Source organism: Salvia hispanica, chromosome 1, assembly GCF_029641045.1.
Source record: "Salvia hispanica isolate PSC_SH4W2 chromosome 1, Shi_PSC_v1, whole genome shotgun sequence".
In the NCBI taxonomy this organism is placed as follows: Eukaryota; Viridiplantae; Streptophyta; class Magnoliopsida; order Lamiales; family Lamiaceae; genus Salvia; species Salvia hispanica.
Genome location: NC_142692.1, coordinates 25,634,119 through 25,705,358, shown reverse-complemented (window position 1 = coordinate 25,705,358; position 71,240 = coordinate 25,634,119). Strand labels below are relative to the sequence as shown.

Here is a 71,240-nt window from a genome sequence, read left to right as displayed (position 1 = left end):
CAAAACCATGGAAGAGATCTCTTCAGCAGAAAATTGCTTGTCCTCACCCTTGTAGCTAACTATAATCATAGGTTTCTCAGCAGGTCCGGGAATGACTCTAAAAGGCCACAGCTTAATATCACTCTGCACTGAGGCGTCACTGAATCTCCTTCCAATCAACCTCTTAGCATCTGAATGAAAACACAATTTTAGATATAATTCCCAACATGTGGAAGACAGACACCATACATACGATTGTTGTTTTCAGTAGTTGGAAACATAAAAGATGGCCCACATTACAAGCACATATAGCTATGTTTGGAAGGGCATTACATAGTTAGATTATTGAGCATATTTCTGTACATTTTATTCATGAAAAAGAAACTCAGAACCTAATAAAAAGAGAGGAAAAAGGAAAGCAAACACTAGCACATAAAAACACTGATATGATCATGACACTTAGAGTACGAAGCAAAACAATGATATATTACGTGAAATCTGAATTTGCAATAAAGTGAACATATATTGAATTTTACGAGTTAGAAATAATAATGCTAAGACATCGATTAACAATAATACTAACATGCACTTATTGCCTTGGACTCAAACAAAAGAACATTAATAACTAATCAAATTGATCTCCTAAACCTAAAATTGGAATGAAAGTAGTTTATATATCAGATTAAGATTCAAATGAAATCTCATCTCACATCTCTAAAACAAAAATACAGATCCCTGACTTGAATAACAAGACAAGTTCAACATGACACCTACACCAAATCTGGAATATATAACCAGAATAACACAATCAGATGCGGATTTGGAGTGTAAATATGAATTTATAGCAGCAATAAAAGAAACGCATCATTTTACCATAAAGAGTATCACGGCAAAGCTAGACGTTAAACATTCTTACCGAAAACGGTGTTAGTAGGGTTCATGGCGACCTGATTCTTAGCTGCATCACCAATTAGGCGCTCGGTGTCAGTGAAACCGACGTAAGACGGCGTGGTCCTGTTTCCCTGGTCATTGGCGATGATCTCTACGCGGTCGTGCTGCCAGACGCCGACGCACGAGTACGTGGTGCCGAGATCGATCCCGATAGCTGGACCCTCTCCTTTTCCGGCCATGGCGTTGTAACGCTAGATCTTACGGTTTACAGAGAGGTGAAGAACAAAATTGGGGTTTTACGATTAAGAATGGTACAAGTTGGGAGAATATATAGTGCATGGCTTCGCGTTCCAGACTTGGTAGCCGTTGGATTTGCTACAACCGTGATGGAATCATTCAACTCTTCCAGCGGGTAAAGGGTTTTTTGACGGACCACACCACACTTTTTCCTTTTTACCGTTTCGATTCTCGCATTTTTTGTGGTCACTATTGCTGTTTGGAAAATTTCTCAATTTTATATTATTTCATCCATATAACTAAATACTCCTACCAAAAAATATAGTATATCTAAAATAATAGGAGTAGTACTTATATCCTTTATTAATATTCTTTTATCATTGGACATCATAATTAACATAAAAAAAATAAAAAAATTGATTGTAGTATTGTCAGAGAATGTACATGTGCGTGGTTGCCCAAAGCGCACATAGCTTAGCCCTAAGTACGGCGGTGTTGCTGCCTTAAGCACGCTCTTTTCTGCGCATATGCATGCAAAAACATGTGAAATTTTCAACTAATGAGTGACCAACATATGGCAACACATTAATATTTATTTAATTTTGAATTTAAAAATTAAATTTGATTTTTTATTTCTAAATTCATGGATTCTTGCTCAAAAAATATTTTCTCTGTCATTGTACTCATGTTTGTTGATTTTAAGATTTAGATTATGATAGAATTTATATTGATTTGGTCAATTTAGATTATTTTCGATTATGTCGAGGATCAATATCCCTTGTTTCCGGTGAAAATGTAACTATAACTAGTGTAACACGCATGCATGCTATGCACAGGATTTTTAAATTATTTTTATATTCATTTACTAAATTTTAACATCTACATTGCATGTTGTCTAATGCCCGTTTATTGAAAAAATACATTTTCAATTAAGCAATGTAACGATTGGAAAAAGGTTATTTGTGGCCGTTATGGTGTTTTGATATAAAAACTGCACTGTTTTAATTGACCTTTTTTCTTCTTTTTTCTTGTCTTCATTATTGTATATATTTATTAAAAACACAACAAAAGTATACTAATGGTTACAAAATAAAATCAGAAAAACAAAGTATGAAATGGAATAATATTTAACTCAAAAGTAAAGATAAATTTTGGTTATAAAAAATCAATACTAACAAAAATAGTTTACTAATTCATGGACAAATAAAAATAGCAAAACTATATTATGTTGTTATACAACACAACCAAGATGTTTAAAAAATGTTCCAGAATTATTGATTTTTATAACTAAAATTTGTGATTGCCCTTAATTTTATTGTTATTTGAGTTAACTATTTCAAACATTGCATTGTTCGAATTTTAGTTTTTTTTAATCATTCTTTATTTTGCTTTTAAATAAGATTAAAGTCCAATTTTAGTCTCTTACATTTGTCCTAAAATTCTTTTTGGTCTCATATATTAAATTTGTGACATTTTGGTCCCTAACATATTGTTTTGGTACATTTTGGTCCCAAACAAGGTCACAAACTTAATGTATGGGACCCGAAAAGAATTTTATGGAAAATGTACGGGACTAAAATTGGACTTTAGTACTAGATTATAATTAAGTTATTAAATTGATCAAACATTTTGGCTGTTAATTTTAACATAAAATGATTATTTTGGACCAAAATAATACTACCTCCATCTCCCAAAATTTGCTACACTTTGACCCGACATGGGTTTTAAGAAATGTAATGGAACGTGAGTTGAAAAAGTTGGTGGGATGTGGGTCCTACTTTTAAAGTATTAGTTTTATAATAAAATGTGAATATGAATGAGTTAGTGGAATATGAGGTCCACTACCAAAAATGCTAAAAGTGAAGTGTATCAAATTTTCAGGAACGGACCAAAATAGTAAACTATATCAAATTTTCAGGGACAGAGATAGTATATTAGAGATCAAAAGATCAAAAACTTAATATATAAGACCAAAAAGAATTTAGAACAAATGTAAGGGACTGAAATTGAACTTTAGTCTTTAAATAAATACACAACAAAAATAAAGATCGCGCAAAATATAGGGGTAGATGAAAGAAATTTTGCAATTCGTTTTGGAAACAACACATTGATTTAATCATGATTTCATACCAGGATTCACCTTTATTATATTCCATTTTTTTCTAATTTTGTTTCGCTAATTATTAATGCACTTTTATCGTGGTTCTTAAGAAACTTTCACACTTTAATTAATATATTCAATTATTTTTTTATAATTAAATATTTAACTATTTTTCTCTCTTCATTTAATACTCATCCAGTCATTTTATCTCTTCACTTAAATACATTAACCAACAGTTACTAAAATTCCGTGCCGACTAAAAAATTTATTATCTTAGCCTAGACGGAGGAAGTATATTTTCAATCTGAAACCCTCGCTCTTCTCATCTAAAGTTCATGAAAATATATTGTACTAAGTTGAAATTCATGTAATAAATTACTCATTTTGTCCGTTATTACTTGTCACTAGTTTTTTTAGTCCGTTCGTCAATACTTGTCACATTTACATTTTATTATTGTTGATAACGGACTTACATTCCGCTAACTCATTATCACCACATTTTATAACAAAACTACTCCATATATATAAAAGTAGGATACACATTCGGCTAATTTTTTAACCCACTTTTTAGTACAGAGTACATTTTTTGAAACTCACGTCGAGTTAAAACATGACAATTAATGGTGGATAGAGGGGACTAATATTTTTAATAGTTAGTATACGTGGTAATAGACGTCAATAATCTTAAAATTAATTTGTACTCCTCCTATTTTATTGTAATTGAGCCACTTTTTTTTCATCCGTTTCAAAAAATTATATTGATAAATAATTAAAGTAGAAAGAAAAAAAAGTAATAGAGAGAATAATATTGCTTCTTTATATTATTTTGTCTCTTAATTTAGTTTCTCTACTTTCCCCCGTCACATAATAATATGAGTCATTCTTATTGTGGACACGGGTTTTAAGAAAGGTACTCCCTCCGTCTCAGAGAAGTTGGCATACTTTGAAAATGACACGGGATTTTAGGAGGTTTTGTTTTGTGTGTTAAATGGAGAGAGAAAATATAATTTTTATATTCATGTGAGAGGGAACTTTTTCCAAAAAGGGAAATGTGACATCTTTTGTGGGACAAACTAAAAAGGAAAGTGTGCCAACTCCTCTGGGACGGAGGGAGTAAATAATAGTAGAATAAAAAAGTTAAAGTTTGACTATTAGAGGGAGCATCATTTTTTAATCATATTTTTTCAATTAGAGTTTTATAATCAAATTTATTTTAATCATGTTTTTTTAATCAAGTGTTTGTTTAATCTAACGAAAAATAAATTTCATTTCATTTCATTATATGCATCGGTACACAATTATCTGGGGCAGTGTGTTGTGCTTCCTTCAATTCTAGAGCTGGTACAGATATTCCCCCATCAATGGCCGACGGCGAAGCCAGCTTCAGTGCTGCGAACGACACCGTTGAGCTGGAGGCTATGCGCAAGGACGGCCACTCTTGGCACCCTTGTCAGGTTTCTCTCTGGTCAGTTTCCTCTCCTTTACTTTATTAGCTTTATTTTTATTGTAGATTGTAGAGAATTCACTCCTGTTCAGTCAATTGAAGAAATCTCACAGCGTGAGATCTTACTCAAGTTTTGATCAAAGTTTAGCATTTATATTTTAGGTGATTTTTAAACCTATTTTGTTTTATTGTTTGATGGCGATGTTCGTGATCAATAGTGTTCTGGACTTGACTCGGCTCCTGCAGACTTAAACACGGTTGGCATTTGTGAAATGAAACAAGTGTAACGAGTAATTGACATTTTGATCAGTGGATTAAATGTGTGTCGAAGTGGAATGTGCTAATGTTGCAGTTGTACCAGTGCATGTTATTTTAATGTTTGATGTCTGATGATGATGCTCCTGATCAGTGGTGTTTTGGAATTGAGTTGCGCTCCTGCAGATTTGACATCATTTGCATCTTCAAAATGAAGCAAATAAAACGAATAAATCACATTTTGATTCGGGGTGTACCTTTGTGTATGAATGTGCTTCAATTGTATCAGGGCATGTATATGCCTATTGCCTTCTTGATCAGATCTAAATGTAAATCACAATATAGCTTGTTTACTGGAATATAGCTTGCAAGTAAATTTTTGCTTCACATTTAATCCACACGTCTTGTAGGGGTTTTGATTACATTGGGATAGAGTAGATTAGCATTTCTCAGAAGTTATGTTGTTATTAGCCTTTGAGTGAATCAAAATGTAAACTCTGATTCGAATGCATTACCAAATATGTGTTCAAGTGTAGTATGAGAGGTTAATTAAATGAGCTCGAAAGAGCTATGAGGTGTGACTAACTTTGCTTTTAAAACATAACTGTTCCTGCTTGACAGATAGATCCATCACTGTTATATTGAATGTCTGGTGTATAGGGTGATGTAATGTTTCCTGCCGATGCAGCTCCAGAGGACAAGGGATCACTGTGCTGTATGGAAACAACTTGGAAGAGGTGATTATCGATAAACAGGAGATATTTGCACGCATTCGTGTTCGTTCCATTCCATTACAAGGTGATGACTGCTCGTCCATCAGAAAAGGTGATCATGTGCTTGCAACTGAAAGTTCACATGTTAAGGGTGTCTTCTATGACGCACGGGTGGAACAGGTATATATACAATTTCCATTCATGTCATCTTTGTAGGAGGAAAGACTGAATAGTCAATGGAATGACAGTGATTGGGGTACAGTACTTAAGTTTTAGGAGCACCAAAATTGCTACTACTATTAATGTCGTACAATAAATGCATGGATGTTTCCGATTATTCAACTACTTGCTTGTGGACTCGTAATATATGAAAAATATGACATAACCACTTTAACAAAATGAAATACTCTACTTTTTAACTCAACCATGTTACATACTATTGTAACACACTAACACTTTTAGGTGAATGGATGGGTGGAGGAAAGGCCAAATGTTTCTTACTTCAGAAATTCTTACATGTTATAATTAGTTTCCCAATTTCTACTTCTTGGTTAGGGTTGTTAGCATGATCAGTGGTCCAGATATTTTCCACCTACCGACATTGGGAATACTTTGTTTTAGTCCCATGAAAATACCAAAGTTCATGATTTTACTATCTTATAGATAACTAAGGTCAGCATTTCTTTTTACATGTGCAGATATATTCAACCTAGTGTAGACTTAGTCATTGATTATTGTGAATTTTACTTCAGTCCTTTTCCAGCTACTCAATTTACATTCAAGAAGCTACATTAACAGGCAATTCATGTGAGACACTCAAAGAGTACCTACTGCAGATGTTCTTTCACTATCAAATGGCTTCACCATGCACTTCCAGAAGAAGCATTGACTGTCCCAGCAAGTGCAATCATGAAACTGGCGGCAACAAGCATCCATATTCATCCAACCATCTCTGCCTTCTTCAGCATGCAGGAACCATCAAATGCTTTACACGCAGAGGGGATGAACTGGGAAATGGATATTAATGTGCTACTGGAGCAGCAGATAAAAGAAATAAATACTTCAACAGAAGCTCCTGGGGAGAATATGTTGAAGGATTGTGTTTCTTCACGGAAAGGTGATAGTATGAGCCCATTTTTTTGTTGACCACCTATGTAGTCCATATTTTTTTGGACTGCAAGTATTACCTTCATTTACTACATCAGAGCATCAATAAATAGAGAATGGGTCCCACCTCATTAGAGAGAAAGGAGTTTCCAAAATTAGAAACTTCATACTTTTCAGGGACGGACTAAAAAATAAATAGTTCATACATTTCAGGGACGGAGGGAGTATGATATAAATTCATTTAAATTTGAGGTATTTATAAAGCTGGAAAGTGAAATTAAAGCTGGATCCTTAGGAAGGCAGCAAATAAACTGGACCTTTATAAGCCTCATTTGAAACAAAGAAATAACTAAACAAAGAAATAACTACCAAGCTGATAATAGTAAATATTACTTGTACTGATGATTCCTCTTTGCCACAGCTGTTTAAGTTTTTAGTAAGTTGTATGATAAACTGGCTTTGTTAAAGCCCAATAGATTAGTTCTCCTTGGTTGCCTACTGGTTTGTGTCGTCCATGTTTCATGCCAACCATTTTCAGGATAGTTTGTAATGATGTTTATTTATGCAGTTGATCTGAAAGGAAAAGGTCTTGGCTGGGAAATTGAAGCTTCATTCAAAGACCCACTTGGATCTGTTTCTTTTCTTGATAAATTGAATGGTTTCAACGGAAGTGTGAAGAAACAGCCTGTGATATTGGATACATCTCCAGCTCCCACTTCATCCATCCAAGAGGAGCCCCAAGGAAACAGATTCCTACTCAATCCTCTCGCAGCTCGTGCAGCTCTTGCTTCATTAAGATCAGAATCTCCTCAAAGTCCACAGTACTTGGCCCAGAGCCATGAGAAAGGAGATATGACTGGTCAGCATAGCACTGCCAAGTTGATGCAAGGGAATACAGTCTGTAGCATCTCTGCCGTTGATTGTTCATCAAATGCAGAAGATTTTTCACTGAAAAGAGCTTCTTTAGAACGCAATAGCCCAAATTATAGGAGCATTGTGAAGAAACTCTTCCCAACATCAAGTCCTACCGACACAGTTGAACTCTCTAATCTGTCTTGTGGAACGCAATTAAATGGGGTGGAAAAGAAAAACAAGATGGGAGAAAAGAAGACGCTGTCTGCAGATATGAGGTTGACACGATCTCAAATTCAGAGAGATAATGAAAAGCATGAGACTTCACAGGTGGCTAATAACAATAAGACACAGTCAAGGTTGACAGACATGCGCAGAGTTACACGATCAAGAGTCAAAGGAGCAGAGAAAATTGAACTCAAGGACTATCATGCAGCAGGAAAAGGTGATGTACACAATGAATGCGTGGAATCAGAAAGTTTTCCCCATAGTGCTAAAGCTCCAGAAAATTGTTTATCGCATAACCTGAAAGCAGTAGCTTCACCAATTAATGATCAGATCAGCACACGAAGGATTACTCGGTCAATAGAAAAAGGAGTAGAGAAAACTGATGTGAACGACAATAACAAAGCATCTAAAAATAATGTTCGCACTGGATGCACTAAACCAGGTACTTGTGCCCAATATACTGTAGCTCCTAAGTTTTGTTTATCAGACAACCAGAAAGCAGTAGCTTCACAGCTTGATGACGAGACCAGTATTCATGATATCAAGCATGTGAAACATGTTCCCGGAGAAGATGGAATGGTTGTTGATGTTAATACTCAGCAGGATTACTTGGTTCAAAATGCAGAGAAACACAATAATCCAAAAAGGCCAACACAATCAGCTGCTACTGAGGACACTGAGAGCAATACTGTGCAACTTAAACTAAAACAAAGGAAGATAAATTCGACTGAATCCAATTTTCCCATTGAGAATTCGTGTATTGACAGATCACTCGCTTCACTCCATGCCACTGAGAACAATGAACAGCTTTCTGAGGAAGGAGAGAACAGGAAAAGATTTACTCGTAATACCACTCCAAAAACTTCAGGTACTCAAAGGATATACTCCCTCTGTCTCACAAGAGTTTGCACTATTTCCTTTTTAGTCCATTCCACAAGAATATGCTCTTTCTAATTTTGGAAAGTATTTTCTCTCTATTGAGGTGGGACCCATTCTCCACTAAAAATACTTTAATTACTTTTTCTTTCTACCTCTCTCTTACTTTACCAATTTTGCATTAAAACTCGTGTCCAACCAAAAGGGCATACTCTTGTGGGACGGAGGGAGTATTAAAATCTCTATGCTTATAAATCTGGTCAAAGGATATTCTTGCTGCAAATGGTATGAACAAATCTATGAAATGACAGCTTTCCTGTATGATTTAATTATTAGTAAGGTTACATAAAGGTGGAAACAAAACAAAAGGATCAATTGGATCTTCCATCCCAGGAATAATTTGACTCTAAATCATCCCCTGAAAGAAGTTTCAAATCTCTCCTATGAAGCATTAAGCAGCAACGGTTCCTCTGCTTTTTCCCAAAAGTGCTAATTTTCCCATTTCTGGTGGAAAATGTATTGATTCTCTTTGCAATTCGGGCATTTCTTTACTCTATGCAGTTGAGTAGTAGTATATGTCAATATTATTCCATCCAGTTCCAGTTTCCTGTTGACTATCTCTAAAAGCTCAAAACCTTAAAATACATGCTGGATGCTGAAGCTTTGCAATTTTGATCTCCATTCCTAACAAGTATTTTACGTTTTAGCCGGAAGTCATCATGCCACAAGGAAGTCATCTGCAAGTTCAAGGAAGCAGGAGACACGATTTTCTCCCCGGCTCAGATTTCTTCCTCGAACTCGCTCCCAACACAGAGCTTAACCTAAAACAACAGTTGACGTAACATCTCCTATCCATGTAAGTATGACTTGTGCACATATATTGCATTCGGCCCTTTTGCTTGTACAGTTGAAATTTCTGTTAACTGACTTATTAGCTTAGTAGAACTCGACCCACACATGTCATTGAATTCAGATTGATTAGTGTGCTTTTATCGCATACAGTCTCTTCCATAATCAAACTAATATCATGTTCACTTTAAATGTAATGCCTTTAAAACCGGTCTAGATGGGGAAGGAGTACTATTTATTTACAAGAATACCATTGATTTTGGGTTGTCTGCTAACTTCTCAAGCTCATAAATAGCACTAATTAATACGTTTGAGAATTTGATTTAATCTAATATAAGTGTGTATGGTGGATTGAATGTGTTAAAGCATGGTATACATTTATGTATAATATGTTTATAATGTGATTTGGATATGATGTAGTATTAATTATGAGTTAGATTATCATATACAAGTCAGTTTGTTGGATTATAAAGTCATATGATGACTGTTGGTATGAAATGAAAACATGTGATCATAATGCGTTAGCCCAGTGCTCGAAGTGATGCCATAGGACAACAATACTGCATATCTTTTGATCACTCGTCTTTCGGATAACGAAAGATGGTTTTTGTACATCTTATTGAGCCATATCTGATCCGTCTGATCTGCACCCTATAAGGATTATCTAGGCAGCATCCTCACATGGGTAACATCTGTGTCAGATCAGTGTATCAGATATTGATCTTGTACGTAAACACATGTTTGTTACTAAGCAAGTTAAGGGGAAAAATTTACTCCATGTAGTATTTGTGATGTATGTGAATATGTGAACTATTTCACTATAACTTTGACATGACTTGGTATCTTGAAATTATATATACGATTATGTTCATTTCTGATATTTGCCAACGTAGAAATTGGTTATTGATACGATTATATAGATATGGTTGTGTATTGAATCAGAAAAACTATGGCGTAATGTTTTTTTAATCTTGAAATTATGTTCTAATGCACGAATATTGTACTGAGTTATTATAGCTCGCCTGTCTAAATTCCTCCCCTGCAGATTACGTCTCGAGCTTGCTTCATCACTTGTGCAGCTGTGTTACATTGAGACTAGCTCATTTTGGGTAAATATGTAGTATGTTGGTCCGTGTGGCATGTGGCTCAATGTCAATTGAAGTATAAACCCCTTTTAGACTGCTGCCAAAACTTTTTGTTTACGTTCTGGACATATCTTGAGATAGATTAAATGTAAAGCTAATTCAGAAGCTCGGCCATATTGCGTTGTGGAAGTTCAGAAGCAACTTTTGGATTATTTTGACTAGTCGAGTTAGCAAAAAAATATCCCCAAAATTCTTATCCCTTTTTTGTGTTGAAACGTTAAGGAACGTAACACCCACTCATTCAGTTTTTTAAATGATTGAGTAAGAGTTGTTACATTAAACTAGTTTAAATTTTGCGTAAATTGTTTAGCCATGATGACTGATGTTTTTTGTGATTGTTGTGCAAAGAAGAGAGATGGGAGTGTGATATTTGTTTGCACAAGTTTAACATTAGCTCTTAATGGAAGTTATATATCGCATTTATATCTGAAAAATATAAATATATCGTCTTAAAAAGTACTACCTCTGACCACAAAAATTCGTTCCGGTTTGACTGAGCACAGGTTCTAAAAAATGTGATGGAAAGTGAGTTGAAAAAGTTAGTGGATTGTGGGTCATAATTTTATATATTAGTTTTATTATAAAATGTGAGTAGAAATGAGTTAGTGGAATACGGGGTCCACTACCAAAAATGGTAAAAGTGAAATGGGATAAATTTTGGGGGACGGACTGTTAGGTTTGGTATACTGAAAAGCATGTTTCGAGCAAGTTTCGCGCGAATAGAATCTTGCTTGTATACGTAAAACTCTACAATCCACTTTTAACCCGATTCAGTATTATTCGAGCAGTCTCGCACGAATAGAATCACTATTATTATTACATTGTGTTTGCTTGTACATTTATAAGATGTTTTACAAACATTTAAATGCATAAGAAGTAAAGAAAGTCTAAGTCTTTTGCTTAGTAGACCGGTTGTGGGCGTCGTCCACTTTAAGGTAACACGGTCAGATCTACGCAATGCTTTGCAAAAGAAAAAGAAGAATTTCACAACCTAGATAGGCTTTGGCTACCTATCGTGAAAGGTTGCAATGTCAGTCCGCATATTTCTAAGCCTTACTGAAATAAGATGACATTGGTGTGGTATAGCACTGAACGGATCTAACAGCAAGACGTGTCTTTATGCTATCTACTGAAAGACTAGGTCTTGATAAAATACTATTTCTTAATCTACATATGTTAGCATTGAGCATACGGTATTGATTATGCACTACTTTGACTTGTCAAATGGTGCGGGTTTTTCGCAACCCAATAATCCTGATATATTGGGTAGTGGTGCTTAATATCTAGCGGTGCTAGGATTGCTATTATGTTGAAACGTGCGCGAGGTGAGTCTCGTTTGATAATGTCCTCAAAAGGAGCTCGAACAAGGTTTTATTATTCAGAAAACTGGGCAGTTGGAGTTTTATCGCTCTATGAATAATAAATAAATGTTTTTTGCTAAGTCCACTCTTGGAATTAATAAGATGTTAATTAATTAAGTCCATAGCATGCATTGATTAATTAATGGACATTTATATCTTAAGCGCGAGAAATAAATAATAAACAAAGTGGAAACCCAGATTACTTGTAATTTCGGATTTGGATGGGGAGAGTTCAATATTACTTCTGTAGTGGCTGCTCCTAATATTCCAATATAAGCTTGTATTAAATTTTGGGTTCAATTTAATTAGTAAAAAGCTAATTGGGGGAGCCCATATCCAAAACCTTCCATAGATCTCTGTCTGGGCCCAAAAGGAACTTAATATAAATAGGAGAATAAAGGAGACAGAAAATACACAATATATTTTCTTCTGAAATTTTTCGTTCCTTCTATTCTTGAAGGAGGACGTAATTTTATTGTTTTTCTCCTCCGTGAGGAATTTTTCTGTCTCTTTTATTTAAGTCCTAGTATCCCGGTGAGATCAGCTCACACTGATATCGGAATACAGTTCGGGAACCAGAGAGAAGATATGTGGTCTAGTATTGAAGATCATCACGTGGAGAAGGTGCGAGCAATCGTCGATTCTTTGGAGAATCAAATCGGTAACTCTAAACCGTAGAATTCATGTTTTAGGATTTATATTTTTCTAAGCATGAATTATTTGCATTCTAGCATGCAATTATCTGTTTAACATTTGAATTGATTAATCCCATAATCGGTCAAATAGATACGTATCTGATTTATTTGTTTTGTACAAGTCTTCCGCTGTGCAAGGGGCACCAAATCCCAACAATTAGTATCAGAGCCAATTTTTTACTCTGATTGTGTGGATTAATTTCATGTTATGTGAATTGCTTGATCGCATGAGTTCTTCGTTTATGTGTTTTATTTACTGTTGAACGAAGAAGCCCAAAGTTCCGTGAATGTTGGTGACCTGACTTTTGGAATCTAATTCCTAATATTAGTAATCAAAACATAATAATTATGTGGTAATGATTACTTTGACTCCAATTTTTTTTGGATACACACATAAATTCAATTGTTTTGAATGGATACGTGAATGCGTCATGGCTGCGTTGTGGAAAACCGCGATCACGGAGAAGCAGCAGCTCGCGACGGAATTAGCGGGCAACGTAGCACGCTGGGCAGGCTGCGTCGGCAGCCCATGCCTACAGGCTGGGCAGTTTGTGCGACGCGGCACAGCAGGTGCAGTCACGACAGCCCGAACAAAGCAGCCGCAGAAACGACTCCGGCAGCGACGACGGTCTGAGTGGGAGCCCTTTGAGGCAGTTCCCAGGCTTGAAAGACAGCGCCCTTCGTGAGCTGGGGTTGGAGCAGGCTGGGAGTCATCGTGGGTCAACGGTGCAGCAGCCGCTGCAAAAGGTGGCGTCGCAGCAGCGACGACGATGCAGCGCAACGCCGGTGGAGTTACTGGTGGCAGCGGTGATCCGGCTCGGGGGCGATGGCGCAGCAGCGTTGTCAACGTTCAGACGACGCAGCGCCAAGTGCGTCCTCGCGAGCAGATTTCGCTTTCCAAAATTAAATTAGGGTTTCCTAACTCTTGGAATTAATTTTGGAAATAATTCAAGATTATTAGAATTAAGATTTGAATATATATCTAGTGGATTTTATATATTATATAAAATTTGATTTTGTTTTAAATCATGGATTATTTATAGATTTTATCCTTATTTTATGGATTTGTAGGGATTTAATTCCTAGACGAAAATCCTAGTTAAATTAGGATAATGACAATCTAATATTTATCTATATCCTATGGATTAATGTGGATTTATCCCTAGACAAATCCTAGTTGGATTTAGATAGTGATTATATTATTTTATTCTTATCTTATGAGTTTATATGAACTTATTCATAGATAAATTCTAGATGGATTTGGATAGTGATAATATAATATTTTATTCTTATCTTATAGATTTATATGGATTTGTTCCTAGATAAATCTTGGATAGATTTGAATAATTATAATATAATATTATCTTATTCTATGGATTTATATGGATTTATTCCAAGATAAATCCTAGATGAATTAGGATAAATATTTACATTAATTTATTTTATCCTAGGGATTTGAATAGATTTAATTCTATTAAGACAAATCTTAGATGGATTAAAATAAGTATTAATCCAAGTTATCCTTATCTTTTGGATTTATGTCCTAGATAGATTAGGATGTTGATGATATATAAGAAATCCTTATTTAATTGGATTTAGATAAATTTATTTATCTAAGAAATCCTAAGAAATGTTTGATATATTCTGGATGTCTATTCTAAATAGAATTAGATTTGTATAAATCTTGGTTGATAGGATTTTATTTTTATCTTATGGATAATGGTGGAATTGTTTCTATCTGGTAATATCCTAGTACGATTTAAATAATGATAATCATAGATCAACGTTATATTGAACTGTATAATATGATTTTATCGAAATAAAATCTAAAATAATCCTAAATGGGTTTAGATAGTACATACTATCTTGATAAATCCTAAATGAATTGGATAAACATTATCCAAGATAAAACTTAATTATTTAATTGATTCTCCCTTGACTAGATTAAATAATTGTCGTTAATTATCATGTGTGTTTAAATGCCATGCATTAAATGGATTTATCTGTTTATTTGGTGTTTATCTATTTTAAGTGGATTATCTGTTTTATCTGCTTATGTGATAATTATGCAAAAACCAAAAATATCTAAGTGATGATTACAACAAGTGCGTTGTATACGGTCTCCATCGGTTGGACTTCCAAATTTTGTGAAGCTGATTTTCCAATATTATTGCCACCTGCAAAGTAGAGACAATAATCCTACGAAAACAGTAAGTTCATAAGGGCGGACTTCTCACATAATAAATAGAATGAACTAGAAAGTGGTTCCCAATATTATTGCCACCTGCAAAGTAGGGACAATAATCCTAAGGAACTGCGAGTTTCAGGTTTCAATCAGAATTTATGAGATAGCTTGGTTTTGTTATCAGCACATGAACATTGTCATCGGAGTGTGTTGTAAAAATAAAATTCTGTAATGTTAAATCTGATGGTCGTGCTTAGGCAACATTAGGCGTATTAACCTCCAAAGGAGGATACAATTTAATGCGTCGGTGTTATGACCAGTAAAATTGTCAAAATTTTAATGCGTATTAACCCCCAAAGGAGGATACAATTTATTAATTTTGTTGTTGTAAGATACATAATTGTTTTGTGGTTATTTATGATTATGTATTGAGCATGAGTATGTAATAATAAGTTTCTTTGCCAAATCTTCATTATGTCATTTAATATTTGTCTGCGATCCTTAAATAAAGAATACTCGAATGCCTAAATTATGTAGACCGGAAACGAAAATAGATAAAATTCTCATTGCTGAAAGCTTGGAGTTTATACTCAATGATTCATGTCCTCCGTTTCCTCGACATAATTCCACGAAGAATGTTCGAGAATGCATTATGCATGTACTTGACAAGCTCTTTGAGGAATAAGGTCAAGCTATTTTCCTTTAAGTAGCTCGACAAGTCTTGGTTAATGACGATAAAAGATGGATATCAATAGAATCTGTCAAGATGATTCGATTGGAATATCCTAGAGTGACAGAATGTTTTGAGGATCTTTTGATCACTCAAATAGTTTCTGACACAAGTCATCGCCTAAAGTAACAAGAAATGACTATAAGAAGGTTTAACTGAAAAGTAGAAAATCTTCAGAATAATAGTCGTTGTGTTACTATTAGAGGAAAGTAACATGATAGATGACGAATTCATAAAGGCTGCATTTTTCTTAAGTCCTAGTTCATTTGAACAAAAGACTAGATATGGAAATGGGAGAGCCTGGATTGTCATCGAAGTTTGTTTAAAGCGAGAAAAGATGCTTTGTGAGTTGGATTGACCTATTTTATAGAAGGACAATGACTTACATGACAATGCAACTTCTAAGTAAGAGATCTTGATCCAGTTAGGTTTTTGTTGCAGTGGGAGCTATTAATGCTCAACTATTGTTTTATGGTTGATGCTTAAGGCATCATAGTATTAAAATAATATAAGTGCGACAAGGTTGAGTATTCAACAACACATCAACTTCTTAATCATCGAATGGTAAAGTATTTATGGCTCTTAGCCTTAAGGCCAAGAAAATACTTAGAAATTGTTCGAATTGATCTAGACTATCAAGATTTTAATATTTCGTTAAATAGCTTGAGAGTTGAGAAAGTCTATTTGATGCACTATGAGTTAGAATCATTTGATTTTTCAAGAGATTCAAAATACTTATAAAAGTGCAACATAGAAAGACTAGCAAGTCTTAATGGTTTACACCATAAGGAGACAAGCAAAGGGTTATGATCAGTAGCGGGAGTCTAATCTCCATTGACGAATCCAAGCATTCATCTAATGAATGGGATAGTTATGTAAGAAGGAATCGAAGTCTTTCTAAGACAAGTTTGATTATGTGATGAGTTATACTCATTAAAATCTTATCATTGATGGGATAAACATTAAAGAAACTACCAACATCAGTACCTTCTACAAAACACGAGCTGTGGACTAGAGCGTCTCTAGTCTAGCACATCTCAAGGTGTAATGTTGTTCCAACACATGTTGGAAAAGTGTCCAAGAAATTGGAGTTGAGTACTGAGGCATGTTTTTAGGTTTTTCCCAAATGATGTAAGGTTATAAGTTCTGTAATCTTCAAAGATATAATTCTTGTATGAAGATTAAGAGATAAACTACAAGCCTAACAGCGTGATAACTCTCAAAATAAAGAGAGAGGTATCGGATTTTCCACATTACCAAGAAGTCATACCATTAGAAACTTTTGCACTAATAAAATCAACTTCAGTACCTAAGATTGTAAGAACCATATCGTAGTGGGAGCGTTCCACTGGAACACAACAAGTTCATGGGTCTAAGAGTGTCGTAAGACTCAGTCTTAGATTAACTTGAACATAATCCCTTTAACTAAAATGTAGTATTGGTTAATTTGGATAATCATCTTTGAAAAGGTGATAGATTCCATATTACAATCTAAGATAGACAACATGTTTTACAAGACTTGCAATACTACCTACATGCTGTGTCAGTCAGTGGGAGCAAGTATCTTTGCAAGTGTAAATGTGGATCTCAAGACAATGACAATGGGTTATGCCCAAAGAGAATTATCTTCTCGCTATCGTTGTGCCAGGATTTATTCGATCATATTGTCTATTAGAACTTACATAAATTAGAATGTATGTATTATGATTGTCAAGACAGTCTTCTATAAATAGAAGTTTTGAGGAAATCATCTACTAGAACATTCTAATGGATATGTAATTAAGGGCAAGAAATGCATGATTGAAAGCTTATATAGACCTTCGTGGTCTTAGGCAAACATCTAAATCAGAGTATATGTGTTTTATCAAAATTGTCAAATATTTGGAATTTGACTTTTGCCCATAGCAGTGTTGTAAGCACAAGGAAGTTGAAAGTGCATTACATATGGTATTATTGGTACTCTATGATGATGAAATCTGCAAAAGTTGCAAACAACTAAGATTGGCATCTGGCGTAGGAAACTGGTTGTCTACCCAGTTTAAGATAAATGATTTAAGAGAAACTAATTACATTCTTAGCATCTAAGTCCTTTTAAGATTACTAGAAGGAATGTTGAGATTCTCTTAGGAATCTTATATCTGATGGGGTTTGGTGCCCCTTGCACAGCGGAAGACTTGTACAAACAAATAAATCAGACATGGATCTATTTGACCGATTATGCGATTAATCAATTCACATGTTAAACAGATAATTGCATGCTAGAACGCAAATAATTCATGCTTATAGAAAGTAAATCCTAAAACATGAATTCTACGGTTTAAAGTTACCGATTTGATTCTCCAAAGAATCGACGATTGCTCGCGCCTTCTCCACGTGATGATCTTCAATACTAGACCACAGATCTTCTCTCTGGTTCCCGAACTGTATCTCAATATCAGGGTGGGCTGATCTTATCAAAATACTAGGACTCGAATAAAGAAGACAGAAGAAATCCTTTTGGGAAAAGGAGTAGAATTCGAAATCTCCTTCAGCTGGAGAGTTTCGAAATTTTCGAAAATTTTGAGAAATAAAATTGTGATGATTCTGTCTCCTTTATTCTCCTATTTATATTAAGTTCCTTATGGGCCCAGACAGGGATCTATGGAAGGTTTTGGATATGGGCTCCCCCAATTAGCTTTTTACTAATTAAATTGAACCCACAATTTAATACAAGCTTATATTGGAATATTACGAGCAGCCACTACAGAAGTAATATTGAACTCTCCCCATCCAAATCCGAAATTACAAGTAATCCGGGTTTCCGTTGTTTATTATTTATTTCCCGCGCTTAAGATATAAATGACCATTAATTAATTAATGCCTGCTATGGACTTAATTAATTAACATCTTATTAATTCCAAGAGTGGACTTAGCAAGAAACATTTATTTATTATTCATAGAGTAATAATACTCCAACTGGCCAGTTTTCCGAATAATAAAACCTTGTTCGAGCTCCTCTTGAGGACATTATCAAACGAGACTCACCTCGTGCACGTTTCAACATAATAGCAATCCTAGCACCGCTAGATATTAAGCACCACTACCTAATATATCAGGATTATTGGGTTGCGAAAAACCCGCACCATTTGACAAGTCAAAGTAGTGCATAATCAATACCGTATGCTCAATGCTAACATATGTAGATTAAGAAATAGTATTTTATCAAGACCTAGTCTTTCAGTAGATAGCATAAAGACACGTCTTGCTGTTAGATCCGTTCAGTGCTATACCACACCAATGTCATCTTATTTCAGTAAGGCTTAGAAATATGCGGACTGACATTGCAACCTTTCACGATAGGTAGCCAAAGCCTATCTAGGTTGTGAAATTCTTCTTTTTCTTTTGCAAAGCATTGCGTAGATCTGACCGTGTTACCTTAAAGTGGACGACGCCCACAACCGGTCTACTAAGCAAAAGACTTAGACTTTCTTTACTTCTTATGCATTTAAATGTTTGTAAAACATCTTATAAATGCACAAGCAAACACAATGTAATAATAATAGTGATTCTATTCGTGCGGAACTGCTCGAATAATACTGAATCGGGTTAAAAGTGGATTGTAGAGTTTTACGTATACAGACAAGATTCTATTCGCGCGAAACTTGCTCGAAACATGCTTTTCAGTATACCAAACCTAACAATCTCCCACTTATACTCAAAACATGCTTTCGAGTATACCCACTGCTAAAAACTCTCCCACTTATACACAAAGCAGGTATTGATTTTAGATATATCGAACTACCATTCATTTCACCAAGTGAAAGAAAAATCTGCTTGGTTGTTCTCTGATAATATCTTTTTCACCATAATGTCTTTGCTGCGTACTTGATCTTTAATTAATTTCATCCCCATATGTGATTGCTTAGCTTAATAAACTCGCGTGTCCCTTGAGTTAGCCTTCACTAGAGTAATCAAAAAATAATACTCATAGGCATACTCAAACTTACGATTAAAGCTATTAGGAAGATATTCCTAAGGTAAACACATATTCAGAGGATGACTTACTCGATCACTGATTAGTAATAAAACTAAGACAGTATAACCTCAAGGACATTACATGAATGACTGGTAAACTAGAATGTAGTTACTAGTCTTTCTCAACCACTAGGGTATATTCATTACCTCAATCAAAATCCTTTGCCATAGTTATTATGATATATACTTGCTATGCAAAAGCACAACTAATATCAAACTTAGTACACACTATAGCATACATGAGACAACTATCTCCGAAACTAGTCTCATAATTCTTGATCTCACTAAGCGTCAAACGACACTTGACTAGAGACAAGACAATTCCATCTTGAGAGGTATAAACCTTTTCATGGAATTTCTAATGCTTAAATGTTCCAAGCAATGTGTAGATATAAGATTCCTAAGAGAATCTCAACATTCTTTCTAGCATCTTAAAAGGACTTAGATGCTAAGAATGTAACTAGTTTCTCTTAAATCATTTATCTTAAACTGGGTAGACAACCAGTTTCCTACGCCAGATGCCAAGCTTAGTTGTTTGCAACTTTTGTAGATTTCATCATCGTAGAGTACCAATAATACCATATGTAATGCACTTTCAACTTCCTTGTGCTTACAGCACTGTTAAGGACACAAGTTAAATTCCAAATATTTGACAATTTTGATAAAACACATATACTCTGATTTAGATGCTTGCCTAAGACCACGAAGGTCTATATAAGCTTCCAATCATGCGTTTCTTGCCCTTAATTACATATCCCATTAGAATGTTCTAGTAGATGATTTCCTCAAGACTTCTATTTATAGAAGACTGTCTTGACAATCATAATACATACATTCTAATTTATGTAAGTTCTAATAGACAATAAGATCAAACAAATCCTAGAACAACGACCGCGAGAAGATTGTTCTCTTTAGGTATACCCCATTGTCATTATCTAGCCTTTTGAGATCCACATTTACACTTGCAAAGATACTTGCTCCCACTGACTGACACAGCCTGTAGGTAGTATTGCAAGTCTCGTAAAACATGTTGTCTATCTAAGATTGTAGTTTGGAATCTATCATCTTTTCAAGGATGAATATCCAAATGAACCAATACTAAATTGTAGTTAAAGGGATTATGTTCAAGTTAATCTAAGACTGAGTCTTACGACACTCTTAGACCCATGAACTTGTTGTGTTCCAGTGGAACGCTCCCACTACAACATGGTTCTTACAATCTTAGGTACTGAAGTTGATTTTTATCAGTGCAAAAGTTTCTAATGGTATGACTTCTTGGTAATGTGGAAAATCTGATATCTCTCTCTTTATTTTGAGAGTTATCACATTGTTAGGCTTGTAGTTCATCTCTTGATCTTCATACAAGAATTATATCTTTGAAGATTACAGAACTTATAACCTTACATCATTTGGGACAAACCTTAAAACATGCCTCAGTACACAACTCCAATTTCTTGGACACTTTTCCAACACGTGTTGGAACAACATTACACCTTGAGATGTGCTAGACTAGAGACACTCTAGTCCACAACTCGTGTTTTTGTAGAAGGTACTGATGTTGGTAGTTTCTTTAATGTTTATCCCATCAATGATAAGATTTTAATGAGTACAACTCATCACTTAATCAAACTTGTCTTAGAAAGACTTTGATTCCTTCTTACATAACTATCCCATTCATTAGATGAATGCTTGGATTCGTTAATGGAGATTAGACTCCCACTACTGATCATAACCCTTTGCTCGTCTCCTTATGGTGTAAACCATTAAGACTTGCTAGTCTTTCTATGTTGCACTTCTATAAGTATTCTGAATCTCTTGAAAAATCAAATGATTCTAACTCATAGTGCATTAAACAGACTTTCTCAACTGTCAAGCTATTTAACGAAATGTTAAAATCTTGATAGTCTAGATCAGTTCGAACAATTTCTAAGTATTTTCTTGGCCTTAAGACTAAGAGCAATAAATACTTTATCATTCAATGATTAAGAAGTTGATGTGTTGTTGAATACTCAACCTTGTCGCAATTATATTATTTTAATACTATGATGCCTTAAGCATCAACCATAAAACAATAGTTGAGCATTAATAGCTCCCACTGCAACAAAAACCTAACTGGATCAAGATCTCTTATTTAGAAGTTGCATTGTCATGTAAGTCATTGTCCTTCTATAAAATAGGTCAATCCAACTCACAAAGCATCTTTTCTCGCTTTAAACAAACTTTGATGACAATCCAGGCTCTCCCATTTCCATATCTAGTCTTTTGTTCAAATGAACTAGGACTTAAGAAAAATGCAGCCTTTATGAATTCGTCATCTATCATGTTACTTTCCTCTAATAGTAACACAACGACTATTATTCTGAAGATTTTCTACTTTTCAGTTAAACCTTCTTATAGTCATTTCTTGTTACTTTAGGCGATGACTTGTGTCAGAAACTATTTAAGTGATCAAAAGATCCTCAAAACATTCTGTCACTTTAGGATATTCCAATCGAATCATCTTGACAGATTCTATTGATATCCATCTTTCATCGTCATTTACCAAGACTTGTCGAGCTACTTAAAGGAAAATAGCTTGACCTTATTCCTCAAAGAGCTTGTCAAGTACATGCATAATGCATTCTCGAACATTCTTCGTGGAATTATGTCGAGGAAATGGAGGACATGAATCATTGAGTATAAACTCAAGGTTTTCAGCGATGAGAAACTTATCCATTTTCGTTTCCGGTCTACATAATATAGGCATTCGAGTTTACTTTTCTTTAAGGATCGCAGACAAATATTAAATGACATAATGAAGATTTGGCAAAGAAACTTATTATCACATACTCATGCTCAATACATAATCACAAATAACCACAAAACAATTATGTATCTTACAACAGCAAAATTAATAAATTGTATCCTCCTTTGGAGGTTAATACGCATTAAAATTTTGACAATTTTACTGGTCACAACACCGACGCATCAATATCTTCCTCCTTTGGAGGTCAACACGCCTAATGCTGCCTAAGCACGACCATCAGATTTAGCATTACAGTATTTTATTTCTACAACACACTCCCATAACAATGTTCATGTGCTGATAACAAAACCAAACTATCTCATAAATTCTGATTGAACCCTGAAACTCGCAGTTCCTTAGGATTATTGTCCCCACTTTGCAGGTGGCAATAATATTGGGAACCACTTTCTAGTTCATTCTATTTATTATGTGAGAAGTCCGCCCTTATGAACTTACTGTTTTCGTAGGATTATTGTCCCTACTTTGTAGGTGGCGATAATATTAGAAAACCAGCTTCACAAAATTTGGCAGTCCAATCGATGGAGACCATATACAACGCACTTGTTGTAATCATCACTTAGATATTTTTATATGGTTTTTGCATAATTATCACATAAGCAGATAATCCATTTAAAATAGATAAACACCAAATAAACAGATAAATCCATTTAATGCATGTCATTTAAACACACATGATAATTATCGAAAATTATTTAATCTAGTCAAGGGAGAATCAATTAAACAATTAAGTTTTATCTTGGATAATAATTATCCAAATTCATTTAGGATTTATCAAGATAGTGTTAACTATCTAAATCCATTTAGGATTATTCTAGATTTTATTTCGATAAAATCAAATCCTTCAATTCAAGATAACGTTGATCTAGAATTATCATTATTTAAATCGCACTAGGATATTATTAGATAGAAACAATCCCATCAGAATCCATAAGATAAAAATAAAATCCTATCAACCAAGATTTATACAAATCTTAATTCTATTTAGAATAGACATCCAGAATATATCAAACATTATTTAAGATTTCTTAGACAAATAAATTTATCTAATTAAATAAGGATTTTCTTATATATTATCAATATCCTAATCTATCTAGGATATAAATCCAAAAGATAAGGATAACTTGGATTAATGCTTATTTTAATCCATCTAAGATTTGTCTTAATAGAATTAAATCTATTCAAATCCATAGGATAAAATAAATCAATATTAATATTAATCCTAATCCATCTAGGATTTAACTTGGAGTAAATCCATATAAATCCATAGAATTAAATAATATTATATTACAATTATTAAAATTCATCCAAGATTTATCTAGGAACAAATCCAATAAATCTATAACATAAAAATAAAATATTATATTATCACTATACAAATCCATCTAAAATTTATCTATGAATATAATTCATATAAACTCATAGGATAAGAATAAAATAATATTATCATTATCTATATCCAATTAGGATTTGTCTAGGGATAAATCCACATTAATCCATAGGATATAAATAAATGTTAGATTCTCATTATCCAAATTTAACTAGGATCCTCGTCTAGGAATTAAATCCCTACAAAAATCCATAAAATAAGGATAAAATCTATAATTAATCCATGATTTAATATAAAATCAGATCTTATATAATATATAAAATCCACAAGATATATTCAAATCTTATTTCCAAATTAATCTCGAATACTTTCCAAAATTAATGCAAGGGTTAGGAAACCCTAATCAAATTTGGAAAGCGAAGTCGCGGAACGAGGTAATGAGACGTCAAACTCGAGGCCGGGAAACTGCCCGCGAAGAGCTCCCACTCGAATCACAGCCGCTGTTATGCTTCACGCAAACTGTCAAATTCAAGAGCTTGGGCTGCCGATGCAGCTTGGCCAGCCTGACTTCTCCGACGCCGGCTGCTCACGAAGGTCGCTGTCTTTCGAGCCCGGGAACTGCCCACGAAGGGCTCCCACTCAGACCGCCATCGCCGCCTGCATCAAGCTAGCCTTCCCTCTCCGTCTCACGCATCCACCGAGCCTGACGTCTCCGACGCTGCTGCGTCGACGTCGCTCCGCTGGAGCTGCTGTCGCGTCTCCGGCGTCAGCAGTGCTGCTGCCTCGCGAAACCACCGTTGCTGCTGCTGCGACATCTCCGACGTTGCTGCCGCCGTGTCGCAGCTGCTCCGGTGTTGCTGTTCGCTGTTGCGACGCCTCTGGCGCTGCTGCTGCGTCGTCGCTTGTGCGACGTCGTCTCTGCAGCCGCCGGCGCTGCTGCCCGGTGATCTCCGACGCTGCTGCGTCGACACCTCTCCGCAGCAATTCTCCGCAGCCGTCGCGAATTCCCGACAATCTTTCACCGAAGGCGGTGAACGCGCAGCAGTTCTTGAATTTGCCGACTTGGAAATTTAGTTCACGTAAGGCAAATAATAAACAATACTCATCTAATCCAAGTAATATTGCAATGATTACTTTATAAATGAATTAGATACCACCGAATTAGTTTCTTCGATGCTTCGTGTTTTACGTTTTGTCAATTAAAACTAAACAACAAACAAACAAACACGCAGCGAAGAAATCATGCATTCAAGCAATTCACATAATATGAAATTAATCCACATAATCAGAGCCAAAAACTGGCTCTGATACCAATTGATGGGGTTTGGTGCCCCTTGCACAGCGGAAGACTTGTACAAACAAATAAATCAGACATGGATCTATTTGACCGATTATGCGATTAATCAATTCACATGTTAAACAGATAATTGCATGCTAGAACGCAAATAATTCATGCTTATAGAAAGTAAATCCTAAAACATGAATTCTAAGGTTTAAAGTTACCGATTTGATTCTCCAAAGAATCGACGATTGCTCGCGCCTTCTCCACGTGATGATCTTAAATACTAGACCACAGATCTTCTCTCTGGTTCCCGAACTGTATCTCAATATCAGGGTGGGCTGATCTTATCAAAATACTAGGACTCGAATAAAGAAGACAGAAGAAATCCTTTTGGGAAAAGGAGTAGAATTCGAAATCTCCTTCAGCTGGAGAGTTTCGAAATTTTCGAAAATTTTGAGAAATAAAATTGTGATGATTCTGTCTCCTTTATTCTCCTATTTATATTAAGTTCCTTATGGGCCCAGACAGGGATCTATGGAAGGTTTTGGATATGGGCTCCCCCAATTAGCTTTTTACTAATTAAATTGAACCCACAATTTAATACAAGCTTATATTGGAATATTACGAGCAGCCACTACAGAAGTAATATTGAACTCTCCCCATCCAAATCCGAAATTACAAGTAATCCGGGTTTCCGTTGTTTATTATTTATTTCCCGCGCTTAAGATATAAATGACCATTAATTAATTAATGCCTGCTATGGACTTAATTAATTAACATCTTATTAATTCCAAGAGTGGACTTAGCAAGAAACATTTATTTATTATTCATAGAGTAATAATACTCCAACTGGCCAGTTTTCCGAATAATAAAACCTTGTTCGAGCTCCTCTTGAGGACATTATCAAACGAGACTCACCTCGTGCACGTTTCAACATAATAGCAATCCTAGCACCGCTAGATATTAAGCACCACTACCTAATATATCAGGATTATTGGGTTGCGAAAAACCCGCACCATTTGACAAGTCAAAGTAGTGCATAATCAATACCGTATGCTCAATGCTAACATATGTAGATTAAGAAATAGTATTTTATCAAGACCTAGTCTTTCAGTAGATAGCATAAAGACACGTCTTGCTGTTAGATCCGTTCAGTGCTATACCACACCAATGTCATCTTATTTCAGTAAGGCTTAGAAATATGCGGACTGACATTGCAACCTTTCACGATAGGTAGCCAAAGCCTATCTAGGTTGTGAAATTCTTCTTTTTCTTTTGCAAAGCATTGCGTAGATCTGACCGTGTTACCTTAAAGTGGACGACGCCCACAACCGGTCTACTAAGCAAAAGACTTAGACTTTCTTTACTTCTTATGCATTTAAATGTTTGTAAAACATCTTATAAATGCACAAGCAAACACAATGTAATAATAATAGTGATTCTATTCGTGCGGAACTGCTCGAATAATACTGAATCGGGTTAAAAGTGGATTGTAGAGTTTTACGTATACAGACAAGATTCTATTCGCGCGAAACTTGCTCGAAACATGCTTTTCAGTATACCAAACCTAACAATATCTACACATTGCTTGGAACATTTAAGCATTAGAAATTCCATGAAAAGGTTTATACCTCTCAAGATGGAATTGTCTTGTCTCTAGTCAAGTGTCGTTTGACGCTTAGTGAGATCAAGAATTATGAGACTAGTTCCGGAGATAGTTGTCTCATGTATGCTATAATGTGTACTGAGTTTGATATTAGTTGTGCTTATGCATAGCAAGTATACATCATATTAACCATGGCAAAGGATTTTGATTGAGGTAATGAATATACCCTAGTGCTTGAGAAAGACTAGTAACTATATTCTAGTTTACCAGTCATTCATGTAATGTCCTTGGGGTTACACTGTCTTAGTTTTATGACTAATCAGTGATCGAGTAAGTCATCCTCTGAATATGTGTTTCATTTAAGAATATCTTCCTAATATCTTTAATCGTAAGTTTGAGTATGCCTATGAGTATTATTTTTAGTACTCTAGTGAAGGCTAACTCAAGGGACACACAAGTTTATTAAGCTAAGCAATCACATATGGGGATGAAATTAATTAAAGATCAAGTAAACAACAAAGATATTATGGTGAAAAAGATATAATCAGAAAACAACCAAGCAGATTCTTCTTTCACCTTGTGAAATGAATGGTAGTTCGATATATCTAGTATCAATACCTGCTTTGTGTATAAGTGGGAGAGTTTTTGGAAGTGGGTATACTCGAAAGCATGTTTTGAGTATAAGTGGGAGATTGTTAGGTTTTGTATACTGAAAAGTATGTTTCGAGCAAGTTTCGCGCGAATAGAATCTCGCTTGTATACGTAAAACTCTACAATCCACTTTTAACCCGATTCAGTATTATTCGAGCAGTTTCGCACGAATAGAATCACTATTATTATTACATTGTGTTTGCTTGTATATTTATAAGATGTTTTACAAACATTTAAATGCATAAGAAGTAAACAAAGTCTAAGTCTTTTGCATAGTAGACCGGTTGTGGGCGTCGTCCACTTTAAGGTAACACGGTCAGATCTATGCAATGCTTTGCAAAAGAAAAAGAAGAATTTCACAACCTAGATAGGCTTTGGCTACCTATCGTGAAAGGTTGCAATGTCAGTCCGCATATTTCTAAGCCTTACTGAAATAAGATGACATTGGTGTGGTATAGCACTGAACGGATCTAACAGCAAGACGTGTCTTTATGCTATCTACTGAAAGACTAGGTCTTGATAAAATACTATTTCTTAATCTACATATGTTAGCATTGAGCATACGGTATTGATTATGCACTACTTTGACTTATCAAATGGTGCGGGTTTTTCGCAACCCAATAATCCTGATATATTGGGTAGTGGTGATTAATATCTAGCGGTGCAAGGATTGCTATTATGTTGAAACGTGCGCGAGGTGAGTTTCATTTGATAATGTCCTCAAGAGGAGCTCGAACAAGGTTTTATTATTCAGAAAACTGGGCAGTTGGAGTTTTATCGCTCTATAAATAATAAATAAATTTTTTTTGCTAAATCCACTCTTGGAATTAATAAGATGTTAATTAATTAAGTCCATAGCAGACATTGATTAATTAATGGACATTTATATCTTAAGCGCGGGAAATAAATAATAAACAAAGTGGAAACCCAGATTACTTGTAATTTCGGATTTGGATGGGGAGAGTCCAATATTACTTCTGTAGTGACTGCTCGTAATATTCCAATATAAGCTTGTATTAAATTGTGGGTTCAATTTAATTAATAAAAAGCTAATTGGGGGAGCCCATATCCAAAACCTTCCATAGATCTCTGTCTGGGCCCAAAAGGAACTTAATATAAATAGGAGAATAAAGGAGACAGAAAATACAAAATATATTTTCTTCTGAAATTTTTGTTCCTTCTATTCTTGAAGGAGGACGAAATTTTATTGTTTTTCTCCTCCGTGAGGAATTTTTCTCTCTTTTATTTAAGTCCTAGTATCCCGGTGAGATCAGCTTACACTGATATCGGAATACAGTTCGGGAACCAGAGAGAAGATCTGTGGTCTAGTATTGAAGATCATCACGTGGAGAAGGTGCGAGCAATCGTCGATTCTTTGGAGAATCAAATCGGTAACTCTAAACCGTAGAATTCATGTTTTAGGATTTATATTTTTCTAAGCATGAATTATTTGCGTTCTAGCATGCAATTATCTGTTTAACATGTGAATTGATTAATCGCATAATCGGTCAAATAGATTCGTATCTGATTTATTTGTTTTGTACAAGTCTTCCGCTGTGCAAGGGGCACCAAACCCCAACACGGACGGAAATGGAAAAATGGGTCAAATTTTCGTGGACGGAGGTAGTAGTAATGAATTAAAGGAAAGAATGCAAACCAAAATAGTTAACTATTACTTCCTTCACCTCATCCTAAGTGAAGCGTTTTCTTTTCGTTACGGGATTTATGTATTGTTGTCTTGTGAGTTAAGTGAAGAGTACTCAAGTGAAGAGGATAAAGTAAAAGTGAGAAAAATATAGAAAGAGTGATATTTTTATTTTAAGAAATGTGTTTAGAAAATATTTAAGGAAATACTTTTTGCATGTGATTGAACGTCTTATTATTTTAGTAGTATTTAGGATTTTAAGAAATTTGAAGTACAGTGTAAAAAAAGTTTGTGCAGTGTGAGTAAAACAAATTATGGAATATAAGATTTATTTATTATATATAGTAATAGTGAAATGTGAATATATAATAGTAACAAATGTAAAATTAAATATTTAATGAAAGAGAGAATATTAATTAGGGCAAATTACCTGTAAAGTCATGAATTTTTATAATAGTTTGATTTTTCCCGTGAACTTTAAATGTTGCATGAAAAGTCATGAACTTTACCGAAATGTGTAAATTTCCCATCTGACCCGACCCGATAGATTTCCGACATAATTACTATCCTACATGGCGCGCCGAAGGTGTGACTTGGCAAAACTTCACTAATTCTGATTGTTTCTTCTCTATCTTTGCAATCTCTGACCCAGGACTTATCACAGACATACAAGTAGAACAATTAAAAACATACAAATTGAATTCAGCATACAAATTGAATTCCACAAATCAAATTTAGCATAAAAGTAGCATTAATTCCACAAGTTGAATTGAAAACCCTTAATTTGTCATTTTCCAAGTCACGCTTCTGGCACGTCATGTAGGATAAGTTTGTGTCACAAATCTACCGAGTCGGGTCTGGTGGAAAATTTACACAGTTCGGTAAAGTTCATGGTTTTTCATACAACATTTAAAGTTTACAAAAAAAACCAAACTATGTTGAAAGTTCATAACTTTACAGGCAATTTGCTCTATTAATTAAAAGTTACTACCTCTATCCACTAAAATTTGTCTCACTTTAACTCGGCACGGGTTTTGAGAAATGTAATAGAAAGTGAGTTAAAAAGTTAGTGAATTGTGGGTCCTACTTTTATATATTAGTTTTATAATAAAATGTGGATAGGAATGAATTAGTAGAATATGTTATCCAATATAAAGAAATGGTAAAATTGTAAAAGTGAAATGAGAAAAATTTTAGGAGACGAACAAAAATGAAAAAATAGGATAAATTTTCATGGACGGAGATAGTAATTGTCTTGGAAATCATGAAGTGTCGTTGAATTGTGGATTATCTCACTTTTAAAATTTGAATGATAAATCGTGAAATTAAAAAAATTCAATTGTTCTATAATAGACACTTATCTAGTGGCAAATTCGATTTTAAATGAGACACGCATAGTCCCAAAGTAGTTTGACACATTCTTATTCTTTTTTAATTTGTCCAAATTCAACCAAACTTCATGATTTTATAGAACAGAAAGTTTGTTTTGTTAACGACGGAAAATCCAAATTCCGCATCACTACCAATTTGACCAAATAATTAAACCCATGGCAATAATTACTAGCATTGACTAGCAGTAAATCCAATACTTTCCCGTAGGGGAATAAACCCAGCTATTCAGAAATTTTAAATGAAATACAAGGAAGAAAATTGTTGGATACAAAAGTGTGATAAATTGAAAGATTCATTTAAATTTCAAATCAGCAAAGCATAAGATGTAACAAATTTCAGAAAAACTGAAATCCCTAAATTCTACTAGCAAATAGGCCATTTACAAGCATTTCTAAGATCTCAGCCGCCAAAGCCGTAGAGAGTACGGCCCTGCCTTTTCAGAGCATACACAACATCCATAGCGGTGACAGTTTTCCGGCGAGCGTGCTCGGTGTAGGTGACGGCGTCACGGATGACATTCTCCAAAAAGATCTTAAGAACGCCGCGAGTCTCCTCGTATATAAGGCCGCTGATGCGCTTCACACCACCACGGCGCGCCAGACGGCGGATGGCCGGCTTCGTGATCCCCTGAATGTTATCTCTCAGCACCTTGCGGTGGCGCTTTGCTCCGCCCTTCCCCAAACCCTTGCCTCCTTTGCCGCGCCCAGACATAAAGGATTAGTTTCGTTTTTCAATTTGATTTTGGATGCGTTTTTATAAGAGACGGCAGGAGTCGGCGATTACTGAAAGCCGTTGGATTTGAGATTTTGGGAACGGCTAGAGATGGTTATCCTGTTGGGCTTCTTATGACCGTAGATAAGGGATGAATCGGCGGTGGAGGATTGACAGATGAATGCTTGGTGCGGATTCTGGTTTTTTAATGTGAGTGGTTCCGGGTCGAATCGGCCCTTTTCCGACCCGGTTCCTTTAAATTATTTAATCTGAAAAATAAGTTAGCTAAACGCAATTCATTTGTTATTTATTTTTAGTACTCCATAATATTTCATTTTGTTAGTTGTTTTTAATGATGGTTATAATATTTATTCATGTATCCATCCAGGACTGCTTATTCTTTCTCCTTTTTTACTACTTTTAGAAGAATTGTTTTTTGTACTCGCATTGATAAGTGTAACATGTAGTAGTAAAATTAATTTAAATTGAAACAGAGTAATATGGAGAAATAACTCAAACTTCACATTTGATTGATGAATAACAGTCGCATAGCATTACATATCAACAAGCCATTTCATGAAGCAAAATTACAGATCACACTTCATCAATAAAGGAGAAAACAAAATGGCTAAAAAAAGGGAATGGATCTGCAACCACATGCTCGTTTATCTGTACACAAAGGTCAAGCAGAGACATAATATTTCACCAGCATGTTGGGTTGGAATTATCCTTCCGCAGTCGGTCAAGAAACACGCCCTGCAACCGCTTTCTCCACGTTCAGTGTGAGATAAAGAAACCCACCCATCGAGAGGCACAGAGCCACAACCATGATAACAAGCATTGCCTGAAACGATATAGATGTGCTTATGAAAAACACCACAGCAATTGAAGCGCTCTGCCACAGCTTCAGCTGCGCAAAAGCTCCTTCCTGCAACCACAACGAGGTATTAGTATATCACTGGAGTCTCGCAGCACGTATGCAAAGATATGGTAATCATAGATACAATAATGCACGACAAGGAATACTATTCATTTAACAAGGTATGGAGGCAGTATATTTTGTTCAATCACTAAAATCATATCGAGAAATGTGACCGAGAAAATTAGTACCAGATCATGTTTGAATAGAATTCCTAGCAATGCACTCAGCTGTGTGTTTAGCACTCCATCGCCAATTCCCCATAAGGCCCCTATCAGAAGCGGGAGAATCGTACCGAGTATGCCACTCACCACGCTACAAAATAAAAGATAGAAGCAAGAAAATATTCAGTAATAAAGTTTTATATCTGTATGTATGTATCCCTCAGAAATGATTTAATGAACTTTGTTGAGAGAATCAACCTGTAGCTCAGCAGAAGCCAAAGCAGTACAATGAGCTGGATCAACATTCCACCTGAGACTATTATTGTGATCGATGAAAGACCGGATGTAAATCGACCAGCTGCAAGCGAACTCTGATAAAGGTTCCAGCAGGAGAACCAATCAAACCACCCATATTAGAAAAGAAGATATTCCAATGTAAATGTGTCTGATAAAATGAATTCCAAATAGATCATGCTAGAATTGGATATGAATTAACAATCCTAGTGAAACTTACAATTGCATCAAAAACTCCATATATAGCCATAGCACCACCAACACCTTGTTCCCCGAGGACTGGGTTCACAATTTCTTTTGTGTATTCAGCCCTGAAAAAAAAACATTTATAAATGAACTGAAGAAGGGAAAAACAACAGTGAGATGTATGTTTATAAAACAAAATGAATGCTTAAATGATACTTTGTGTCTCATTACCAGACAAATGCTTGTTGTAGTCCTGAATATGCGATAAGTGGGATAACCAAGAGGATCCGTTTGTCGAATAAAAGATTCAACATGGAAGATAATAAAGACCCCACTGAAGATGAAACGGTGTTGACAGAGCCCTCCAGTCTTTCTTCTTTACTGTTTCTCTTACTCAAAAAGCACATCAGAATTGTACCTAAAGTCATGCTAATAAGAAATACGATTAGAAGCAGAGTTGTGCCACTGGTTGTTCCTCCCTGCAATATGTAGCACGCAATGATTAATACTTACTCAGTGTATGGGAATGATACAAAAAGCTAGCACAATTTGGACTGATTCCTTATTTTCTTCACATAAATTCCATGAATAATATATTAAATCAACTAGAGGTTCATGTCAATAGGAAATTTTCATCAACTCATTATTCGTAGAAATAAGCTACCTCGGTCATCAAGGAGAAACATAGTGAGGCAGATAAAATATGAATCTTTATCTGGATTCCTCCTTATCACAAGGACTTCATTTTGTAATTTGAGATTGATTGACTTGCATAACAAATAAATTGAGTGACAGTATCTTGATTTAAACCATGAAGTGTCAAAACTCAAAAATAATGAGTCTACTGCGTACCTCTCCATCTCTTAATAAAGCAAGAGTGACAAGGTTCCCAACGAGCTGCAGATCAATAGGAAAAGAAAAGAAAAGTTCTCATAAAAGTTTTTGCTAAGATAAACTAGCTGCTAATGATTCAAAAGAGCATAAATACTGCACCTGATGACATGCAAACATCCCCCAAAACTCTCCATTGAATTTCCCAATTACCGTACCTTCATGCAATTTGTAATCGTTTGCATGACTTGTAGCAGTAGACGTGAGATATGTCCCCTGATATAGTAGAAAGTTAGCACATAATATGCAGATTGAATTCAAAGTATCAAAAGATAGAGAAAGTATCAAACCTGTCCAACCCATATTATAGAGGCAGCAAATCCCATGTATAGGGAAGCTGGCACCATAGTATACCTAGAAGGTGACCATAAATATTCTAGATCAGCGACGAACATAAATACATACACCTTGGAAGCTCTGCATTTAGCTTTATCCATTACATCGTTGCCAATATCATAAAATCCAGAAACTACTAGAGCAAAATAATACTCAGATATAAACACATGACATTCACTAAGCATTAAAGAAAGAATGTGGAGCATAAAGACGCTAGGTATGTGAATCTGAATTAGCATAATTCAGAACAGAAATGAGAACTTGATGGAGAAACTCTTTCATTTCCATTCTCTAGCTATAACTCTACATGTATCACAGAAAGAATACTGTTGAGCGAAAATTAAAGCAATTTTCCTCACAATTCTTTACCATGAAAGTGATCAAATAGCAAGTGAGAACTCAAAATTTCATTAATATCATCAGCCACTTAATTCTAAAACGAACTTGTACACAGGCTTGACATAAAGCATAAAACTAGTTCATTACCATTATCCAAATCAAATACTAGCAAAAAGTCAACCAAAACTACTAATCAATCAGCACTAAATCAGAGATATATGTACATACCAAGAGGGCTTCAAATTTGCTGCTATAAACAGCCAGTATCCAGTTGTACCAAGAATCAAAGCATTCTTTGATCCCATCTTCTTCACCACCATCGAAGCCACCAGGGAAAATATCGCAAACGAAACATACAATATCCCCAACGATATGGTGCCCATATCCCCTTCCTAAAAGAGCAAATGAAATGCATTTTCATCACAGAAACCTAAATAAAATAACACTAAAGAGAAACAAATTATTGAAGGAAATTACAGTATTCATGGTAGATTCCAAATTCTGCACAGCGCCATAAGCCAAGAAGATGAGGAGGAAAGCCCAGCAGAGCAAGTAAACATCTCTCCTGTGGTTGAGCGGTTGCGATGGAGCTTGTTCAGCAACGAGCGGACTCTCCTCGTCGGTAGCCATTGAAGCTAGTTCAGTGATTCAATTTCGGTGGGCAATCACTGACACATAAATACACAGATGAATTTGACAAAAGGGGTTAGCCGGCGCCAATCAACAGAAGAAAAGGACACACAACGTTGACGATATCGAAGATTCTGAATCTGAAAATAATTAACACAAAATGAGACGGCTATATATCATATATGTATGGACGATCGAGACAGACGTGAGTGTAGTTTATTCTTGAATTCGGCCATATATGTGTAAATTGGGGTCCCTTTGTTGCCTAGTCTTTGTCTGGTGTGCAGTCACGCAATAATTCTGCATTCGCAACTCAACAAGAAACCATTTTTCAATTCATCAATTCAACTCAACATGAATTAAGATCAATAACATACTAAAAAATCCTCTTTCTTTACTTCATGTGGTTTGACCTTTTTTGGTAATATGGAATCTTTTAACTCTTTTTGAGTCCTAGGTTTGGGATCAATTTGGGTTGTTATTCCTTTGAAAGAAGTGCATCAGTTCGATGATATTTTCGTTAGTAGTAATTATATTTATGAATAATTTTTAATAAATTTTGTCTCTAGAGACTAAGTACACAATTTTACTATTTTCTGATTTATTTTTTTTTCCTAAAATTGGTTTTTTCCAAATACATGAACTTTTCCAAATTAAATAGATTTGCTTATAAATATATGAACTTTTAAGATTTTTTTACTTTTCTCGAATTTTGAAATTATTTAAATTTTCTCTAAATCTTTGAGTTTATCTACTTTTTTCCGATTATTGAACCGTTGGTATAAAAATATCAATCAATAAAATTTAGAAACTAAACTGATGAGAAACCTATAAGGAAAAAGCTATACTTAGAGAAACAAATGTTGTTTTTCCAAGTGGGTGAGTCGATCGACGAAGATGACGTCGCGAGGGTCTTGGTTTGATTTTATCATCAATCAAGGAGAATAGTAGAGCAATAGAGAAATTAGCGAAGGTCGTAATGTATGGTGTTTCTTTTTATTTTAGTGGACATAAGTGTTTTTTTATAGTTATCATTCAAGTCTTAAATCGATTGATTTGCTTTTCAAAACACGGAACATTGATGTTGCGGGCCTTGTATTAATAAATATTTACTCTATTCAGATGAAAAAAGTAAGATTGTTTAGAAACCTGAAATAATTGGAGTGAATTTAGTAGTATAAATTTTTGAAATTTGTTGGTTCCAGTTATAATACGTGTATTGTGTACTTATTGAAAAAGAGGAAATCGATCTGAATTTCGGGTGAGTCGTTCAGGAACATCATCAACGATATTTAAATTTAGAGTGAACTACATAAATGGTACCTGATTTTTCACTTACGCACATAAATGATACCTGATCTTTATTTTATATCATTTTTAGTACCTTTGACAAAAATACCCCTAGGTACCAAATATGTGATTTTTTTGTTATGGAGGATATTTTTGGAAATTTCAATTAAATAGTAGTACCAAATAGGTGATTATTTTTTCTTCCTTTCTTATTTCTTTTTTAGTTTCTCCTTCATTCTTTTTTCTTCATTTTCTTCTTTTTTATAGTATTTTATCTTTTTTTCTTATCTCTTTTCTTCTCCTTAGGGGGCGGGTGGTAGCTAATACAACAATTATCAGGCTTTGTGGGAAACGGGCTTATCTTGATTTGGTGGATAGAGTTATGGGTTGTTTGGTTCAACCCAACAAACTACTACAGCCCAATTTGTGTGTGTTTGGTTGAAACGGATCATGGCTGAAAATAAAATGTCTCAGACTAAACTACCCCTAGCTAGATTTTGGAATGAATCTCCACTTCTGCAGCAGACGGCGGACCCAACTGCACACCCACCTCTGCTGTCGCAACAACCGCCGCGGTCATCCTTCAGCTGCAATCGCCACCCCATCTAGCAGTTCACCAGATTTGGCCCTTCCTGCTTCCGCGAACGCCTCAACACCCTCGATTACTCCTCCTCCAACACGACAACAACACCCCTTCCTCCTTCTCCGCCGCCGCCGCAATCAAATCCCTCTTCTCATCCAGTTCCACAGCCAGCAACTTCTTCCCTGCCTCCCACATGAGAAAACTAAACAACCAAACAGAGAGAATAAATGAAAAATTGTTTCTCAGATTCCAAATACTCACGATGACGATGTCGATTCCGTGAAGAGCTGCTTCAAATTGGAGGGATGCGAGGGCAAAATAGGGTGAACACTTTGTTTTCAGGAGGATGTCCGAAATCACCGATTCTTATACCTGCCTCCCACTGTGATTGAGTTACACTACCTACACTGATAGCAATAGTCGTGAGTGTGAAACCCGAGTTCTTTTACCGGGTCGGGAGATTATTTTCAGTGCTACCAAACTGATGATAAGGTTGATGAACAATACATTTTCATGCCTTTTCAAGGCTACCACCCGAGCCCTTAGTTTCTTCTTCTTTCTTTTATCCTTTATCTTTTTTTTTTCTTCTTTCCTTTTAATTTTTTATACATACATCAATTGCATTCTAATATAAATCAAGAACAAAAATGTCAATATAAATTAATTATTTAAAATAATTAAATCAATTAAATATTTTTTATTAAATTACTTTATACTCATTTTAAGATTGAAACACCTAACTAAAAATATTCAATTCTTTATATCATTATGAATACAATTCATAATTATTATTGCATAATATTATATGATTCATAATTTATATAATTATACTATGATTATTTAGGTTTTAGTATTATAACAATAATATATAATAATTAAATATAATTGTAACTATAATTAAATTAACTATATTAGAATGATATTAAAAATAAATTAATTATTAATTTATAACATCAAAATAATAATAGGAGTATTAAATACTATTAATATTGATTAATAATAATAGTATAAAGAGTGAGGAGAATGAGAGAAGATATTACAATATCACTTTTGGTACTAATTTTAATTATACCTAAAATATCCTTTATGACATACTCCCTCCGTCCACAAAAAATAGATCACTTTGTGTATGACACGGGTTTTAATGTAAAATTGTTAAAGTAAGAGAGATGGGGAGAAAAAGTAGGTTAAGTAAGAGAGATAGGGAGAAAAAGTGAGTAAAGTATGAGAGAGGGAAGAAAAAGTGGAAAAAGTATGAGAGATAAACTTTCCATTTTAAGAAAGTGATCTATTCTTTGTGGACGTCCCAAAATAGCAAAAGTGATATATTATTTGTGGACGGAAGGAGTAAATGAGAAAATGTATTTGTTCAGAGGGCACTTTGGGAAGAAAGCAACCTACAGCCACATAGGAGACAGGGTCAAATTGATACAAGGATTTCATTCATAAATAGTTGGATTGAAAAACAACTCAAACAAAATTATTGAACTATAGCACGCCATCTATCGGCAGTTTGAAATTTCAGAGACATTATAAACTAAGGCCACGAGCAGTAATGATAACCCAGTAGAATCAAGAATGTAGCTTGCTTTGCTTTTACTTCGTCCCTGAAAATTTGTCCCATTTTTCTATTTCCGTCTGTTACCTAAAATTTGTCTCATTTCACTTTTATCATTTTTGGTAGTGGACCTAATATTCCATTAATTCTTTCATACTCATATTTTATTATAAAACTAATATATATAAAAGTATGACCCACAATCCACTAACTTTTTCAACTCACTTTCCATTACATTTTTTAAAACCCGTGTCGGGTCAACGTGGGACAAATTTTGGGGGACGGAGGTAGTACCTTTTAGTAATAAAAATGCTGCTCTATCTTCATGGCAGCTAGAACACCAAGTAGAATACTACTCTTTTCGCACTCCCAAACAACACGAAATGTCTAAATCTAACACATCTCAAGTTGTCATATGGAATTGTGAGCATGTAGATATATATTGGTGTACAAATGGAACACCCAAAAAATATACTAGGAAAATACCATCATAGTATATGACACACAAAACTCCAGTTAAAATCAATAGAACACTGCAACAAGTACTTGTGAGTAGTCATCACTACACAATTGTATTTTTATAGACAACCGTTTTCAAGTGATGACCATTATATTGCAAAGGCAAAAGAGGCTTGTGGGTTTTTACTTAGCTTGCGCGACTCTTGATAACGTCAAGATCCATTTCAGTTGGATCAGTTGCTTGCAATTCCACTTGAATTCCATCAAGCTCCCTCTTGAATCTATCCTTTGAGCTGGCATAGATCATCTTGCTTCGGACACGAGAAGTGTCAGGACACCTAACATGGACAAACCAATTGAGACTTTGTACCTAAAAAAATGGAGTAGAACAACAAGAATTAGGTAAAAGGTAGTCATGAAATGTTAATTAAGGGATACCAAGCAATGAAGAATATCCTGCTTTTCTGGCAATTCTCTGCAGTAACAAAATCAAAGTCGTAAACAGCGTATCTGCATTCATTAGGAGGAAGAGTAGCAGCAAAGTCGCCGTAGTTTTGATCTGGGTCGCCAATTTTTTCAACAATAACCTGCTTCTGCTTCTCTTCAATCTTAAAGACTATAAAGCGGTGAGTCCGTTTCGCCTTGAGTTCTAAGAACCTCCGCTTGCAATCATCATGCACAGCCATTCCAGATGCAGCGTTTGCCTATAAATAATGAAACTAGTAATCAGCAACCGCACAATATACTAACATCAGGCAACATGCGATAATCACAATAAAGCAATAGCATATGAGTAACTGATTAATAGTACTACAATAGTTTTTAACTAAAAACAGGACAGATAAGTTTACTTACTCCACATCACATCAATGATCAAGCAATAGATCGAATACTAATTAACATTCAAATTGAAGATCACGTCATAAAACAGCTTAATTGTCGACCAATACTCATTCAAGTATTAAACCATAATTCTGCAGACCATACTAATTATATGACCACAAAGAAAACCATAGCAACGCGGAGAATAGACAGAAATAGTTAAGGACATGCGTGCTCACCATATTCGGTTCTGTGGTTACAAGCAGAAACGACGGCGACCAACAAAATGCTACGAAGATTCAAAATGGAAGAGAGAGCACAAGGGACTGATACGATTATCAGCTCTCATTTATGGGGTGCATTTGTTGACGGGGTTTTATTGCGTGAGAGAGAGGTGTATTGTTAATAGGGTGTGGATGTGGTTTGAGTTTAACTGGACATTCAATCAAATTAATTCAGATACTGTACATTTTAGGATCTCAAATAAATTGTACTCTACCTCAGAAAACGTGGCATTCAAAACTGAAAAAAATGTTGTAATCAACTTTATAAGTTGTCAAATGACTATACGACATCTAATGCTTCATTCATCTCATAAAAATATGTGCATTTTCTATTTTTCGTCCGTCTCATTTACGAGAAGTTGGCATTTTCATTTATAAAAAGTTGCTCTCAACTCATCTCATGCGCATCAATTTATTTACTACAGTAACTTATACCACTATGGTCTACTTTTACAATTTATTAAACATAAAAATAATATGAGTCATACTATCCACTAACACTGTTTAACTATCTTTCTCTCCATCTTTCTTACTTTATTAATTGTGCATTAATTCTCATGTCATTTCAAATATAAGAATATAAAAGAACTATACAAATATTCATTGTAAATTTATACAAATATAATAATATAAAAAATGGTCGTGTAGTTTTTTTTTTTTTTTCAAAACATTAATTGACTTGATAAATCATTTTAGATGTGATCTGTGTATGGAATGAGTATGAAAGCGCTGCGAGCTACAGGTCAAGTTGAAATCGTGGCTTTTCTGCAAAGAAAAATCATGCATATTTAGATATTTTTTATCGCTTATAATTTCAAATATTGATAGGAATAATCAGAAGAGAGGGTCCACTGCCAGATTCTATTAATAAAGTCCGCGTTGATTCTACGCTGCCTGAAGATGACGCTTTTAAATTTGCTGGGATGTATCATGGCACACGTCTCTCCCACCCATGCTATTGATTGCGATTTTTCATCTTTTAGCCTCACAAATCCAACTAGGCTCAACTAAAAAGATTGTCATAATAATTGTAAGAAAACAGTTCGGAAGAAAATTCAATAAGAACTCCAACTGCCTTACAAAATCTCCTATCCAAAAGATTAACTACGTCATTATATATCACTAGTTTTCTTTTCAATTCATCCATCAATATTTGTCAAATTAACTTTTTTAATATATAGTTTGAACCTCATATTACGCTAATTCATTCTATTCACGTATTATTATAAAATTAGTTACCACATTTCAGTAATTTTTTCCTTTCAATTTTTATTATGTTTCTTAAAACCCGAGTTAAATTAATTAGTTTCAAATAATAACGAATGAAAATAGAAACAATTCACAATTTAAATATCAATAAAAGATAACAAAAACATTTGTCTTATAAATCCCAATATCCAAAATAATGGGTGATAGTAAAGAGTAATATAAATGTACATAATTGTATATACGTAATCGAATATTTTGGATATTTAACATTGAAAATCAATTTATATGATTAAATTGAAATAAATGGCATGCTAATCATTTCATAATAATTTAGGAATACATTAAAGTTTTAAACTAAATGTCTACATATTTAAGAAAAAATATTATTTTAATTAAATATTGTATAATTATTTTAAAGCAAGCTCGAAATAATGTGAAAATTTATTATAAATTTTTCAAATCACTTTGTTTGTATTGCTACATAATAATATTGATAACAAAACTAATTTATTATGTATACACATTCCCCCATTATTTATCAGCAATCCTTTAATTTCACCACAACACGTTGTGATATTGCAACTGTACACTAAACCGAGTAAAAGTATTTTATTTTATTTTTTTCATTTTTGTCGGTTGATTATAAAATAGTACTAGTATATATTTTTATGCTAAATGTAGGTGTTTTTTCAAACTAAATTGCGATATTTAAATTTCCATGCTTTCAATTTAAGCCAATAAGTTAATTACAACTAGGAATGTCAGTGTATCACAATCAATTGGCTTTCGGCAGCTCAGACAGCCTTGAGTTGAAAAACTTATGTTAGTAGTAGCACCAGAATCTATCCATCAATTATCGTTAGAGACAAAAGTTAAATTAACTTCAAAACAAATCAAAGCAAGAATCATACCTTCCTTAGCATGACAAACGCTATACTTGGTACAATTCTTCTTCTGATGTCCTGGCTAAGAAAAGTATAATCTTTCTTTAGTCTAATCTGAAGTTAATTTAACTTCAGTCCCTAATGATATTTGGTAGGTAGATTCTGGTGTTACTACTCACATAAGTTTGTCAATGCATGGCTGTATGAACTGTCGAAAGATACATCTATATGGGAGATGATAAATCATGGTAGAAGTAGATATTATTTTACATTTTAGATTGTTATTAGAGACTGAAATTTGTTTGGATTTGAAAGATACTTTTACTATACCGTCTTTAAGACGGAGTTTGGTTTCTATATCTACATTGGACAAATTTGATTTTTCTTGTTCGTTCGAAAATTAATAAATATATTATTTCAAATAATTCTAGTATTGTGGACACTGGTTCTATATGACAATCTTTATATGCTTTATTTTGTTACTTCATATTAAGACGTTGTACATGTTGAATCAAATAGGACTAAGAGAAAATCAAGCAATGAAAATTCGGCAGTCTTTTAGGTCATATCTCAAAATCAGGAATTGAGAGACTTGTGTCAGATGATATATTGAATACACTTATTTTTTCAGATGTTGATGTGTGTGTTCAATGTATCAAAGAAAAACATACCAAACATAAGAAATTAGGTGTCAATGGAGTTACAATCATCTCAGAAATAATTTATACGGATATTTGTGGTCCATATTGTGAAGAATGTCTCTGATCGTCTGCAAGATCCATAACAGTTGTAAAATAATTCGTCCAATTCAATAGTGATCCCTTTAATTAAAATATAGAAGCAGTGACCTAGAGTAAGAGAGATTGACTTATTTATACTATAAGTTTAGAGAAAGTTATAATTAGTAAATAAATTAGTCCGGTACTTGAAGCCCGAAATGACTAAACCTAACTTATAAAAATACTTAAAATAATAAATGGGTATTCGGGTAATTCCCGATACCCATTCGGGTTACCCAATACCCGAATTATCTTAAATTTCAATATCCAATCCCACAAAAGTGGATATTGGATACCCAATGCCCGGCGGGTATCGGGTCGGGTACGGGTAAACCCAATACTCGATATCTGTATTTCCACCCCTATCACTAATTGACAACCATTTATAAATCGTTTCTTTTTAGATATTCGTTACCTGACCATATATAAATACGTACATAAGGAATAATTTATGAATGCATAATATTATGCGAAGGCCCCTTCCAAAAATAAATGAGATTTTAATTATTACTCTTTTAGGGAGACCAAAGTCATAATTTTATCGTTATTCATCTAGCCATTTAATCTGCTAGAAATTGAACTTCTATATTACTAACATAATATATATGTCGATCTTTTGATTGCCTAATTAAAATGATCTATTAAAAATTAATGTTTGAGCTAAAATATATTTAAACTATTATAAAAGTAAATTTAGATATCATATTTAATTTTCTATTTTGTTTAAATATAAGCTTGCTAGGGTTTTAGAAGATCCACAAGTAATTCCTTCATTCAATTCAATATCATAATTCAATATAAGGTACACTTGGATTATGTTCTCTCTCTATTATTTTTGGTTAATCGTCTTTATATAATTGTTTATTCATTCAATTATTTTAATAAGTGGTAATATAGTTATTTTATTGATGATTCTCTGATAATTAGAAAAGGGGAATTAGCTTGGATTTGTCTTGCTTGTTTTTGAATCCATAAAATTTATGGTTTGTGTCTCGTGGATTTATTTTGTTGACTGGTTGTATAAGAATTAGATTCACGCGCATGTATCGAAATTGTTTTGTTATGATTAATTTGATTTTTCAATCGTTATTGGTATGTGCACTCCAAGACTCTATGGATTTGTGGATTGCAAATTACCGTAAGACACTATGGATTTGTGGATTGCAAATTACCGTGAATTTCTTTTTTGTTGATGGAATAATTTAATTCTTGCTGGTTTTTATAAAATACGGTCAGTTCTAAACAAAGAAAAAGATGAATTTCACAACCTAGATGGAATTTGACTACCCATCGAGAAAGGTTGCAATGTCAGTCCGCATATTTCTAAGCCTTACTGAAATAAGATGATATTGGTGTGGTATAGCACTGAACGGATCTAACAGCAAGACTTGCCTTAGGCTATCTACTGAAAGGCGAGGTCTTGATAAATATTTATTTCTTAATCAATGTAGGTTAGCATTGAGCATACGGTATTGATTATGCACTACTTTGACTTATCAAATGGTGCGGGTTTTTCGTAACCCAATGATCCTGATATATTGGGTAGTGGTGATCGATATCTAGCGGTGCTAGGATTGCTATTATATTGAATCGTGCACGAGCTGAGTCTCGTTTGATAATGTCCTCAAGAGGAGCGCGAAACGAGGTTTTATTATTCGGAACCTAGCTAGTTGGAGTGTGATTACTCTATGAATAATAAATAAGTGTTTCATGCTAAGTCCACTCTTGGAATTAATAAGAAGTTAATTAATTAAGTCAATAGCAGACATTAATTAATTAATGGACATTTTAATCTTAAGCACGGGAAATGAAAGTTAAACGGAAACCCGGATTACTTATAATTTCGGATTTGGATGGGGAGAGTTCAATATTACTTCTGTAGTGGCTGCTCGTAATATTCCAATTATAACTTATATTAAATTGTGGGTTCAATTTAATTAGTAAAAAGTAAATTGGATGAGCCCATATCCAAAACCTTCCATAGATCCCTGTCTGGGCCCAAAAGGAACTTAATATAAATAGGAGAATAAAGGAGACAGAAATAACACAATTCAGATTAGTGTAATTTTCTAAATTATAGCTCCTAGCTGTAGAGATTTTCGAATTCCTCTCCTATTCCAAAAAGGATTTCTTCTGTCTTCTTTATTTAAGTCCTAGTATTCTAGTAAGATCAGCCCACACTGATATTGGGATACAGTTCGGGAACCAGAGAGAAGATTTGTGGTTTAGTACTCAAAGCATCACGTGGAGAAGAAGCTAGCCATCTTCAATTCTTTGGAGAATTAATTAGGTATTTTTCCTGCTCCGTAGAAAAGCATGTTTTAGGTTTTCAATATTCTTAAAGCATGATTAATTCAAGTTATGAGCATGATACATGTGATAATTACGCGAATAGCTTTTGTCTAAATAATCTGCTAAATAGATCTGATTATTATTTGATTTATTGTTATGAATGCACCCGCTTCCGCTGCCGGTTCCAACAATTGGTATCAGAGCCAGTCTTTGGCTCTGATTATTTGGATTTAAATTTCGCGAAATTCATGTATGCATGTCTTATTTGATTACGAAGCATGTTCTTGTTTTATTGTTTATGTTTATACATGCTGAACTCAAGAACATTCGAATCATAGAACTTGAATTATTCGAACAAACGAGATGTGCGATTCGTCGGCGCTAGCGCCGGGACGAATCGCAATACGTGCGATCGAAGTAGGGTTGTCGAATTGAGTGGGAGCCGAAGGGCGACGGGCATGGGGCGACGCGCCGGCGAGGAAGGTCTCGCGCGCGCCACCAGCCAAGCCCGATGAGACCCTAGTCGGCGCCCGAACCAATTCGGCGTACTAGTCGACGTGAAAGGAGCCGAGGGTCGACGATCAAGGGGCGACGCACCGGCGAGCATGGGCTCGTGCGCGCCGCCGGCCAAGATTCGTCGAAACCCTAGCCGGCCCCGAATCGAGCTCGACGAATGGCGACGACCAGTGGGAGCCGATGAACTGCGATCACGCGGCGACGCGCAGGCGAGCAAGGGCTTGCGCGCGCCGCCGATCGAGACCGCGAGCCCTGGCCGGTACCTGCTGCATCGGAAGGAGGAGACAGGCGCGGTGGCTCGTCCGAGAGCCGCCGAGGCGCTGGTCTACTTCGCCGGAACCCTAGCCCTAACCCTAAACCCTGGACGCCTGCGACCGGTGGCGCGCGACCGAGAGCAGCCGCGCCTTGCGCGGCGGCTGCTGGTTCGTGCAGAGCTCGCCGGTGCAGTGGGAGAACGCCGGAGACGCGGCGGCTAAGCCGCGCGACTAGCCGGTGCAACGGGGCATGATGCGGCGATGCCGCATAGAAGGGAGGAAGCGGCGCGCCTATTGGCGCGCGACCTGCCAGTGGCGGTCGGACGGCGAACACGCTGTTCCGGCGAGCGTCTCCGGTAGGTGTCTTCAAATCTTCGTCGTGTTGATTCGTGCAAATCTCGAATCGCAAGATAGTGACGAAAGATTATTTTAATGATTATTTAATTCCTAAATTAATAGAAATCATTAAAAATAATATTATTTAATGAAATAAAATATTTAGGGAAGATTTCCCTAGATTTTAGGAATATTTGGATTATTTTCTATATCTATGAATATTTTATATCCTAGATGATATAGATAAGAATAATTTAATAGTTTCCTAAATATAATATATCTAGAATCTATAATAAGATAAGATATATATAAGATTACATTAAATAATATATTTTAATTTTCTTCCTAATCTTGAACTTGGAAATTATATGAATTTAATTTCTCATGTCTAATTAAGATTATAAATAATGTACTTTATTTTAGATATATCTTATAGTATGACATGAATAAGAATTAAATTCTAGAACAATAATTCCTAAACTAAGATATTAAAGATAATAAAAGTTTTAATTATCCAGTCAAATTAAATACCAACAGAATTTAATTAGTCTTAATCTGCCTTAAGGCTAAAGGATAATTAATTAAAACCATAACACAATATCTAAGCGATAATTATGAACTAAAAGTTTATATATGGTCTCCATCGGTTGGACTGCCAAAATTTTGTGAAGCTGATTTTCTAATATTATCGCCACCTACAGAGTAGGGACAATAATCCTACGAAAACAGTAAGTTCATAAGGGCGGACTTCTCAAGTAATAAATAGAATGAACTAGAAAGTGGTTCCTAATATTATCGCCACCTACAGAGTAGGGACAATAATCCTAAGGAACTACGAGTTTCAGGGTTCAATCAGAATTTATGAGATAGCTTGGTTTTGTTATCAACACATGAACATTGTTATGGGAGTGTGTTGTAGAAATAAAATTCTGTAATGCTAAACCTGATGGTCGTGCTTAGGCAGCATTAGATATGTCGACCTCCAGAGGAGGAAGCTATTGATATGTCGGTGTTGTGACCAGTAAATTGTCAAAATTTTAATGCGTATTAACCTCCAGAGGAGGATACAATTTATTAATTTGGCTGTTGTAAGATTTTGAAAAGTTTTATGGTTAATCTACTCAATTTCCTTACATAAGTTTATGACAAATAGTAAAATCTTCTGTTTGCAGTGCAATAAAATCCGTCAAGATGTCTTTTAATCCTCTTTCTGCCATTCTCAAAGAAAACAAACTCGAAGGCCAAAATTACATCGAATGGAAACAAAACTTGGATATCGTTCTCACAGCCGAAGAGTACAAGTTCGTGCTCACTACTCCACGCCCAGCTGTGCCGGCATCTAATGCCGCGCAAGCATTGCGAGATGCGCATAGACGGTGGCATAAGGCGAATGAGATGGCTAAGTGCTATATGTTGGCTTCTATGTCATCAGTACTCAAGCATCAGCATTCTGCCATGGAAACTGCCGCCGAGATCATGACAAATCTCGCAAATCTTTTTGGTACTCAGAATCGAACGGCTAAGTCTCAAGCTTTTCGGAGTATCATGACGAAGTCTATGAAGGAAGGCTCGTCTGTGAGGCAACACGTCCTCGAGATGATGAGTCACCTCAACCAAATTGAGGTATTGGGAGGGACGATCGATCCCGAGTCCCAGGTTACTATTATCCTTCAGAGTCTTCCCCCTAGCTTCCAACAGTTCAAGCTCAACTTCGAGATGAACAAGCGGAATTACACTTTGGCAGAGCTGCTGACTGAACTTCAGTCAGCGGAGGACCTCATGGTTCAAGCTAAGGTGGCCATGTTGAGTTTGGCGCGTAATTCCTCTGGCTCTAAGCCTAGAAGAGGAAAGAAAAAGGCACCGAACCCAGTGGCAGCTAAGAATGCTAAGGGAAAGAAGAAACTGCGGGGTGACAAGAAGCAAACTGGAAAGTGCTTCAAATGTGGAGAGAAAGGTCATTGGAAGCCAGACTGTCCTAAAAAGGGCAAGGCTACAGGTATGCACCATGCTCTAGTAGTCGAGTCATGTTTGGCTTCGACATCTACTCATACTTGGGTTATTGATACTGGAGCAACTGATCATATATGTTTTGATCCTGACTTAATGCAGGTGACAAGACGGCTACATGATCGTGAGATCGAAGTCCAGCTGGGCGACGCTACGAAAGTGGCGGCCGTAGCAGTGGGAGACGTTTATTTACGTTTTTCTAGTGATAGATTTTTGATTTTGAAGAATGTTTTGTTGATACCTTCTTTTAGAAGAAATTTAATTTCAGTTTCTAAATTGTCTTTTGATGGATATTCGATTTCTTTTAATGACAATTGCGTTATTAAGAAAGATGGTTCTTATATCTGTCGTGGTATCATGGAAAATAATCTGTACACAATCACTTCTACACAATTTAATCAACGTAAATCAGAACTCAATAATGCATCGAAAATTTCTAAGAAAAGAAAAGAACCTTCAACTTCAATGAATGAAACGTACTTATGGCACCTTAGACTTGGCCATGCCAACGAAAGAAGAATTCATGCGATGGTTGATCAAGATCTTATCAAAGGTCTTGAGAAGGAACCATTTTCGAAGTGTGAATCCTGTCTCGAAGGCAAGATGACTAAGAGACCTTTTAGGTCAAAGGGAAATAGGGCCAAGGAAGTACTTGAGCTCATTCATACTGATGTGTGTGGACCAATGTCAACCGAGGCAAGGGGCGGTTTTCGATATTTCGTCACCTTTACAGATGACTACTCGAAAATCGGATACGTCTATTTGATGCGCTACAAGTCTGAAACTTTTGACAAGTTCAAGGAGTTTAAGTCTAAAGTAGAGACGCATCATGGAAAGAGTATCAAATGCCTGCGATCTGATCGCGGAGGCGAGTACCTAAGTGCCGAGTTTTTGGACTATTTATCAGTAGCTGGGATTGAATCCCAAACGACTGCGCCAAGCACACCCCAGCAGAATGGCGTGGCTGAAAGAAGGAATAGGACCTTATTGAATATGGTCCGATCGATGATGAGTTATGCACGGTTACCTGTTTCGTTTTGGGGTCACGCTTTGCTTTCAGCAAACTATCTTTTAGACAACTTACCTTCTAAATCAGTTCCTACTACCCCATATGAGTTGTGGAATGGGCGTAAGCCCAATCTGGAACATCTCAGAGTATGGGGGTGTCCGGCTCATGTATTGGAAAAGGATCCAACTAAGCTGGAATCTAGGACTGAGGTTTGTGTGTTTATAGGATACCCTAGAGGAACGAAAGCTTATGAATTCTATAGTCTCAGAGATCAGAAAGTGATTGTGAGCACTCATGCCACATTCTTAGAGGAAGACTATGTAATGAATCATAAGTCCAGCAGTGAGATAGCTCTTGAAGAGCTAACTCAAGTCACAACTTCCATTAACCAAGAACAATCACCTAGTGTGACAACAATTCCAGAAATTTCAACAGATACTCCAAATATTGTAGTGCCGCGCCGCAGTGGGAGGGTCTCTCATGAGCCCGATAGATACATTGGTTTGGGTGAGTGCAAGGATCACTCCTCGGACAGCAATGTACTTGACCCCTGGAATTTTGCAGAGGCGCAGGCAGATGTCGATCATTGCGAATGGGTGAAAGCAATGGATTCGGAACTACAATCAATGGTAGACAAAGACGTCTACGTTTTGTCTGTCCTACCCGAAGGCCGTACTGCCATTGGGAGCAAGTGGATATACAAACGTAAACGTGGACCCGATGGAAGAGTTAAAGTCTTCAAGGCAAGACTAGTGGCTAAGGGGTATACCCAAAAGGAAGGCATCGATTACGATGAGACCTTCTCCCCAGTGGCCATGCTCAAATCGATCCGTATACTTTTGTCTATAGCAGCTTACATGGATTGGGAAGTATGGCAGATGGACGTTAAGACTGCATTTTTAAACGGGAGTCTTGAGGAGACCATCTACATGGAACAACCCGAAGGCTATGTGGTAAAGGGCAAGAAACACATGGTTTGGAAGCTTAAGAAGGCCATTTATGGCCTCAAGCAAGCATCTAGATCATGGAACCAGTGTTTCGATCAAACAGTTCAAAAGTTTGGATTCGAAAAATGCCCTAATGAAAGCTGTGTGTATAAGAAGGTTGAAAAAGGAAATGTTATGTTCTTAGTTTTGTATGTAGATGACATTCTTCTAATTGGAAACAATAAAAAGATGTTGTCATCGGTGCGAACTTGGTTGTCCAGCCAGTTCGAGATGAAAGATATGGGTGAAGCGGGACACATTCTCGGTATCAAGGTTCTTAGGAACCGAGCTAAGAGAATGTTGTGCTTATCCCAAGAATCTTACATCGAAACAGTACTTAGACGATTTAGCATGCAAGATGCCAAGAAAGGTTTTCTACCTTTTAGACATGGCATCCATTTATCTCAAGAGATGTGTCCTAAGACAACATCTGAGATAGCAGAGATGAGAAGAATACCATATGCCTCGGCAGTTGGTAGTCTCATGTATGCTATGCTTTGTACTAGACCCGATATCTGCTTTGCTGTTGGCATGGTAGCAAGATATCAATCTAATCCCGGCCAAGGACATTGGACTGCCGTAAAGAACATACTCAAGTACCTTAATCGGACTAAGGACTATGTTCTAGTTTACAATGCAGCCGAGCTCTGTCCTTTAGGATATACAGATTCAGATTTTCAATCTGATGTAGATTCGAGGAAATCAACTTCCGGATATGTGTTTACCTTAGGAGGTGGAGCCGTAATTTGGAAGAGTGTAAAGCAGAAATGCATTGCAGACTCTACCATGGAAGCCGAATATGTGGCTGCTTCGGAGGCTGCAAAAGAGGCTGTATGGCTTAAGAACTTCCTTCTGGACTTAGGAGTGGTCGCGAATATGCCCAAGAGCATCACCATTTATTGCGATAATTCTGGTGCTGTGGCAAATTCGAGGGAACCGCGGGCTCATAAGGCGAGCAAGCACATAGAGAGGAAGTATCATATCATTCGAGATATAGTGCAGAGAGGAGACATACAAGTGGTCAAGATTGAGTCAGAGAACAACCTGGCAGATCCTTTCACGAAGGCATTAGCGGTAAAGCCGTATGAAAGCCATGTTGAAGGAATGGGAGTTCGACTAATTCAAGACCTCAATCCGCTTTCAGTATAAGTGGGAGAATATTAGACGTTAGCACATTTTTTTGTATACTCGAAAGTGTATTGAGTATAAGTGGGAGATTGTTAGAGTTTGTATACTAGAAATCACGTTTCGAGTGATTGAATACTGTAAAACTCTTATTTTATTTTCCAATAAATAAAACAGATTATTTTTGTCATAATGTTGTTATGTCTTACATTTAATGGATGTTAATGCATGTTTAAATGTATAAGTTAACTTAACAAAGTCTAAGTCTTTTGTTTTAGTAGACCGGTTGTGGGCATCGTCCACTTTAAGGTAATACGGTCAGTTCTAAACAAAGAAAAAGATGAATTTCACAACCTAGATGGAATTTGACTACCCATCGAGAAAGGTTGCAATGTCAGTCCGCATATTTCTAAGCCTTACTGAAATAAGATGACATTGGTGTGGTATAGCACTGAACGGATCTAACAGCAAGACTTGCCTTAGGCTATCTACTGAAAGGCGAGGTCTTGATAAATATTTATTTCTTAATCAATGTAGGTTAGCATTGAGCATACGGTATTGATTATGCACTACTTTGACTTATCAAATGGTGCGGGTTTTTCGTAACCCAATGATCCTGATATATTGGGTAGTGGTGATCGATATCTAGCGGTGCTAGGATTGCTATTATATTGAATCGTGCACGAGCTGAGTCTCGTTTGATAATGTCCTCAAGAGGAGCGCGAAACGAGGTTTTATTATTCGGAACCTAGCTAGTTGGAGTGTGATTACTCTATGAATAATAAATAAGTGTTTCATGCTAAGTCCACTCTTGGAATTAATAAGAAGTTAATTAATTAAGTCAATAGCAGACATTAATTAATTAATGGACATTTTAATCTTAAGCACGGGAAATGAAAGTTAAACGGAAACCCGGATTACTTATAATTTCGGATTTGGATGGGGAGAGTTCAATATTACTTCTGTAGTGGCTGCTCGTAATATTCCAATTATAACTTATATTAAATTGTGGGTTCAATTTAATTAGTAAAAAGTAAATTGGATGAGCCCATATCCAAAACCTTCCATAGATCCCTGTCTGGGCCCAAAAGGAACTTAATATAAATAGGAGAATAAAGGAGACAGAAATAACACAATTCAGATTAGTGTAATTTTCTAAATTATAGCTCCTAGCTGTAGAGATTTTCGAATTCCTCTCCTATTCCAAAAAGGATTTCTTCTGTCTTCTTTATTTAAGTCCTAGTATTCTAGTAAGATCAGCCCACACTGATATTGGGATACAGTTCGGGAACCAGAGAGAAGATTTGTGGTTTAGTACTCAAAGCATCACGTGGAGAAGAAGCTAGCCATCTTCAATTCTTTGGAGAATTAATTAGGTATTTTTCCTGCTCCGTAGAAAAGCATGTTTTAGGTTTTCAATATTCTTAAAGCATGATTAATTCAAGTTATGAGCATGATACATGTGATAATTACGCGAATAGCTTTTGTCTAAATAATCTGCTAAATAGATCTGATTATTATTTGATTTATTGTTATGAATGCACCCGCTTCCGCTGCCGGTTCCAACACATATCATCTACATACAGTAGCAAGTATGCCACAGCCACTCCTTCCCTCTTCATTATGAAAACACAGCTATCATATAAAGACCTTTCAAAACCAATTCTCTGCATGTATTCTCCAAATCTCATGTACCACTGCCTTGAGCTTTGCTTCAAGCCATAGAGAGATTTCTTGAGCAAGCAAACCTTATCTTCATCTCCAGGTTTTATGAAACCCTCAGGTTGCTCCATATATATGGTTTCCATCAAATCTCCATGCAGAAATGCCGTTTTGACATCCAACTGATGAAGTTCCCAGTTCTTCTCCACAACAATTGCTAGGAGTATTCTTATAGAACTATGTTTGACCACAGGAGAAAACACTTCATTATAATCAATTCCCTCCCTTTGAGTATAGCCCTTGGCTACTAATCTGGCTTTTTACCTGATTTTATTGCTCTGGAAAGCTTCAACCTTTTTCTTAAAAATCCACTTACACCCAACAGCCTTCTGATGCAATGGCCTTAGTACCAATATCCAAGTCTTATTCTTGTGGAGAGAATCAATCTCTTCTTGCATTGCCCTCATCCATCTATCCTTCACATGGCTCCTGACAGCCTCTTTGTATGTAGATGGCTCATGGTACTCAATTCCCTCTGCCACACATAATGCATAATACATCATGTCATAGTCACTAAATCTAGATGGGAGCTTTATCTGCCTCTTTGATTTGGCTCTGAGTGGGGGAGGTTGCTCTGCTGCTGGGCTCTGATGTTGAATAGGAGGCTGACTTGTGCTGAAACTAGGACTCTCAGAAAGATCAGTAGTTTCTGAATCTGAATCCACATCAGGAGGCTCCACCTCAATTTGAGCACTCTCAGACTCCTTCCTAACAAAAGGCTTTTCATCCTCCTTAAACACAACATCTCTGCTCACAACTACCTTTAATTTCCCAGGTTCAGTGGACCAAAGTCTGTAACCTTTCACTCCCTTTTGATAGCCAATCATCACACACTTGATTGCTCTTGGCTCAAGCTTGCTCTGTCTGATATGAGCATATGCTCTACACCCAAAAGCTCTCAGTCTTGAATAGTCCCCCACTGATCCATACCATTTTTCATCAGATGATGGTGACTTGTTTATAAGAACAACAGCAGTTGATGTTGCCTCAGCCCATAAATTCTTTGCCATTCCAGATGTGAATAGCATGCATCTAACCCTTTCCAAAACTGTCCTATTTGCCCTCTCAGCAACTCCATTTTGCTGTGGATTGTTAGGAACCGTCCTATGCCTTTTGATTCCTCTATCTTTGCAAAACTGATCAAATTCCGCAGAAGAATTCCAGCCCATTGTCTGTTCTGAGGCATCTCAGGGACTTGCCTTTCTCCACCTCAACCTCCTTACACCATTCTTGGAATTTCTTGAAGGCCTCTGATTTTTCCCTCATCACATATAGCCATAATTTTCTTGAGAAGTCATCTATAATAGAGAGAAAATACCTGCCTCCACCAATGCTTTGGACTGGAGCTGGACCCCAAATATCACTATGGGCATAATCCATTGGTGATCCAGAGTTGTGTCTTGCTGCTTTGTAAGCCAGTTTCTTGCTCTTGCCTAGGACACATTGTTCACAGCTGCCAAGCTGCTCCTCTGCATTCAGCTTAATAATTCCTTTATTGGCTAACTCCTTAAGGCCAGATTCTGCCAAATGTCCCAACCTTAGGTGCCAAGACTTGAGACTGAGTTTTTCTACCAGATTCAGCTCACTCACAATGACCTTTGCTTCAAGATAATAAAGGCTATTTATCCTCTTTGCTTTCATAACAACCCTACTATCCTTGACAACCTTCATGTAGCCATCTGATGAAGAGAAACTCATTCCCTTCCTTTCCAGCATGCCAAGTGATATCAGATTTCTTTTGATGGAGGGAATGTACCTTACTTCTGAGAGAATTCTGACTGATCCATCATCCATGAGAAATTTTATCTTTCCCATCCTCTCAACCTTGCAAACATGATTATTCCCCAACATAACTGATCCACTTGAGTCTTCCAAGTCAGAGAGCCATGCCCTCTTGGAGGTCATGTGGAAGCTGCAGCCTGAGTCCATCACCCAGGAACTAGAGATCTCTTTCTCTGTGATGTTTAGAGCCTCTGCTACCACGACTTCTTCAGTAACATCAGCTGTACTAACACCTTTCTCTTCCTCTGCTTGCTTCCTTTTCCAACCATAACAATCTTTCTTAATATGCCCTGGCTTCTTGCACCAGTGGCAACTTCTTGTTTCCTTTTGATCCTCTTTCTTGGCTTTTTGCCCCTTTGGTTTCTTGAACCCCTTCTTCTGATCTGGCCTTTGTCATTGGTGCTGACATTCAGGCTCTCTGCAGTCAGGTCCACAAATTTGACACTATTTCTTTGAAACTCTTTAGCCTTCAAGGCTGACTGAACCTCTTCAAAAGATATGGAGTTCTGTCTCCCAAACAACATTGCATCCTTGAGGTGCTCATAGGATTTAGGTAAAGCATTCAACAACATTATAGCCTTATCCTCATCCTCTATTTTGACATCAATATTTTTTAAATCATCAATGGACTTATTGAACTCCTCTAACTGCTCAGTCACCCCTTTACCCTCCACAAACTTATAAGAGTAAAGCTTTTGTTTCATATACAGTCTATTGGCTAAAGATTTAGTGCAATAGATACCTTCAAGCTTGGACCATATCCCCGCAGCGGTGGTTTCCTTCGAGACTTCCCTGAGAACTCGATCAGACAGGCTCAAGATCAGTGTGCTATACGCCTTCTCTGCCATCTCCTTCTTGGCAACGAGCTTCTCATCAGTTATCTCGTCGTCTTCCTCTCCTTTCGCGGGCTTGTCTTCTGCGATTAGGGCATCCGCTAGCCCCTGCTATATCAAGATGGCTCGCATCTTTGATTCTCCATAATCCAAAATCGTGTGCACCGGTGAATTTCTCAAGATCAAATCTAGCAGCTGCCATACTTCCCACAGACGGCGCCAATTTGTTGGTGGATCGCGCGGAGAAGATGAACGTAGCGATGCAGAGAGATACAAATGACTCAAGATGTTACGTGGTTCGGTGTTACCACCTACGTCCACGGAGGAAACTGATCAAAATCTTATTCAAGTACCAAAGGGATTACAACACACTCAAAACTACAAGAACACTCAAACATACACTCAAGAAATCGATTACAACACTCACAGTTGATAATCCTCACTCAATCTCGATGATGTCTCACTTAGAAAGTGCTCTCTCTCTATGGCTTTGTTGAAGAACTAATGAGAATAAAACAGACGGTTATCTCTTCATATAAGCTGGCGCCTTTTAACCGATTTAACCGCTTTTCATAACTCTTCCCTTATTTGCAAATGAGTCCTCTGAACTTTCACAAATCATAAGTTCCACCCATCTACAATTAGGTTATTGTTTGAGTGAAAACAACCAAGTTATCTTTATTGTTCATTACCCTAAATCATCACACTTTCATCTTCTTCATCTTTTTTACCGTTTTTATTGTCATATTTCTTGTTTGGGTTATTGAATAATTTTGTAAGAACAAATCCGGGCAATAGACATTTCTTAAATCGACAAGATTCACATTAGAAAACTTTATGTAATTGTTTATTCAATTATTTCAATAATACTATCCCAAAAAACTACTATTATAATTAATTTACATCTAAGATAAAGGAAGCCACTTATATCATCCCCAAAGAATATTATAAATAGTTTACATTAGAGATAAAAGGATACACGTGTAAAATGGCCAAAGCTACGAATAATATTTTCAAAAGCGACTTATATATCCAGTTATGTTGAAAAATTATTCGTCATCTAATAATATGTAACGGAAAATACAAACAAGAAATAAAGCTTAATTCATAACAAATATTGTGTGTTGAGTATTTAAACACAAAGTTAAAAAATTTATATTTGATGTAATTTATTTCCACATTGGTCGAATCCTGCATGGTAACCTTTTTACTTTCGGTATGCACGTGGATTGTCAATCCGATATGAATTTACTACATGTGAGATCATATATAGGAGATTTTAGGAGTTGTAAATATCATGAATAGTAATAGGGTCAAGACTATAATCAACCATACTAATTAAAGTTTGGTGATATTTATGATCATCCTGGTAAAGTCTGAATCATAATATTGATATAATTTTAAGTTTTAACTGTATATAAAAATTTATTAAAATAAATACCCTAATTTTTACTTGAACTTTATCAAATTACTTTTTATTATTTTATTTAAATATCTTAAATAGTTAAATTAATCTCTAAATATATACTGATTTTTAGTCTATTCAATATTTTCCACACACTATGATACTATTCTGAAAAATCATAAGCTTTTCGAATTGTGGAATTTTGAATCGGATCTTAATAAAAGAAATTGAATTGAGAGCGATCTACGTGGAATAGCTACAAAATCAACATGACTCTTTGTTCACTGAATTGTTTTAATACATCAATTTCGTTTTCTATTTCATATTTTTTTATTCAGGTCCGATTAGAAAATTCTGCGGTTCAAAAAGTTTGTTTTTCCTGACCACTATCATAATGTTTGGAAAATATTGAAATTGACCCAAAAATAATTATTTAAAACCAACATCTAACGGTCCGTATATAATGATCCGGCGGTGGCGCGCCTACTTTTTATAATTGTTCTACAATTCTGTCGAAGCATTTAAAAAAGAGGGGTTTAGCTAGGGTTTTTATATCTTCTTCCATCGGTACTTCATACTTATACCCTATTCTATCAAATTCAAACCCCTAATGGCCTTCGCCTCAGCTCTCCGTCGCATTTTCAACGGATCATCCACGCCGGCGCTCAATATACGCTCTCAATTCTCTTCGATTCGCCTCGAATCCACTCTTCCCACGCTCACCTCCCCTAAGCTCTTCGTCAGCGGTAAGGCTCTTCATTCTTTCAATACTAATACGCCTTTTCATTTGACTGTATTTGGTTTCTCAATTCGTGCAAAATCTTCGTCTTATTTCAATGGAAACGGATTTTGTGTTTTTTTGAATCTGAAGGCTTCTGTTTTGCTCAACATGATTGAGAAAAAAAGGTGATTATGCGTTACTCTGTTTCAAATATGGCTCATGTTTGCAGACACTGCGTCTTTATTTAAGTGAATACTTCCAGGTTTGCTCAATGCTTTGATGTTGATTTTAGACGATTTATGTGTAATGTTTTGCCACGGATATAACTTTTCCGTGCATTTTCCGTCCTTTTTTGCCATATCATAAATTATACTGTACTATGATCGCCAGCAGCGATCGTATACTGAAGGCTTTCACTGCTTGTTTGGCAGGAAATATATGAATACAGATAATAGGAGATGTTTCAAATGTTAGAGTGACAAGTAGATATATTTATGTATGTATTCGGGTGTATATGCATATACACAGATCATTCTTATATACACGTTCGAGGACTCACCTATATGTATGCACACCTGCTTTTATTTATGACCTATAAAAATTTGGAATATAATTCCCTCGGTCAGGCTTCCTGGAAATTAGTGAACTGTAAAATGTATATATATGTGCTACTTCACCTCTTCATGTCCAAAACTGCGGTATTAGTGCATTTGATCTAAACCAACATGGCATATCTCACATGATATGACACAACCTCAACCATAAGTCCATGGTTGTGGTACCTCTCTTTTGGATGCGGGAGCTATTTTTTTTATTGTGGAATGTGTGAAAGCATGGGTATCTCAAAGACTTGTTCAAAGAAGATGTTTGAGATTAATATTTTCTAAAAAAAGACTAAATTGGAACATTTTAATCTCCATAGATCCCAAAGTAGCTTTGTCCATAAATCATGTAGCTTGGATGAAATAGTTTTGACATATCACAGTTAAGACATTTAATGCTCCTGTTATGGCCCTATGAATGATTCAGCTTTGAATATTACCCTAGTACCTGTACCATACTACCATACTTCATGCATGAGAGTTCTCAGAAAAAAAGGGGTCTTGTTTACGGCAGTTGTGTAAAGAATGACTATCGGTTCTTTAAATCTCATGAAACAGGTCTTTCAAGAACAACAACTGATGATATGCTATACAAGGCATTTGCACCTTTTGGAAATCTTCGTGAGGGTAAACAGCTCAAACCTTATTCTTAGGCACACTGCCTGTCTTGGATTTGAATTTATATTCTATCCTCTCAATTTAGTCTTGTGAATGCGCTCTTTGATCTTGCAGCAAAAGTTATCATTGACAGAGGCTCTGGGAAATCAAGGGGGTTTGGTTTTGTAACTTATGATACCGTGGAAGAAGCTGAGAAGGCAAGGTCAGGATTAAATGGCCAGTTCATTGATGGTTGGGTAATTTTTGTCGACCCAGCCAAACCAAGGGAAGCTCCTCAGCAACCTCCACCTAGGCGAGACATGCAATCTACTGACACTGGTTACACTTCGAACAAGACTGTTGGATGGAGTGGTTATTGACTTCCATCCAAATTCTTTGAAAATATATTTTAATTGACTGGAATATATTGGCTTTTGAAGAAACTGTGTTATTTATTGGGACACATTTGAACTGCAAAATCTGTTGTCAGTTTTAGTGAATTGTATAATGGACAATAGCTGGAGAGTGGAGATGTATTTATCTCTGCATCTGGCTGCAATAGCATGATGAAAAAATCACAGGCTAGTTTGTTACTACATTATTTCTCCCTTTAGGTTTTATTTGGTCAAATAAGTTAATATCAGATCTGGGTATTTGTTTAGTCCTGATGTTGTGAAACAAATGAGATATAGTGCTACATTGGCTCGATCCATTTTTTGAGTCAAACTAAAGCCAGCTTATATTTCGTGAACTTATTAGAATTGAACAATCATCATCGCCAATGTAATAAAAGAGTCTGAACTACTCTCATACTCTAGAATGCAGAAGAAAACATTTAAGTAGGCTTCGATTATAGAGTGAAAGCGATTCATATAGTGATACAAGAGATAGTGCATTCAAATTATGGTTTTGATTTACATGCTTGTAAGCAAGCTAGTCTTCCAATACTAACTTGGTTATCTTAATATGGAATGAATCATTGATCATATTGTTTTGCCAATGGATGTAGACTTACGTTGAACCATGTAATCCTTGGCGTTGTGTTCTTTGCAATTCGTTTTGTAACTCAACAATAACATTATTAAATCTCTTTGTCTAACTTAAGACTTCACTTCATATGTCTCTCTTGGATCTAGAATGTGGCCCTTTGTAGTGCCATCGCGAGATGCCCACCGCTCGAACGTTAGATCGAGCATTGAACTATTACTTGATGCACGGTGCTAGATCAAGTGCAGTCGAGTATTGAACCATTACTTGATTGTTGATGTGTAAGATGCTTGGGAAAGATATTTACTGTCTTATGTTTGGAGTTGGTATTCATTGACAGAAGTTGTGAGAGTGGAATTCCTTTTAATCAAAACAACCTTCGAATATCACTTGGTGATACTATATTGATGGACAAAGGTCAGCCACCGTCATTTGATAGGTAACAAAATTACCTGAAATGAAATGGAACTATAGCCAATCAACACTTCGACCTTATCTTAAAGGCCTCTTCTTTTGGGTGCTCCGAAGAAGCCATTCAAGAAGTTTGTTCTATCAAAAGCTGATAGGATCTCTTAGCAGTGGAATTTCTTTTCTTTTGTCATAATAAGCAAAAAATATTGTTTCAGGACAGCTGCCTGACCTCAGGGAGAAAGGAGAGAGCCACGGGACAGTCATAATTAAGATATCTATCCGTAGAGAAATCTGTTTTAATGTTGATGTCATGGTTGAGCATATCAACTCAATTCTACAATGACCTTGGAATCTTTTCAATTTTCTTACACTATTATTGCTTGTTGATACACGTGATGATCTGGGTACTGGACAAGCACGGGGCTGCGACAAACTTGAGCAGGTGGGCTTCACGCTTATATTATTGAACGATCTTTTTCACTTGCCCTGCCTCCATCACTCTGCTACTTTTTGTAACAGTTGGTTGATGGCTCATAATCTGCTATTACCAACCAACATGATATTAGATGAAGGAATTTTATGAAATCATGTGTTCTTTCTGGTCTGGATTAGGCTGAGTATTCAAAATGTGTAATAGTTTCTTTACTCGACAGCAATACTTAATAACCCAGGAATATGCCAAGAAATTCAATCAACCTACTAAACTCAACTGAAAAAAAAAACTCAACTCAAGTTGATAAATAATATGAGCTCAGATTCATCAGAAATTTGCTGTGTGGACAAAAACACCATCACCTTGAAAGAAAACAAATATTGAAAACTCCAACAACGAAATAAATCACCAAAAAACAAAGGTTCACAGAAAGGAAAGGTCAAAATCAACCACAAAAAGCACTCACAACCATGGTTATATCAATCATCTCTCATGCATCTTGCAACGATCATGGATCAAACAAGATCTCAGTCTCTACTTATTTATATACACCATCCATGACTCTTTCACGTAGCCTCAGCAACCGGAAAGTGCATACTGACAGATTGCTTCAGGAAGCTACTCCCACAAAATGGATCTGGGGTGCTAACATCGAAATCTACATGTGGTTCGCCAATACTGTCTCCATAGGTCTCAAAGAAGGGCCTGAGCTTAGTAGACCCACCACCACTTTTCCGAACCTGCTTCTTATCCTTACTCTTGCTGCCTCTTGAAGACTTGGAACCACTCTTCTGCTTGTACTTCCCATACTTCTTGCTATTGCTGCGATAGTTTAGATTCTTATTTGATGGAAGATGTGACACAGATGTTGGGACTGGGTCGTATACTTCAGGAGCCCAGGTTACTGAGAGACGTTTAGGTGGCATTCCCTGCTTTTCACGGGTACCTTTCATGGCAGATACAAGCTTCAAGGGAAGCTGGGAGATAAATAGCATCAATGAGAATTGAGAAAAGAAAGAAAACAATGCAACTGTCAACACTACAATCACAAAACCTAATCTTTACAGATCATAAGCAAGGAATCAACTATCAAGAACGATACAGCTGAGCAAGGAATCAGAGTAATCTCATTAGTGAAATGACACATTAAAATGCTCAAACAGTTACTCTGGTGTCAAACGGAAGATTACTGATGTATAAACTCGACATAAACTAAATCACTGACATGATTTTGGGTTGAAAGATATAAATGCATGTTTTTCTGTATTAAATCCACTCAAGTAACCTTCATAAAAGACACATGTTCAACAACAGAGACCAAAGGGAAACAGCATAAATCCCACAAACTGAGAATTTAAGATAAAACCAAATTTTCCAAGAATCTATAAAAACAAATCACAGCATCAGCAAATTTCATTTACATTGATGTAAACATTTGCATAACTAGCCATAGAAAATCCAGAATGGGATTATTAATAATTTCTATTGCACAAGAGAGAAATCACACTTAAATACTTGGTAGAGTAGACCTGAGATCATAATGAAAGCTTACAGGCAGTGATTTGGATTGTGGATAGCACTTATTAGAGGGATTATTAAAGTCATTTACTTCAGATACTTCAGCCCTGATATCTCCCTCTTGCTCTTCTTTCTCACCAATGATTGCATCTACAGAGGGCTTGGGCCCACTGGCACACTTGCTTAAGCATTTCTCAGATGCTGAATGATCTGTGTGAATCCTTTCTAAGCCTTGGCATTCACATTCTTTCACCACATTTACTACATAATCCTTCCCAGGAGATAGGTTGAGTTCATTAGTTGATGATCCAATATCTTCAACACTAAAAAACTCTGTCAGGCATGTTTTGAGGTCATTCATAGAAAGATCTTTCGAGTTTTTCTGAGCTAGATGGTCAGGGTCTGTTGAAGAACAGCCGCTGCTTGCTATATATAGACAAGATGATGTGTTATGAGGACCAAACACTTCCATCTACAACGACACAGCTACAGAGAAGACCTGTCAATGCAAAAATCAGAAGTTCATCAGCACACGCAGAAGAATGACAACCACAAAACCATATAAATAAGATATGTCAATAAAATTTGAATATATGACTGACCAAACATCATAATATCATTCAATTATAGTGACCATAACATAATTAGATGGATTATCATCCTAGAGTAGGAAAAACAAAGAGTTACTGAAACACAACACACAGCCCCTGCCGGTATGACACATATCATCACACGACCAATTAATCCACTGCACTCGTACGACCAGAAGGTACTATTACAATATTAACCGGAATCCTGTACGACCAGAAGGTACTATTACAATATTAACCGGAATCCATGTATCTAGCGACGACTATCTTGTTATCAATGTTTCAAAAGGAACATATATAATCTTCACAATGCATTGAAATTGAGCTTAGATCAATCATAACCATGTCAACATATTTGAAATATATTAACCGTGAGACAGAAATCACGAAAGCAAATTGCTGCCAGATAAGAACAATATAACGGAACTCTAATTAACCATCAAGCCAAATAAATACAACAAGTGTTTGATTTTAGACCCTCAGTTTCAAATCCTAGCGAAGAGGCTCAATTAAGCAATAACAAGTAATGGATTATGAACAAAACCTGTGAAATTGATATAAAAAGTAGAATAAAATAACTCAAAAACATAAAACGTAAATTATCCAGAAAAAAAAAAGTTAGAAATGGAAAACATCAGCATTAATTACCTCACTTAACCCCTCAAAACGAAACGTTGCCCGATCAACACAAATCCGAAGATCAAGCCACGTCAAATTGATAAGAAATCCTAACGTCACGTCCGGGTACGAAAAACAGAGCGCAGAGAAATCTCGATGGGGAAAACGGATCGGAAAACAATTGAAGGCAAAAGGTTAACTACTAGTAAGATTACCACGCCGATCACTTTTCTGAAGATGTTTCAGACGATGAAAAGAAGAACCGCCATAGAAGGAGGAGACGCTGGGGCGGGTGGAGAGGAGAAGGTGGTTTGGAGGCACCGAATGCATCGTTCGATGCTCTTCAGATCAGGAATCCCCAATTTTTCCGGTAAACGTTGTCGAAATTGAATGGTCCAGTGGCTATGGAGCAAAGAGGGCAGAGGGAATAGGAGATTGCAATGAAATCGGGAGATTGGAAGTGCAACCCTAATCGTAGGATTTTTAGGGAGGAGGAAAAGACAGATGAATTATCAAACAACGAAGCTGCGTTACATATATGACGACAAAATCTTAGTCAAAGGCTCTCCATTTTAACAGGATTATCATCAGTATGACTACTTATTTAGAAAATAATAATCTTACTACTATAAAAATAGGACCACCACTTTAGATGGACATAATTTATTTTAAATAGATACAGATTAAATTTCTTTGGATAATCTATAACAAAAAAATAAGATTATTTTTCATGAATGAAAAATAATGTTAATAAATATAACATACTGCATAGAGTTTAACTTATTCACAGAGAAAAATAAAAGAGTTAGACGTTAATTTTGCTAAAATAAAAACTTAGATTGGGACGTCCCAATAGATACCCAGCACTTATCTTAGGGCATCCGCATGGGGCGGACGATGCGACGGACGATGGGTTAACCATCGTCCGCGCCCAATAGATCGTCCGCGGACGATGCGCGGAGGATACCCATCGTCCGTCGCATCGTCCGTCACTGTGGACGACGCGGACGTTGGGCACGCGTTTCTAATTTTTTTTTGAATTTTTTCAAGAAAATTTTCTTATTTAAACTCTACTATTCACTACCATTTCACACACTCCAATTTCACATCTCTTCAATTTCTCTTCAATTATTCTCTCTCATCGACTCAAAAATGAATCACGACGACTACGATCTGAGTACATCGGATGGCTGCAGACGGGCCTTGACTCGAGCCTTGTTCGATGTCGTTAATGAAGCCAAGGCGGAATGCTTGGCACAAATGCAGCGGGAGCAGGCGGCGGAAGCGGAGGCGCGGGTCCCTCGCCCGATACGACGTCGGACGTTTGTCCCCCGCGAGCACGACGTAGCGCACGAACGTCTGTTCGCAGATTATTTTGCCGAGAATCCAAGGTGGGGCCCGAATGTTTTTCACCGCCGTTTTAGAATGAGCTGAGATCTTTTTCTCCGCATTGTGCACACGTTGCCGTGATGAGTACTTCTAGTATCGGGAAGATGGGATCGGCAGACCCGGACTTACGCCGTTGCAGAAGTGCACGGTTGCGATCCGCCAGTTGGCCTACGGCACAACAGCGGATATGTTCGACGAGTACCTTCACGTCGGGGATACAACTGGCCGCGAATGTCTCAAGACGTCGGGGATACAACTGGACGAGTACCAACTGGGATGCTAGGGAGCATCGACTGTATGCACTGGCAGTGGAAGAACTGCCCGACGGCCTGGAGAGGCCAATTTACTAGCGGCTACAAGGACAGCCACCCGACGATGATCCTAGAAGCCGTCGCTGACCACCGCCTCTAGATCTGGCATGCCTACTTTGGTGTAGCCGGGTTGAACAAAGACATCAACGTCCTCAACTCGTCCACCCTATTCGCCGATCAGTGCAGGGGTCGCGGTCCGGCCATTCAGTTCACTGCCAACGGCCGCACACATCATATGGGGTACTACTTGGCCGATGGCATATACCTTAGGTGGCCTGTTTTTTTGAAGACGATCAGCTGCCCAATTGGTGAGAGGAAAGTCTTGTTTGCGGCAAAGCAGGAGTCCGCGCGGAAGGATGTGGAGCGGGCTTTTGGGGTGCTCCAATCGCGGTGGGCAATCGTGAAAGGTCCAACGCGTTTCTGGTACAAGGACGTCATCGCTGACGTCATGTATGCGTGCATCACCATGCATAACATGATAGTCGAACAAGAACGTGGCCATGTCACCAATTGGGTGGATGATGAAGCCGGATCTAGCTCCAGCACGGCGACCTCGTCGGTCATTCGAGGATTACCGACTGGCTTCGGTGCGGTTCTACAGCGACAGGCCTCAATGCGTAACCAACAAGACCAAACTCAGCTCATGACCGACGTGATTGAAGAAGTTTGGACTCGCAACCGCCCCCGTTGAGAAATTGTAGTTTTTTTTATTTCGTATTGTAATGTTTGAATTTTAATGAAATGAAGTTAGTTTTCCAAATTTTGAAGTATTTAAATATGCAAATAATAGAAAAATGTTTAGGGCGTCGCTTAGGGCGGGGCTATAGTCCGCCCCCACTGCAGATGGAATAGGAGGAGGATAAAATGTTGATGTTACGGTGCATGGGGCGTCCCATTGTGGATGCCCTTATGATCTTACAATAGAGGAAGTGAAATCGTATTCATAATTATTCATATACTATACAGTATACTGGTAATTAACTTACAGTTGGAGAACATAATAAATTGAAAAAATTTGATGGTTAGAATTGATTTTTTTTGTAACTGAAAATCATATATGAACATGTCGGCATATTATTTGGGTTGATCCGAATGGTTGCTACTTGCAAACAGGGAGGATAATTTTTAACTTTTATAAAGGATATGCATAATAAATGGAATCTCATAATTGGAATTATAAAAGTACAAATATATGATTTTATATTTATAAGCGACGTGTTTTTTTGCTTTATAATATAATGGGGGAAAGTTTGTATAGGTCACTTGATATGACAATTTTAATTTGTATCCCCATATTAGCTCCACCAGAGGTTTAAGAATTAAGATTCAGAAACCGCATATTAAAATACAAACTAATTCTATTTTGTAATTTTGATGGAGAAATATTTTTACAATCGGTGATTTAATAAGTATTTATTTATATTTTTTTTTTGCAAAGTGTTAGTCAAACATTATTTTCTATCAATTGGGTTATGGCACGTGGATTTGGTAGCATATTTGCCTATTCGAATTTTTTTTTTTGACTTCACCATCGTAATTTGGTAGTTAAACCAGAAAACGAAAATGTTAGGGAGATATAAAACAGAGAAACAAAAATCGGATATCTGAAAGTCGTGTTTATCACTTTCAGATCAAATCAATTTCGGGGTTCAACCAAAATGTTTGATCGGATAAAATTCAGAGTATTAGAAGATCATATGTTTGTATTTTTCGATGATATTCAACCAGAAAATGATCAGTAGAAGAAGAAGATGAAACAGTGCAATGAAGCATTGCAACTGTTGGGAGATTAAACCGAAAATAACCGAATTTCAAAGGTTTCCAAAATTGCAATTTAGTCCTTCGACTTTCGGAAATTATATTTTCGGATGAATTTCCGATACAGTAACTTTGTCGGAAATAAAAAATTTCGGGCTCTGCCCCTTGGACCCCGCTACCCGGGGGCGCTGCCCCCGGATCCCCGTTCATCTATCTAGGAGCTTCGCTCCTAATATTATAACGAATTCAAATAAGCGTGCACTCCGCACCTCCATACTTAAATGATGTATCATTATAACAATAACCGATCATTCAAGTTAATCCAATTACACTAAAATATCTAACAGAAAATATGAGAGTTTTTTCGCAATACCATTTGAAAACTGACTGTTGATTCCAGTCAACTCCGTTATCCGACACGAATTCGCACAAAATTATTGGGTTTAGGTCAAGCCTTATTGGGTTCGTGTCCTTATCGAGTTGACCTATTAAGAACCTGATAATTTTGGGTTGGGTTCAGGTTGGATGCGAGTTGGATACGGATAACCCATTAAGATAATATTATTATTTTTATTATTATTTAAAAAAATATATTTTACTTTATTTTTTTTAATTCTTGTAAATTCATATTTAAATGATATAAAATGGATTTTAATTGTGTAAATTAGGTTGAAAAATAAGGTTTAATTGTGTGATATCAGGTTTTAATCGTGTGATATCAGGTTCGGGTTGTATCGTGTCTGATCAACTCATATTATATCGTGTCGTTAACGAGTTCGTGTCGTGTGCGGGTCGTGTTCGGATTTGAAGGTAGCAGGCCAGGTTCATGTTCGGATTTACTGTTCCCTTAACAGGTCGGATTCGGGCTAGACCTTATTGGGTTAGGTCGTTATACCCAATCCGCATGATTTGTCAGCCCTACATACAACAAAAAGAAAGAGACAAAATGACGTAGTTTTAGATAGTATTACCTCTGCACCTTCATAATTGAGTCATTTTTTTCAATTATTTTTTGAAAATCATAATAAATAACTAGAGTAGATAAAAAGTAAAGTAAGATAGAGAATAATATATAGAAATTTTTTCTCTAGCTAAGTGCATTCACAATGAGCTAAAAAAATCAGCCCCAATCTTATTTTTTCAGTTGTCACATTAAGCCCAACACCTGCAATGTATCCGGCTTTAGTTTCAGCCCAACTAATTTTCACAATCATTATTGAAAAAAACTATTACTACTGCATCATTTTACTTGAAAATTAAAAAAATACATTAATTTTTTTTACTAATGAATTACTCCTGAATTAGTCGGTTCCTTCATATTCGACGTCCAAACTTGTAATAACTTATTCTAAGTGTAATCTTTTGAATATCATGTACTACTTAATTGAGTTATTTAGATTCAAAATTAAGTTATTAATTTGGTGAAACCACATTTGTCCATTAAGTTTTTAACACAATTATTATAAACTTTAAACCAAAAATATATTATTAGAGATCAAAAAGTAACCGACTTAATGTGGACTAATAATTTTTTTAGGACAAATGTAGTAGTACTAATTTTAGGCTTTAATCGTTTTTTAATCAAAATCTAACTAAAAAAATATAGATAAATAACTTGCGTATTGCCTAAAGAAATGGGAAAAAACTGAACAAGTGTAATCATTTTCCGAAGCAAACAAGCATTTTAGAAAATGTAAAAGGAAAAAAAAATTATAATAGAAGAAAAACAATGCGAAGACCTTTTGAGTAAGAAATTAATATTAGTATCTCACCGGAGCAATATACAATCCATTTATTATTATTATTATTATTATTATTATTATTATTATTATTATTTATATTAAATTACGTTTAATGTATTTCAAGTTTTAATTCATTAATTTTTCATGTTTAAGATATTCAATATCTATTAATTAATTAATTATATTATTGATTCAATTCAATTAACTTATTTTAGAATAAATTTTATTGTGCAAGACAATTATTTATCGAAATGGATTTAAATATCACTGGTCAAAGTACAACACAACTTTAATCTGGAACATTTCAACTATAGAAAAATGGAGCTATCATCAATGAGAATGCTCTCATTTAATCCACATTATCATTATTTATTTTATTCATACATTAAAAATGATTAATTTTATGATAGGAGTAGTATAAAAATCAAAGTTCAATTGGAGTACATGTTTTTTTAAAATTTAAATAAATCATTAAACACAAACTGAGTAGTAAAACATTCAAAGTTCAATTGGAGAATATATTCTTTGAAATTTAAAAAAATCATTAAACACAAACTGAATTTATATTTCTATATTAATTATGCAAGTACTCGTATTAAAATGAAATAAAATCGCACTAATATCCACACCAAAAATACCAAGCCCAAATAACCCTTGTCTTTTCACCCCCGACGTTAAGCTTGCTGTACGAGCTACAACTATTGGTGTATTTCAAGTGACGCGGATCGTATCCAAATTTGTTATCAGCCGTCGATGAAAACAATCCGACGCTCCAAATTTAACCCCCTTTTCATCTCATGCCGATTCCATGCTGCTACTTAAACCAACTGCACCGCCCCTGTTTACTTGACACGCACAGCTTCTCTTTTCCTTGAATATAGCATTTTCTTCTTCGATTTCGTCGATTACATTCAAGCAGCTCAACCAAATGGAAACTGGCGGTAAATTGAAGAAGGGAGCCGGTGGCCGGAAGGGCGGCGGTCCCAAGAAGAAGTCTGTCTCCCGCTCCGTCAAAGCCGGCCTCCAGTTCCCCGTCGGCAGGATCGGTCGCTACCTTAAAAAAGGTCGCTACGCCCAGCGCGTTGGTTCCGGCGCCCCGGTTTACATGGCTGCCGTGCTCGAGTACCTCGCAGCTGAGGTGCTCCTCTCTCTCTCTCTCTCTCTCCTTCTTGGCATTGATTGTACATTTTTGGATCTAGGTTTTTCGTAATTAGGGGTTTCAATAAATTAGGGTTTTTTCGGGCATTGATGTAAATGTTGGTGTTGGTTTTCAGGTTTTGGAGTTGGCAGGGAACGCGGCGAGGGATAACAAGAAGAATAGGATTATTCCGAGGCACGTGCTGCTGGCGGTGAGGAACGATGAGGAGCTGGGGAAGTTGCTTGCCGGAGTGACAATTGCGCACGGCGGAGTGCTGCCGAACATCAACCCGGTGCTGCTGCCGAAGAAAGCGGAGAAGGCTGGCGGTGCTGAGAAGGCGACTAAATCGCCGTCCAAGGCAGGCAAGTCTCCGAAGAAGGCTGCTGCCTAGTTTTATCTTTGAATGTAGCAAGTCGATTTGGTGTGGTGTGGTGTTGGTATGTAGGATTCAATGTTTATAAGTGAAGGAGTAATTGTAGGTTTTGTCCTTTTGCAATTGTGGAACCTCTTTGCTACATCTTGTTGACAACGAATACACAATTGGAAATTCATCTTGTGTTTCTTCATTCATACATACATTTTTCTGGAGTGTTTAATCTCGAGGAGTAATTACACTTCTGAAAGAGGACCTGGAGGAGTGCTTCGTTGAAAAGAAAACTCAATTGAGGAGTATGTGGTTTGGGACAGGGTGTAAAAGATTATGACAATTGGCAACATGATAATAAGCAGGAAATTATGCTCTCATTACTAAGAGAACGATAAACATGCAGGAGAATTGGTTCAGAATTGAACACTTGCGTACAACTGAAAGGGGCCTAGAATTGGCTCGCAAATTGGGATTAGAAATGAGCGATGAATTATGTGATTCCACATCACCGCTCTATTTGTTGATTTCTCCCGACTCCTCTTTGTATGAATGGGCTTACGACTGAGTCATTAAGCTTTACAACACCTCCACGATTTCAATCTCAAACTCTTCCGGATTCGAATAGATAACATGGGAAGAAGAGGGGGATATAGGAGCCTCCGGTGAAGGCTGTAAACGAAGAGCTCCCAAGATTCAACTCTCCACCTCAAACTCTTATCGTGGATACTATAGACTGAAATCCAATCCTGCTACGCATCATGTTTGGGCATCTCTTATAGGGTTGGATCCAATATATGGCTAGGTGGGGTAAATGCCCCTCCTATACTCCTATATATGATAGTCATAAAATGCACACCGTATATATTTGTACAAATTCCAAACTCGTCAACACAATATCAGCATAATGTCTAACACATCGTAAAATTTCAAGATTCTGATATCAACACAGTGTTGACACATTATTATCACAACATCCATCGTTGACATTAGGTTGATATTTTTTGTTGCAGTTATTTTGCCATCAGTTGATATTTTCTAACGGTCCAGATTATAATTTGGAGTTTGTACAATAAGGACTCGTT

At 36.2% G+C, this 71,240-nt stretch overlaps 8 protein-coding genes across 13 annotated transcripts in view; 3 read left to right on the top strand and 5 right to left on the bottom strand.

The window, feature by feature from the left end:
- LOC125221579 (Heat shock protein 70 (Hsp 70) family protein) overlaps positions 1–1,262 on the bottom strand; it is a 3,025-nt gene extending 1,763 nt beyond the window's left edge. Inside the window, exons 1-2 of the mRNA XM_048123722.2 lie at positions 896–1,262; positions 1–170 (exon numbers count right to left, since the gene is read on the bottom strand). The exon at positions 1–170 is cut by the window's left edge and continues 1,763 nt beyond it. Of these exons, the coding sequence (XP_047979679.1) occupies positions 1–170; positions 896–1,109 (384 nt within the window). The 5' untranslated portion in view covers positions 1,110–1,262. The remainder of the gene's footprint in view (positions 171–895) is intronic.
- A 3,224-nt stretch (positions 1,263–4,486) lies between these two features.
- Positions 4,487–10,958, top strand: LOC125221578 (uncharacterized). Of its 5 annotated transcripts, XM_048123719.2 has the most exons (7): positions 4,487–4,673; positions 5,596–5,800; positions 6,419–6,737; positions 7,296–8,249; positions 8,433–8,675; positions 9,391–9,539; positions 10,578–10,958. In XM_048123719.2, exons 1-6 carry the CDS (start codon positions 4,570–4,572, stop codon positions 9,501–9,503), a joined length of 1,938 nt encoding a protein of 645 aa, XP_047979676.1. In that variant the 5' UTR covers positions 4,487–4,569; the 3' UTR covers positions 9,504–9,539; positions 10,578–10,958. The 5 variants fall into 5 exon arrangements, with proteins under 5 accessions (XP_047979676.1, XP_047979675.1, XP_047979677.1 ...); XM_048123718.2 differs by having other exon boundaries at positions 7,296–8,675; XM_048123720.2 differs by having other exon boundaries at positions 4,513–4,673; positions 6,457–6,737; positions 7,296–8,675.
- A 19,687-nt stretch (positions 10,959–30,645) lies between these two features.
- Positions 30,646–31,101, bottom strand: LOC125223054 (histone H4). The gene has a single exon (XM_048126014.2). It carries the CDS (start codon positions 31,080–31,082, stop codon positions 30,771–30,773), a length of 312 nt encoding a protein of 103 aa, XP_047981971.1. The 5' UTR covers positions 31,083–31,101; the 3' UTR covers positions 30,646–30,770.
- A 482-nt stretch (positions 31,102–31,583) lies between these two features.
- On the bottom strand, positions 31,584–35,201 carry LOC125185512 (Major facilitator superfamily protein). Of its 2 annotated transcripts, XM_048082061.2 has the most exons (11): positions 35,047–35,201; positions 34,689–34,879; positions 34,440–34,603; positions 33,827–33,890; positions 33,639–33,752; positions 33,498–33,542; positions 32,877–33,124; positions 32,680–32,770; positions 32,424–32,536; positions 32,193–32,316; positions 31,584–32,010 (listed from the first exon to the last, which is right to left on the bottom strand). In XM_048082061.2, the coding sequence occupies exons 2-11, from the start codon at positions 34,839–34,841 to the stop codon at positions 31,825–31,827; spliced, it is 1,302 nt and encodes a 433-aa protein (XP_047938018.1). In that variant the 5' UTR covers positions 34,842–34,879; positions 35,047–35,201; the 3' UTR covers positions 31,584–31,824. The 2 variants fall into 2 exon arrangements, with proteins under 2 accessions (XP_047938018.1, XP_047938017.1); XM_048082060.2 differs by lacking the exon at positions 35,047–35,201 and having other exon boundaries at positions 34,689–35,040.
- Positions 35,202–38,710: 3,509 nt separating this feature from the next.
- Positions 38,711–39,984, bottom strand: LOC125222168 (actin-depolymerizing factor 1). The gene is made up of 3 exons (XM_048124652.2): positions 39,793–39,984; positions 39,170–39,435; positions 38,711–39,069 (listed from the first exon to the last, which is right to left on the bottom strand). Exons 1-3 carry the CDS (start codon positions 39,793–39,795, stop codon positions 38,919–38,921), a joined length of 420 nt encoding a protein of 139 aa, XP_047980609.1. The 5' UTR covers positions 39,796–39,984; the 3' UTR covers positions 38,711–38,918.
- Positions 39,985–57,486: 17,502 nt separating this feature from the next.
- Positions 57,487–59,492, top strand: LOC125219162 (RNA-binding (RRM/RBD/RNP motifs) family protein). Its single transcript, XM_048121059.2, has 3 exons — positions 57,487–57,722; positions 58,858–58,926; positions 59,032–59,492. Exons 1-3 carry the CDS (start codon positions 57,587–57,589, stop codon positions 59,274–59,276), a joined length of 450 nt encoding a protein of 149 aa, XP_047977016.1. The 5' UTR covers positions 57,487–57,586; the 3' UTR covers positions 59,277–59,492.
- Positions 59,493–61,004: 1,512 nt separating this feature from the next.
- LOC125219161 (uncharacterized) lies at positions 61,005–63,998 on the bottom strand. The gene is made up of 3 exons (XM_048121056.2): positions 63,484–63,998; positions 62,280–62,744; positions 61,005–61,704 (listed from the first exon to the last, which is right to left on the bottom strand). Exons 2-3 carry the CDS (start codon positions 62,715–62,717, stop codon positions 61,294–61,296), a joined length of 849 nt encoding a protein of 282 aa, XP_047977013.1. The 5' UTR covers positions 62,718–62,744; positions 63,484–63,998; the 3' UTR covers positions 61,005–61,293.
- A 5,497-nt stretch (positions 63,999–69,495) lies between these two features.
- LOC125224218 (histone H2A) lies at positions 69,496–70,345 on the top strand. Its single transcript, XM_048127581.2, has 2 exons — positions 69,496–69,791; positions 69,928–70,345. The coding sequence occupies exons 1-2, from the start codon at positions 69,582–69,584 to the stop codon at positions 70,180–70,182; spliced, it is 465 nt and encodes a 154-aa protein (XP_047983538.1). The 5' UTR covers positions 69,496–69,581; the 3' UTR covers positions 70,183–70,345.
- Positions 70,346–71,240: the final 895 nt, after the last annotated feature.

Bases quoted from the DNA above. Each gene is read 5' to 3' on its own strand.
- LOC125219162 (XM_048121059.2), top strand. From the start codon at position 57,587: ATGGCCTTCGCCTCAGCTCTCCGTCGCATTTTCAACGGATCATCCACG. The intron at 57,723-58,857 runs GTAAGGCTCTTC...CTCATGAAACAG, and splicing joins CCCTAAGCTCTTCGTCAGCG to GTCTTTCAAGAACAACAACT. The intron at 58,927-59,031 runs GTAAACAGCTCA...TTGATCTTGCAG, and splicing joins TTTTGGAAATCTTCGTGAGG to CAAAAGTTATCATTGACAGA.
- LOC125219161 (XM_048121056.2), bottom strand. From the start codon at position 62,717: ATGGAAGTGTTTGGTCCTCATAACACATCATCTTGTCTATATATAGCA. The intron at 61,705-62,279 runs GTAAGCTTTCAT...TTTATCTCCCAG, and splicing joins CACAATCCAAATCACTGCCT to CTTCCCTTGAAGCTTGTATC.
- LOC125185512 (XM_048082061.2), bottom strand. From the start codon at position 34,841: ATGGCTACCGACGAGGAGAGTCCGCTCGTTGCTGAACAAGCTCCATCG. The intron at 33,891-34,439 runs GTATGTACATAT...GTCACCTTCTAG, and splicing joins GCAAATTTGAAGCCCTCTTG to GTATACTATGGTGCCAGCTT. The intron at 33,753-33,826 runs GTTTGATACTTT...CTACTATATCAG, and splicing joins CTATAATATGGGTTGGACAG to GGGACATATCTCACGTCTAC.
- LOC125222168 (XM_048124652.2), bottom strand. The intron at 39,070-39,169 runs GTATCCCTTAAT...TGTCCATGTTAG, and splicing joins AGGATATTCTTCATTGCTTG to GTGTCCTGACACTTCTCGTG.
- LOC125223054 (XM_048126014.2), bottom strand. From the start codon at position 31,082: ATGTCTGGGCGCGGCAAAGGAGGCAAGGGTTTGGGGAAGGGCGGAGCA.
- LOC125224218 (XM_048127581.2), top strand. From the start codon at position 69,582: ATGGAAACTGGCGGTAAATTGAAGAAGGGAGCCGGTGGCCGGAAGGGC. The intron at 69,792-69,927 runs GTGCTCCTCTCT...GTTGGTTTTCAG, and splicing joins TCGAGTACCTCGCAGCTGAG to GTTTTGGAGTTGGCAGGGAA.
- LOC125221578 (XM_048123718.2), top strand. From the start codon at position 4,570: ATGGCCGACGGCGAAGCCAGCTTCAGTGCTGCGAACGACACCGTTGAG. The intron at 4,674-5,595 runs GTCAGTTTCCTC...CTGCCGATGCAG, and splicing joins CCTTGTCAGGTTTCTCTCTG to CTCCAGAGGACAAGGGATCA. The intron at 8,676-9,390 runs GTACTCAAAGGA...TTTACGTTTTAG, and splicing joins TACCACTCCAAAAACTTCAG to CCGGAAGTCATCATGCCACA.